Genomic DNA, 72089 nt, shown 5'->3' with positions numbered 1-72089 from the left:
TTATTTTTTATTTCTGTTTTCAACCCATCTGGACCAGTTTCCTCTCTCTCTCTGCTCGCCCTGAACCCCATTCAATCATTCTTCTTTCCCTACACTCCTCCATTGCTGGTGTGAGTGCCAGGTTATATAAACACTATAGAAATCAATCTGGCTCCTCAGAAAACCAGAATCAGTCTACCTCAAGACCCAGCTATACCACTCTTGGCCATATCCCCAAAGCTCACCCTATCCTATCACAAGGACACTTGCTCATGGAGGCTTTATTCATAAAAGCTGGAAACTGGAAACAATCTAAAAGTTCTTCAACCAAAGAATGAATAAGAAGATGTGATACATTTACACATTAAAATATTACTCAGACATTAAAAATAATGATGTCATGAAATTTACAGGCAAATGGGTGGAACTAGGAAAAGAAATCAACCTAAGTGAGGCAATCCAGGATCTAGGGTGTTTTTAATTCCTTTCCTACGTTCTGTCTTGAGCCACTTTTCACTCAGTGAGTTGTTCAGTTTCCATGAATTTGTAAATTTTCTGTTGCACTGACAACCAGTGTAGACCATGGTGATCAGATGGGATACAGGTGTTATTTCAATTCTACTGTATCTGTTAAGACTTGCTTTGTCTTCTGGTATGTGATCAGTTATGAGGAAAGTTTTATGAGTTGTTGAAAACAATGTGTTTTTTTTATATTTGGGTGAAATATTCTGTATCTGTTAGGTCCGTCCATTCAAGACACCAGCTAGTTACATCATTTCTCTGTTTACTTTTAGGCTCGCTGGCATGTCTATTGGTGAGGGTGAGGTAGGCGATAGTCATCTGCCATCCATGTAAGTCTGTGTGATTGAAGCTGTAGTAATGTTTACTCTATGAACCTCACTACCTGTAAGCAGTTTGCTGCATAGATGTTAAGAATTGCAATGCCCTCTTGGTGAACTTTTCCCTTGACAAATATTTAGGATCCTTCCTTATCTCTTCAGATTAGTTTTTACTTGAAATCTATTTTGGCAGATATTGAAATGGTTACACTGTCTTGGGAATATCTTTTTCTGTCCTTTTATCCTGAGGTGATGTCTATCTTTGCTGATAAGATGTGTTTCTTGCCCGAAGCTGACAGATGGATCCTGTTTGAATTCCATTCTGTCAGTCTGTGTCATATTATTGAGGAGTTGAGATTATTGGTGTTGAGAGTTATCATCAATCAGGAGTGTTTATTTTGTTGATTGTTATTATTTGGTTGTGGTGTGGGTCTTTCCATTTCTTTTGATTTTCTGGTATGATATTATTTATTCCTTATGTTTTCTTGGTATGTTTAGCCTCTTCAAGTTGAAGTTTCCCTTCTAGCACCTTCTGTAGGACTGGATTTGTAGACAGATACTGCTTAATTTTTGTTTTATTGTAGAATGCCTTCCTCCACCTATTGTGATTGAAAGTTTTGCTGGGTATAGTAGCTGGGCTGGCTTAGTAGTAGTAGTCCCTACTACTTAGTAGTCCCTCAGAATTTATAAAATATCTGTCCAGGTATTTCTGGCTTTTAGTCTCCATTGAAAAGTTGGGTATTATTTTAATGGCTCTGCCTTTATATCTTCTCCTGTAGCTTTTAATAAACATTCTTTGTTCCATATATTTAATGTTTTGACTATTATGTGGCATGGAAAGTTTCTTTTCTGGTCCAGTCTATTTGATAGTCTCTATGCTTCTTGTACCTTGGTAAGCACCTCATTCTTCAAGTTGGGGGAAATTTTCTTCTATGATTTTATTAAAAATATTTTTGTACCCCTAACCTGGGATCTTTCCCTTCCTCTATTCATATTAGATTTTTGGTTTGGCCTTTTCATCATCATTCATATTCTCTCTCTCTCTCTCTCTCTCTCTCTCTCTCTCTCTCTCTCTCTCTCTCTCTTTCTGTCTCTCTCTCGGTTTATCATTTTCTTTGACCAATGTGTCCATTTCTTCCTTATCTTGTCATCGATGACTGAGATTTTCTTTTCTGTCTCTTATATTCTGTTGGTGAAGCTTGCCTCTCAGTTTCCAATCCCAAATCCAAAAGTTTTCATCTCCAACTTGCCCTCAGTTTGGGGTTTTTTGATCTATTCTCTTTCCTCTTGCAAGTTTGAAACATTTCTTCTTTTCCCCTGTCTGTGATTTTACAGATTTCCTTAAGGCATTTACTCATTTCCTCTTTAAAGACCTCTAAGATAGTCAGAAAGACTAATTCGAGATCTTTGTCTGTGTTCCAGCTATACTGCATTGCTCTGTGCCTGCTGTAACAGGGTTGCTGGACTTTAGTGGAATCATGTTATCCTGACTGCTACTAATGGTGCTTTTACATTGGTGTCTAGGCATCTGGCTTTGGGATGATTGTAATTCTAGGTGCTGATATCTGGTTTTGTATTTGTTGAGGTGTGTTCCATTCCTTGGTTTCTGTTGCCCTCTCTTACTTTCTTAGGAAAGTAAGGTGGCTGTGGGTTACCTGGTCTAAGAGCCTACCAGATGTGCATATAGGATTGTTGGCTGGAGACTGAGACCAGCTTCAACATTGGGAATGGCCACTTGAAGAGGCAGAACATGGGGAATTTGACTGTGCTTATCCCATGTTGCTGCTGGGGCGGGTGCTGGGCTGTAGAGAAGCACTGAGGCACTGCTTCAAGTGTGGGAAAGTAGTCTGAGACATGAAAAACCTGAAGCTGGTTTGGAGGTCCCTAAGCCTGTAATGAGGGCAGGGCTGTGGGACTCTCAGATTCTTAGATATCCTGGCAGTGCTGGGAGTCTCTGAAGAACAGAGAAGAGAGTGGGGAGGGGTGCAGACTGAGAACAGCATCTAGCCTGGGGCTGGGGCAAAGAAAATTCCAGCTTGTCTCAAATGTGACTGTCCTTATCTGGCAGGCTTGGTGGCAGTTGTGACTGGGAGCTCAAAGAGGCCTTCTACAGAATAGGCTATGGCTCTGAAGGCCTTCTTCATGGATCCCCATGGCAGATCTTGCTGAAAAGAAACAGCCCATGATACCAAACTATTTATTGTCGTGGCAGAAAATGGATTCATAAAAGCATACCCCCTTTTCAGGTTGGACCTGAGATTAAATACTTTTTGCAAGGAAGGATGTCTGGGAAGGGAAACTTATTGGCTAAGCCCTCTGGGCCTCTAGGTACCTCATTAGAATGGAGAACTCTGTTTGGGGGACTATATGACTACAGGTCATATCTCTTTTATGTGAGAAGCAAGGCACGTGTTCTAAGTCAGGAGTCTGACAAGAAGCTAGGAGTCGAGAAGCTAAGGCTTAGGTGACTCTACCTTACTGAACTCCCTGGCATGGTTTTACGTCCCACAGATGTGAGCACTGGGGGTTCCAGTAGAATGTGTTTCTTGATATTGAGAGCTGACGTATATGGATGGAGATTGACTGGAGGGGGTCTACAGGAGAAAGTAAAGCTGTGTATACTACCAGAATCTATCTAGTCCCCTAAGAATAGGGACAGAGATGGAGGAGAGATCAGTACCTGCAGTTTGCTACGGAGCTGCTGCAGAGTACAAGATGGGGGGGGGGTGGATTGCAGATGAAGAAGGAGAGTGATATCTGAGGATCCTCCAGCTGCTTTCCTGACTGGCTTGGCTGGTTCCCAGGGCATGCCTGTGGGGTGTTGACAGCCAAAGTCTTCATGCCACATCTTTTTCAGTTATAAAATACCAATACCTGATTACTCCATCAGAATACTGTGAAGGGTAAGTATTTAGGATATACTTTAAAATGTTATAAACTTTTCAACAATGTGAATTAAAACAAACAAAATGAAAGGAAAACCATTGCTCCAATAGGGAGGCTTGAAGAAGAGAGCCTTGGCACTGAGATGCAGGCCAATTTAGAGGAGTAATTGTAGTTTGGGTCAGGATTGAGAAGCCTCTGCCTTCAAATATATTAAAATGAAATGGATGCTCAACCTCTGAATGACGTTTTCATTTCACATAGAAGCAACGTTGTCTTTTTAGTGATAGGGTCATAGTCCAATGCGGCCACCAGATGGCAGCAGAGTTCTTCCCGCGCTACTTTCGTCTTCCCTGTGATTACTAATTAAAGTCTAGCAAACCGATCTTTGAAGCACCTGTTGCTGGTGGTGTTTCCTATGGTGGTATTTCCTTCCAGATTTTGTGCATGCTCTTTCTGCTCACCTTCCCTGAAGCTGAAACCAGCCATTGTGGAAGCAGGTAGCGTAGGCCCAAATAGGCAATTAAAGAGCCCGGCACCAAATTGCACCAAAATCCTTATTTCGTCACCCGGGCAATGGGAATCTTATTAATGACGACATTTGGAGTTAGGAGGTTTAAGCTTTGACTATAGTTATGGCTGTAAAGAATGTCGCATAGCTTGGGAATATAGGCTAAACAATCAGTGTTGTCTCCTCGTCTGTCTTTGGTAGAAATGTCAGCGCTCTGTGGCTGTTTGAATAAGAATGGCCTCCATAGGCTCATAAATTTGAATATTTGGTTGGCAGATGGTGAAAGTTTGGGGTAAGTATTAGTTGGTTGGTCTCTTTGGAGGACGCGTGCTGCCTGTGGTAGGCTCTGACGTTTCAAAAGATCCTAGCCATCCTCAGTGTTCTGTCTGTCTCCTGCTTGTGCATCAAGGCATGAGCCACCCAGGTGCTGCTCAGCCTCCTGCTGCCTGCCATGTCTTCACTCTACCATCATGGACTCTGACCTTCTGGAACTGTAAGCCCAGCTAAACTCTTTATTTACAGATAGCCCTGATGATGGTATCTTATAACAGCCATAGAAAAGAAACGAGCAGAGTAACAGATGTGGCAAAGAAGATAAAATTGTATTTTCCAACAGAACTCTGAAGTCAGTCATTTCCACCTACATAAGGGGTTAATTGCACCTCTGGGTGGTTGTGCCGAAATGGCTGGTGCAGAGGGAAGTGGGCTGTGATGAACAAGCTGACTTACACAGCAGGAGGAAGTTTGGAGCAGTTCTGTGAGGGTGGCATGCTGCCATTCAAAGTACAGAGAGATATATGGTCTAGAGCTCCTTGGTGGCAGGCTCGAACCTAACAGACCTTAAGAACGGCTCCCATTAACCCAGATGATTTGAAAAAGGAGTAGGCTGTTGTCTTTTGATTTTTTTTTTTAATTCTGGTGCTAGGGATTAAACCTAGGACCCCAAACATTCTAAGCACATACTCTACCACTGAGCCACACTTCCTGCTCTGAATAGTTCATTGTCCTGTGTAGTTAACCATGCTTCCAGTCTCCGAGTCTTTGTTAATGGTGTCCTCCTTGTATTTCTCATGCTTTGGAAGTCCAACATACATGGAGCAGAAGGAAATGGCAATCAGGTGATACGGTGTTAATATAGCAGAGACAAGCAGAAGAAAAGGTGGACACTCTATTGGGTCTGCAGAATGCTACCTAATGCAGGGTGCATTCAAAACAAGTTAGACTTTGTAGCTTTAGAATATCTTAAATTTACCAGAAAAATGCAGAAAAGTCATTGTCCAAAATTACCCACAAACCTTTTCCATGGACTCTTGTTGACATTTGACCTAATATACTTTATAATTGACTCTCAGTCCATCAACATACTATCACATTTTTAAATAAAAAGACTTGAGGATTAATTATATACAAATGACACTTTACTTCTAAATATGGTGGCATACATTTTCTTAATTAGAATGTCCTGTCACTAACTCCAGTGCCATGGCCAGTGTTCACAGTCACATCAACATGCTTGTAATCTGTAATCTGACACCCACATCACAACTGTCCCACATCTCAATGTTGTCATCAATAGTATGTGTTTTCTTCCAGAATAAGACATAGCCTGGAGTCCATTAATGAGATTTTCAGTCTGTGTCCCTGGAGCCATATCTAATCTACAGCAACTCTAATTATTTTTTTTTTGTAGTTCTATGTAAAATGACATATTTAAGGAACGCCACTTAGCCTCTTTTTAAACGGAAAACATTTCCCATTATGGTCTATGCACCACATAGATTCATACATAAACACAGAGAGTATTCATTGCCACCCTGAAGACATTCTGGATGATGCTGAATCCACCTGGAGACATATCAACTACCTCTTACTGATGAATGAGATTTTGATCACCTGTTTCTGATACCTAACTTCTCCACTGTGTAATTGCAACTTCGTTCCTATTGCAATAATCAATGTATAGGAAGGAACTAAACTGAAGTGCTGTTTGGCTCTTTGCCAAGGTTAATCCCAAGATCTATGACCCCTGTTCTCACGGCAGCCAGTCTTTACTGTGATGGTTACAAATAATGCCTTTCTACCCCAGCTTTCCTCTAGTCAGCACCAAGCACCCCACCTCCTTTGTTTGTTTATTTATTATCTATATGGACTCTAGACATCATGAATTTTGATGGTCTATGGCTCACTACTCTTCTGAGTAACCATGATGCTAACAGTCCCAGATTTAGCCAACAGAAACATTTTCAGCATGGCTGCCACCTCCACGTGGCAAATCCTCTCTCTATGCTTTTAACCAATTTCATACTTTCTGGCATAAGCAGTTCTGGATTATCTCATGACAATGACATCAGCCATTGCACTGAGGATCTGTTTGCTTTCAGACCAAGAGACCGCAATTTGGATACCAAGTATTTTTAGCCCCTAGGATATCCTTCAACATTTTCTGATGGACAGAATTGCAAGTATCTGCACACATATGCATATGGACATATGCTTGTATATTCACCTAAGGCAAGTATATTCAAATATAGACATCTCCATAGCCCATACGTATATACATATATACCTAAGTATTTTAGAAATGATGAATTCTTACTGACAGCTCTTCTTCCTGCCCATCCCTGTGGGAATGTTTCTTCGTTCTGGAATGGACAACAAATACTGTGCTTGAACTGAAATATTAAAGAAAAATCCTTTCCCCCACCCAAAGCTGGGGGATGTATGGTTTATTTGCAGACAAACAATAGAGTTGTAATATTAGAAAAGAAAACCAGAAGAATGGGTTGAACTGAGAAAAATGGGGAATATATTTCTGTGTATTTACAAATCCATACAAAACCTTTTTTCAGCACCTACAAGTTAACAGGGACTGTATTAGATATTGAGACACAGCAGAGTACAAATTAAAAATCTTCCAGTTTAAGCACCACTTAAATGTTAGGTGACAAAAGGTCTAAAATTAATTTATAAAAATGTGTAATAGGTATTTGTAGCAAAGTGTACATGAAAGACTACAGCAGGGGATGGAGTACAGGGTATCTGACTAGAGGGACCTTGGCCTTTCTGCATGAGTCAGGTCAGACATGAAGGAAATGAAGGGTGAACCATGAAGTTACCTGTGGCAGGTCTTCCAGGCACCGAAGGTGCCTCCTGATGGCATTTGATGAGAGCAGTATGGGGACTAGTGTGAAGGAGTACAGAGTACTAGGAGCTGACATGGAGGAGGTAGGGGAGGGTCACATCCCTCAGGGCAGCCCATGACAACATGAGACTTTGGCTCCTACTGTGTGTAAAATGGAGAGTCATCAAAAAAAAAGGGGTTTTAAACAGGTTTACAACATGATTTGCCTTTGGTTTCAAAGTGATCACTCCAGCTGCAGTATCGGGCAGAAGACAGGAAGTCGGGAGAATTCAGTTAGAATGTAGTAGTTGGCAGCAGTGAGCATGATGTCGTGATCTCATGGTGATATGGCTGATACTGAGGTTACCACAAAAGCGACCCACTGAAGGTAGAGACCAGTATCCGTTCTGCATGTCTTTACTGCGTGTTGCTGTGTATCACATATTATAAGGCACCATTGGGAATACAGATATGAACAAGGAGCTCACTACCTTGTGGGAATATGATGGGTGAGTCAGATACCCACACAGCTATTATGAATCCAATGTGATAATCCCTGGGGTAAAGATCAAGCACAGCCTAAACCAGCCATGCTCACATTCATGGATGACTGTCTCTCTGTATCTATGTTCTCAAGGGAAATTTCACAAAGAGTATTGTTTTTGAAAAAGGGTAGAGGCGGAAACAAAGAGAGGAAGCCATCTCGCAGGTTTCCGACTGCTGGAGAAGACATCTTCAGCCTAAATCCCAATTCCTGTCATAGTTTCTCTGTAGACTACACATCCATCATCCCCATGGATCCCTGTGCTTCTCTGACAACATTTTTTAAATGTGTTAGTTTCACAGTCAATATGGAGTGAGATTATGTTTTTTGAGTCCACTGGCTCTTAGCTAAGACAGAGGAGAGTGAAGAATTGTAAGAAAAGATGGTGGCCATTAGTGTAGACATGTCAAGGAGAGAGAGAGAGACAGAACAGGATGATGTTCAGTTACTGATACAGATATGATGCTGGAATCATTTGCATGGAAAATGTCCAAGAAAACAGTAGAGCTGGTGAAGTTACTGAGTTTGCTTGTCAGTAGATTTGAGCTGCCTACAGATATGATGGCATACCAGGATGCTGTCAGCCTCGCCTACAAGGCTGTGGTAATATGTAGGAAGAGTTGCAAAGGAAACAGCAATGTCAGGCTTCAGGCAAGAGAAGAGAAGCCAGCACAAACTAAACTAAACGGCACTTGGGAATGAGGTCAGTCAGATAGGGGAGAATCAGCAGCAGTAGTGGAAACCATTTGCAGAGAGCACATGCAAATGCCTTAAACATTAAAGGACTCCTTCCACTATCCTTCTTTTATTTCATTTAACCATATAGATGTAGCATCCAGCTGTAACTTAGGGGCTCTTTTGTATAATGCAGAATGTACAATGCAATGGTCTTAGCAGAATACCACTCATACAATGATTCATCAATGTATGTACTATGATTGAATCCATGGCCATAATACCATGGGTCATTCTGTGAATTCTAAAGATGTTATTTCACTGAGTAGGTCTTTTTAAAAACTGGAGCCAGGGCAGACATGAAAAGGAATTCAATACAAGACACTACAAATCAAAAGAATAAAAAATGATTTTAGATATGTATTGTCTTACAGAACTTTTTTTTTTGTAAAGTCTTCACCCACTTTTCTGTCCCTTTGTAGTGTCTTCTTGGGATAACCTCCTCTAGTGTATTCCAGAAGAGTCCATCAAGGCAGTTCATGTGATTCTTTAACAAGCATCAAAATCCTCCCTCAAATGTGAGCTCTTCCAGCTGGTTTTGGTATTTCTAGCCCATCCCAGCTTCTCAACTGCCTTGTCCGCCAATTCCCCCCTTCTCCTTGTTCTTGTCTGACAGCAAGGTCACTTACTTGCGACCTTTTAATGTAAGGTAAATCACTGCACCACTCTGGGCCATATTTCTCTCCTCTAGATAGATTGAGATTATTCAATTTGTGCTAATAACCACTTCAATGCTTTCTCCTCTACCTCAGCATATTCATCTTGCTTCACAGTGGGGTCTGCCCAGACTCTGGCTACTACCTTTGTGCCCTGGGCACTGCTTTTGTTCTACCCCTTCCCCATAAGTCACTCTTGCTGCCTAGGTTCATTTATCTCCTTCGGTTTGGGGGACACATCTCAAGCATCTCTGAATCTCCAATGTCTTCTGTAATGGCTGAGGCTCAGAATGTTGTCCCACAGATGCTCTGGAGCAAAGGTAGCTGAAAAGAACATCGTTTGAATGTCTAGTCCTACATACACTGACTCAAAATGCCAAGTGGAATCTGCATGTTGTTCTTGCTCAGGTGAACAGGAGAGCATGCCATGGTTCTGAAGCTCATTGTTTGCTTCTTTATAACACAGAACTTCTCTGGAGTGAGATGAATATTGTAGAGGGAAAGAGATGAAGAAATAATTCAAAGAATCTTTTGGCATGTTCTTTAGGGACTTTAGGAAAAAATTCTTGTCTTTCCTAGTGTTGGGGCCTGTGGTAAGCAGGGGCTTTAACAGTGCCAAACAGTGAGTCAGGGAATGGGTGGCCCATTCTGTGGTTTTCAGTGGGAGGTGGGGTATGTGGGGAAAATTTAATATCTCAAACTGTCCTGTTCATGGACATCCTTTGAAAGCCAATTCCAAGGGTGTGTGAACTTTAAAAACTCCTCTTCTCAAGCTTTGACCAAAGGAGGGCTTGTGCCCTATGAGTGAGCTTAGAGGGGCTTTCCAGGAGAGTCTCCAAGTACAATAATGTCATTTTTCATGAACTTTCTCTGAGTCCTGAGTCCAAAACAGCCTGTGGCCTCCATCCATCACTTCTAAGCTAGCAGTAAAGACACCCTTGGAATGACTTATGCTCTCTGAGCCAAACCACCAACAACTACTCTTTCACAAAGGCTTCCTGGCCTAACCTACATTCTGCTAACCACATTGGCAATGGCTCTGCAATACTGGTGCTGCAACGAGGCCATCTTTCTGGGAGTAGGTATTTGAGACAGACACTTAGAAGACCAATTCTAATGTGCAGATTATAATTTGTGGAGCTTTGAGTGTGGGTTGTGACAGGGAGGGCACTAAAAAACGGGTCATGCGTGGTTTGTTTTGATGGGACCAAGTGGGGAAATTGTGTAAGAGGATTTTGTAAGAACAATTTCTAGGTAATATTTTATCGATCTCTCTCATTCAGATGCATATTAGTGGTTGTTAAATCCATGTCTTCTCCTTCCATATTGCTTGGTATATGCCATACTGTCTGTTACAATGTGCTGTGTATGAGTCAGTAATTTGATGCCAGTTTTCCCTCCTAGGCATATTATGGCAGGCATTATCATTCATCTCTCCACAGCTCTTCCACAGAAGCTACAGTAGTGATGGTTAGCTTTCCCTTGCTTAATTGCTTTGCTTCGCCTGAGTAACTTTATAATCTAGGTAGAGGTAATACAAAACAATATTTTTTGACACTTATGATAAGGAGACAATGAGTGAAACTAGCAAAATGCAGGGGGTCACACAGTGATCATTTCTGTGTTATCTATGAGCAGCTTTTGGTTGATAGTTGAGATTTTTATGACCAACAGGCAATTATTGCTATTTGAATTTTCACTTTACAACATGCCAACCATACAGAGGAAGAGAAGGGGAAGGAAAGGGGGGTAGGGTAAGGAAGGAACAGGAGATTACATGTAAACCTCCCTACCTACGATAAGTAAGGACTTCCTTTGTGTGCAGAGTAAAACCAGAGTTTCTTTCTTCTGATGGATAGAAATACAAATACCCAGACAACATACAGAACAGACATTGATCTGTGTAATTGGTTGAGACTCCACGAATATCTAACAACTGGCCCTTGGAAGAGCATGTGTTGAAATAACATATTGTTTTAAAAGTTTTCAATAGGAGACTAAGATTTCAAAACATCTGAATAATTTCCTTTCTATAAAGCATCTAGGGTTAAAATTCGAAACTAGATAAATAGCAGGAGCTTCCGAGAGAAGAAATTCACTCAACATAGGCATATGACTGCTGTTCAACACTAAAGTCAGAAATGTTACAGGCAAGCCCACTCTGGGCTGCCCATTTCCAGTGAGAGTATCTTTGAGTCCCACCCACTTCTCAAATCAACAGATACATTTCAGAGTCCCCATTTCTCATGAGGGAATTACTAAGGAAGTGAAGTTTAAGTGGCAAAATTTTACCTTCTTAAATATTAATATAATACTTCTATATATACATTCCATGACCAACATCCATGTGATATCTGTAGCAGAGATTCAATGAGTGTTCACAGAAAAGCAGGCCTGTGCTGTGTTCTCACCTTCTGGGTTGAGATGATTCAATTTCATAAATCTAAATCTTGTCTAAATAAAAAGTGTGTGACTCTCACTTTGAAAATAAAATTGACATAAGGAAAAGCCTGTGACACACTATCTATATCTATATCATCTATATCTATATTTATATATCTATCTCTCCAGATAGATAGATAGATAGATAGATAGATAGATAATCAGAATCTGAAACCCAAGCTTTCTAAGTGGCCTACATGAAAACATCAGAAGACAAATAATACAGAGTATCTTTGTGTTACAGTAAGCTGGGTCAAGTTCCAAACTTGAACATGGAACATTCTAGAAATGCTGGTCTGGCATACCTCACTGGTGCCAATATCCAAGTCAGGCTAAGTATAATCCTGATATCTCAAAGCCAGTATCTAAATATTGGCTCTCACCCCTCTGATCTATTTCATGATCAGGAAGGAAATCAGTGGATACGGTCCACAAAACAGTGCAGTGTATGCATGTGCCTGTCAGGGGAGAGAACACAAAGGTTGCCCTCACTAATCAGACCCAGAAAAGATGGAAGAGATAGGATGAATGTCACAAGCATGATTAATGGGCAAAGTCACTGCCTATAGTTCAGCTCATTATCAGCCTCTCTCTTCCCATGAGGAGAGCTAGTGTAGAGTAAGCTAAAAGACAGGAAGTGCTCCCCATGTCCACAGCTGAGCTGGAACTGAAAAAACCTAGCCGTGGGCCTACACTGATGGGTGTTGGCAACCAACAAAAGGAAAGGAAGGTCACCAAAGTTGACCTTTTCCTCAAGGCTCATAATCCAAGGACTGTCAATTATTGCTTCAAATGCACAAATCATATCCCTGACACTGGAGACATCAGCACTATTTAGTCTCCCACTTCCGCTAAAGATTCTTCCTTGGAAAATATATGAGCTATGTAAATTTTTAATTTTAAAATGATTTTAACATTATGCCACCAAAAACTGTGATTTCTGAAATCCTGTTAAGTCTTAGCATGAAGCACCCTATCCCCCTCAATCTTTTCTTCAGGTCTTCCAACCCCTCTGTATTCATAACCTTTTAGGGTGACACGCATGATCACTGCTTCTGTATTTCTAAATAATATGCCAATTCTACCAGACTTTAGCGCGACACATCACATTTTGAAAGCTGTCACTGGAGATAAAGATTTACTTTTCTGTACTCACTCCAGTCCCACATTCTCCCATGCTGGGTTCCTAACATGGTTTATTATAGATGTGGGTTCAGCCAATGCATTTACATTTTGATGACAATCCGGAGATTCTTACATCAGTGGACACATTCTTGTGACTGTCCCTGTCATTGCACTACCCCATCTGTTACCAGGCCACCTGTGGCTTGTGAATTCAGTTCTTGTGGTTTTAAAAAAATGAACCATCCTTAGACTTTTCCCCTCATGTAGTTTTCTCTGAGTAAACAATTTGATGGTTTTCCAGAGAATAGTCTATCTTCTTTCTCTAAGCTTTTCCCCCATGATCTTCTGTAAAGCTTTTTCACAACTTTAATTCTTAGTATGTTACTGTTTCTGTCCTCTGTCCACAAGCCTTCAGAGGACATACTATCCTCTTCCCACTCTTTCTTTGCTTTAGTATTACATTAAAACAAACAAAAACCTCCCTACGACCATTAATAATAATGATGATGATAACAACAACAACAATAACTGTAAGACAAAGAAGGCATGTTCTACAGTCAGTTGTAGATAAGTGATGATGAGTTACTTTTTAGTCCAAATATATTTAAAATAGTCTACCCACACATCCAGTGGTCTATGTAGAGCCTGGTGCTGACAATCTTCTTTCAAAATTTGAACCAAAAGACTCTTATTCCCTAACTTCCAATCATACTGTTTAGAATCTTGCTGCTGATCTGACTCCCAAGGCTTTTAAAGTAAGGAATCCAGGATCCTGGGTATAAATTCCTATTCACCCTACTTAAGAGTCATTTACCATGTTCATAAACTTTCCCATGTATCTTTTCCTTCTGTAAAATAAGATATGATGAAATTCTGTTTTTAATATGCCTACGTGGTGGTTTGAATATGCTTGGCCCATGGGAAGTAGCACTATTAAGACGTGTGTCCTTGTTGGAGGAAGTGTGTCACTGTGTAGGTGAGCTTTGAAGTCTCCTAGTGATCAGGCTCTACCCAGTTTGGAAAGAGAGCCTCTCTTCCTGGTTGCCTTCAGATCAAGTTATAGGACTCTTGGCATCTCCAGCACCAAGTCTGCCTGCAACACTGTCATACTTCCTGCATGAGAGTAAACTGAATGTCTGAAACTGTAAGACAGCCTCAATACTTTATAAGAGTCGCCTTTTGTCATGGCAACCCTAAGACAAAAGTTGGTATCAGGGCCTGGGGTATTGTTATGATAGTCCCGACCATGTTTTTCTTTAAAGGGATATAGACTTTGGATTTGGAAAGCAGTAGAATGCTTTAAGTGCAGCTTAATGGGCCATCTTAGTCAAAATATAGAATACAGTTATGCTGAGGGTGATTTGAACTGTGTGGACCTAACTCAAGAGGTTTCAGAGAAGAATTTTAGTATGTGGTCTAAAGATCATTCTTGTGATATTTTAGTGAAGAGTGTGACAGCTTTTTGCCCTATTTCAAAAAGTTTGTCTGAGCTTTCAATTAATTGCATTGACACAGGCAGTCTCAAAAAAAGCCTAGTTTGAACTTTGTCCTCTGGTTCACTCTTTGGAGGAGGGTTTTGATCAAGCATAGTAAGCCTAGAAAAAAAAAAAAAAAAAAAAAACCACACAAAATAAATAGTTCAAAGATTAAAGGGGTACCAGGAAGTAGAACTGAACTAAATTCTGTGTTTAAGGATATTAAATGGAATTAAGGGAGTGGTAACCTATGGGCAAGATCCCACCCAGGTAAGCGTATTGTTTATGCATTTGCAGTTGAACAAGGAATGGTTATGTTAGGTGTGATTATGATACGGTTGTTGTTTTCATTTGGGCATAAGATGATATGATAGTATGTCAAATTGACAAGGGATAGATTGTGATATCTGGAATGAACAAAATCCAGAACTTATAAAGACCTTGTGAAAATAAATTAAGGAAAAGTCCAGGAATAGTGTACATGCCTTGAATCTCAGGAAACAGAGGCAAGCAGATCTTTAAGTTCAAGGCCAGCCTGATACAGGAGCAAGTTTCAGATTTAAAAAAAACAAAACAAAACAAAAAACAAACAAAAACAACAACAAAAAACAGCTTTTATCTAGATGTGGTGGTACACACCTTTAATTCCAGCTCTAGGGAGACAGAGGCTTACAGATCTCTGAGTTCAAAGTCGGCCTACAGAGAAAGTTCAAGAATAGGCAAGTTAAACAGTAAAGGAAAGCATCAAAACCAGAAAACTGGTGGAGATGTAATAGATCAAAGTCATATTCAGTCCCAGCAAGCAGCAGAACTTGACAGCTTCAGCCATGTGGCTCTGGCTGTGGAGTAAAGAGTAGAAGGGGTTACTGGGACAGTTGATTCTAATTATCCGAAGCTAAGAAATTACTAGTGATTAAGAAGAGGACAGCATTACTGTAATAAAATATTCTGGGAAGTGTCTTCTGAGAACACAAAGAAGCTATATTCCAGAGATAGATATCTTGCTAGGAGCTGGACTTGACAATATGTAATACGTAAGAATCACTCAGATGGTACTGTTTTTGAAGGCATGAAGAGGTCATGGAGAGCAACTGAGGCTTGGCACTGTAGAAGGCTAGAAAAGCCAATTGGTGAAAGTGTAGCCTGAGTTGTACTTGATGGCTCAGAACTAAAGTGGTCATGCAAAGAAGTTAAGGATTGGCACTATGAAGAGAAACTATGAGATGCTTACAGTGCAGCCTAGTTACTGGGGAAGACCCCAGCATACTGGAGATGCCAGTATTATGGGATGATCACCAAGAACAGCAGCAGCAGCAGAGAGGAGTCAGTTACCCTGGAGTGCTACAGAGGGCAGAGCTAAAAAAGTGACCCAAACCCTTTGGAGGAGCCCAGAAGATCATGTGTGAATCCCAGACATTGGAATGAGAAACTGTGAAGTTGCAAGTCATCTTGGAAACCCCAAGATATTAGAGATGGCATGTCATATCTGCTGAGGAAAGATGCTAACAAACAGGGAGTCAAATTAGCCTAAGAGAAAGAATTGAGTTACAGTCAACAGACAAAAGCAGTTGGAGATCTGAAAAGCACTTTGACATCAGACATGGAAATGTAGAATTTAGAATTTGACCAGACAGTTTTCTGTCTTGCTTTGGTCCAATATTTCCTCACTGTGACATTTAGAAACGTAATGTATATTCTGTGATGTGATCTGCTTTTTGATTTTGAATTTATAGGGGATTACAGTTAAGAGATTGCATGGATCTCAGAAGAGACTTTTAACTTTGAAATTTTAAACATTGTTGAGACTATGATAATCTATGGGGGCTTTTGAAGTTGGACTAAATGTATTTCGCATTGCGATATGGCTAGATGTGGTCCCCCGAAGTCTCGTGTGTTTGAATAAGCCTATGGAGCCAGGGAGTGGAATGTGGTGATTTGAATATATTTGTCCCATGAGAAACAGAACTATTAGGAGATACGGCCTTTTGGAGTAGGTGTGGCCTTGTTGGAGAAAGTGTGTCACTGTGGGCTTTGACGTCTCCTAGTGCTCAAGCTATGACCAGTGTGGAGAAAGCCTCTCTTTATAGCTGCCTTTGAATCAAGATGTAGGACTATTGGCTCCTCCAGCACCAAGTCTACCTGCACATTGCCATGATTCCTGCCATGCTGATAATGAACTGAACCTCTGAAACTATAAGCCAACCCCAATTAAATGTTGTCTTTTATAAGAGTTGCCTTGGTCATGGTATCTTTTCACAGCAATAAAACCCTAACTAAGATAGTCCTTATATTATATATTATTAACTCTTGAGAACTTATTTTTTTGAGTAGAAAATGTCTAGATAAAAGTTACTTTGTAGGGTATATCTTTTGTTGAATAGAAAAAAAAATCAGTGCATAGTCTCTATAATGAAGATTTGTATATTTAAAAATGTTTCTCCAGCTTTTGTTCTTGCTGCTGAAAGTTCTGCCAGCCTTAAACTCCTCTGTCACGTTAAAGTTGGAACAACATAGTGATTGTGACATATTGTGACTGTGGATAGGAATAAGTGTCAGAGACAAATAGAAAAACCAGGGAATGCTACCAGACATGATTGGGAAGAAAATGCTCTTTTTCTGAGAAAGTAAACATACAGAGTTGTGATTATGTAAATGTCAAATGTCCCTCACAATCTCAGGCATTTGAACACTTGGTCTGCAGCTGGTAATCCTGTTTGAGGAGATTGTGAGATCTTTGGGACCCAGTGCCTAGCTGGCAGACATAGGTCACTAGGAGAGAGCCTTGAGGGTGTCTTTGCAGCTTCTGATTCAAGGTATCTGCTCCCTGATTTGTTGCATGCCTGACTTAAGACAGAGTAACAGACAAAGCCTTAGCCTGTGGTGTGGGTCCACATTCCTATGGGATAAATGAGCTCCTCTGGGGGAATCAACACTGAGTAGGAGCCGCATAAGGCTCCACAGTGGGAGGCCCTGATGGAGTGGCCTGTCAGCAAGGCTCCACACAGCAGGAAAACGAGCTTCTTAGCCCTGCAGCCAATCACACAACTAAAACCCTTCTCAATTTTCAGGCACATTATACATGTACTAATTCGGTAAAGCTCCATTATTTGCTTTTATCCAAGCATAATAACCCATTGTTTTGAAGTAGCTTCCCCTCAATTTGTTATGATAATTAGTGCTAGGAATGGCTTCACACCCACAGATGTGAGGCTGGGTTTCAGAATCTCCCTTACTTGATGATGATGGAATGTGTGGACCGTTTATTCCTATGCTCATGTGCCTTGTTTAACCTCTCCTTCTCAGTCTCCCCATCTGCAAATTGCTGCAGCTATTCAATCATAGCATTCTAAAGGGTAAAATAATTTGCGTGAAAATTCTAAGTAAGTTCTACGAAAATTACTGTTAGCAGGGACTGAGCCTGGGGCAATATTTTCATGTAATATAAATTCCTACAGAAGCAAAGGCTCTTCCTTCGTTTGATGCATGGGTATCTCTGAGAAAGAAAATAAATAAGAGTCTAGTTAAAGTGGTTTATATTAGGAATTCTATGTTGCAAACATTAAGTAAGTCTTTTAAGCCTAACGAAAAAATTTAGAACCTACTCAAATGTTAACTAATGGTTTTCCTGTGCAAAATTTTGGGGGATGGTCAGGATAGCTAGTGTAGAAGCCTAATGAAGGTTGTTACTATCTATCCTTCATACCATATATACCCTTCTCATCTCGGTATAGCTTTATTATGTCCTAATGTCTTAACTAAAGATAATAACACTATGTTGCATTGACTGATGACTTTCTGTGTTCCAGGCACTACTCTAACAGAGGATCTAACTCCTTCTTCTATCTTCTGTATCCTAAAAGCACAATGGCATTCCAAGAATGCCATGCTTGCAATCATGATTATCTTTTATAACGTTTATTATCTTTTAGAACTTTGTGAAGAGCGGGTTGTACAATAAATCAACCAATAGTGGTTCCTTGGATCTTTGGCACCATTTGGTGGAGGTTAAAACAGATGATTGTAAATCGCTCCTCATTAGCATTAGTGCTTGGTGTGATGCACATTAGATTCCACGCAAGATAAAAGAACACTGACTGATGCATAATTTGTCAGACAAAAGGTTAAGCAGATGAAAATTATCATGAGCTGGACACAGTGGCTACTATACCACATTAAACATTACATTTAATAATACATTAAATATTGACAGTCCCCATGGGATGCAAGGTCACTCTCCAGTCAGGTAGCTAAGAGAGCAACTTCAGAGTGGGACATGGTGAATCACACCTGTAATTACAGCACCAGAGAAGCAGAAGCAGAATCACTGCAAGATGGAGAACAGTCTAATCTAGTGAGTTCCAGTCCAGCCAAAGCTACGTAGTGAGAGTTTGAGAGTTTGTGTTTAAACATGCACACATACACACACACACACACACACACACAGAGAGAGAGAGAGAGAGAGAGAGAGAGAGAGAGAGAGAGAGAGAGAGAGAAACAGAGAGAGAGAAACAGAGAGAGAGAAACAGAGAGAGAAACAGAGAGAGAGACAGAGAGAGAGACAGAGAAAGAGAGAGACTGGCTGAGACAGAGAGTGACAGAGACAGAGACAAAGAGAGACAGGAGAAACAGAGAGATCATCTGATGTATAGGGTTTAATTTGTTTAACAAGAGAATGCCTGCATACATTTCTTAAACTAAGTCTCAGTTGTCTTGTATGAAAGTATGACTAAGAGTGCTTAATCAAATATCCAAGTATTAATAAAGATTACACATTTAAAAGTCTCTGCTTTGTCTGATCCAAATACCTACATGGTATTTTTTTTTTTTATTTTTTGTTGATTCTTTGTGAATTTCACATCATGCACCCCAATCCTACTAATCTCTCCATCCCTCCTTATTCACCATCCACCCTTGTAATATCCCTTCCAAAAGAAAACAAACAAAAAATTTTGATATTGAAGTTGTGGTACATCACAGTGTGCCCCGCCGTATATCTTTTTCCCCAAACAGTTTTACTTGCAAATATTCATTGCAGTGAGTCTTATTCGAAGCCTCTGACTTTGACTTACATAATCAGTACTGGATCCTCATCAGTTCTCATCTCTGATATCTTGCTATTGTCCTGTGTTATAAAGCCCCCAAAGCTTTGTTCCTGCCCAACCAGCTCCTTCAGTTGCTGTGGTCCAGCAGTTCACAGATGGGGTAGATGTTGGGGTGAGCCAACTCAAAGCCCTGGATCTGGGCCTGGATGGTAGTTGAATCAGTTAGCCACCCCTCCCCCTTATGCTCCCACACCCATGTTGCCAGGGCCAGCTCTAGTATGCTACCCATGTAAGGGGTAGTGTCAGCTCTCCTGCCTGCCACAGGCACCAAGAGGAAGGGCAAAGGGTCATCTCTCCAATGCCCATACCCTCAGGGTTTGGTCATGTCAACAGCTCTGCTGTGTTGCCTGTGTAGGCAGTTGAGTTGGGTGGTGGGAAGTAAAGGCTCCAACTCTACCAAGTACCACAGCTGGTGAGGGGTAGGGCTAGCTCTGAAGAGCCCTTGGACATTAACATGGCTCCAGGTGGCAGTCCAGACCAGGGAGGTCAGCATGGCCTTTGGTAGTAACACGAGCAAGAGACATTAACATAGAACCCCTACTGCTTCATGGCCATGGATCCAGAAGTGGCCTTTAATGGCAGCACAGGCCTGGGTATCACAGTGGCCTCAGGTGGCAGTGAAGTTTACTCACAGTCAGGCTGTTCCTCACCACTCTCACATCTCCAGTTCCACCTCTCTTCATAGTGCATAAACCCTTCCGCTTTTCTTTCTCTCTCATTCTCTACCACATACCTGTTCATTGTAGTGGTACCTGCCCATTAGCTTCACCCTGTGGGGCCAGATCTCCTATCGTTTTATTATTTTCAGTATTTGTCAACTCTTGATGCTGTTGTCAGCTTTGTGGATTTTCATTTTACTGAAATTTTTCAGACTTCCTCCAAACTTATAAAATTCCCTAACCAGGCTGAGTTCTCTGTCTTCCTACCATTTCAAACCAGGTTTCATTACAGAAAGCAACAACCAGTCAAAATGGAGAGAACAACTGATTTTAGGGAACCCAGCCACTTTGAGATATCTACAATACAACTCCTGAACCTAAGACTCAGGGAACAACTTGGAAGAGAGAGCAGAAAGGTTGTAAGAACCAGTGCACCAAAAAGTCTACTGTGAGAGCGGGCCTTGTAGGCACGACAAGAAAGTGGCACCGCTGAAATCTCAACAACATGGCTGCTGGAAGAAGATTTGAACATTTTCAACACCAGTTGGCATCCTAGGTAGATTAGAGAAATCTCATGAGCCCCACCCCTACATGAAGAGCTATAAGCAATGAACAACTGCTGAGAGGGTCTTACTATGTAACCATGGATAGCCTGAAACTCACAGAGATCCTCCCTCTGGCTCTGTAACCATGGATAGCCTGAAACTCACAGAGATCCCTCTGTCTCTGGCTCCCCAGGTGTGGGATTAAAGGCATGTGCTATACTGCATGTGCCAGTACATTGATCACACTTATTAAATGCAGGGAGAGCTCAGGCCCATGACCAGCGTACTCACCTAGTTCTTAAATCACAAGTCTATCTGGAGAGATTCCAGTTAGGCCTTCTCATGGGTGATGTTATAGTATACAATGTGTTCTGTTTCTCCCCAAGCTCAGGCCATAGCTGAGAGTGTAGTATCAACTTCTTCATCAATGCAACTTGGGAAGTGATTGATGAATAAGAAAACAAGAATCCAAGTTTCAGTGCCATTTTGTACAGGAAAGTCATCTCTCTCTATATAAGGACTCCTCATACCAAATACAAATGAGCTACCTCGCTTGTGCCACTATTTAAAACCTGACCAAGTTTCTAATGCTAGCAAAAGACAGATTGGAGAACAGTTAGATCTGAATTATTCTTGGGACTTAGGAATCTGAGAGCCAGCTTTCTTGTCTCACTCCAGGTTGAGTAGACTGAACTTCACCTGTACCTGTATCTCCTGACCTTAGCCATTCGCTGACACTGCCAGAAGAAATTACATAGCACAGAAGTCAAAAGAGCATTCTCTTAGTGACTTAGAGCAACACGAACAAACCAAATGTGAGCAAAATCAATTGACAAATGTCAAACGCTTTCTCCAACACAGCACCGTGTATCGACTGGAAATAATAATTCAGCGTGATATTGAGTTAGGCTTGAATACTTACACTTTTATCCTTGATGATACTTTTATTTTATTTGTGTAAAACACTAGTACAAAAAAACACCCCCTCTAAAATAAACATGAGGAGATGTTGACACATTTGATCAATTCGCTGGCTTATTATTTTCTTTTGTTTTTTTTCCCTTTGTGTGTGCCAAAAATACTTTACAACTTTTTTTTGTGCATGTGTGTGATAAAGTAGTTAAGGAAAGCAATGTATTTGTGAGACAGTGAAAATAAGGAGTCATGTATTTGAGTGGTTATTTTTACCACTGAGGAGATCATTATTTTTGTCAGCCACTAATTGCTATCTACTGAAAAATTACAAGCCAGTGCCAGAGACATGGTTCAGTAGTTAGGGCTGTTACTGCTTTTCCAGAGGAGGGGTAGCTCACAATCTAGTGCCTTCTTCTGGCCTTCATGAGAACCACACACACATACACCACACACCACACACACTCACACAAATAAAAATTAAAAATGAATCTTAAAATATTCAAAAGTCAAGCATGTTGCCTCATTCCTAATATTAGCTTCCAGGAAGCTGAAGCAAGAAATTGCCATAAGTTCTAGGTTAGACTAGGTTATAGAGCAAAACCATGTTTCAAAATCAGTATAAAATTAATTTAGTACTTTATACCTGCTTTACAGAGTACCCAACTGTTATATATCAAAAAGAGTTGATCTAATAAAAGTACAGTATACTGTTCATCATAAATTCTCATTAAACATTTCTTAACCTGAAAACTGTTTTGATAACTTTTGCTGTGTATATACGAAATTCTACACGGACAAAAAGAAGGGTGCTGACAGATTTCTAACTCACCTGCGAACATGAGCCACTGCTGAAATGACCTACCGTTGACATTCACTGAGCAAGAAAATCAGAGCATCTCAGCGCAGACTAGATTTACAGGCAGAGTGGTGACACTGGAGAAGTGTTAAGTGAGTCATAGTGCCGAGTTTAGTTATGCTCTGGTAAAAGCTAATTTAAATTTCTCAGACACCAATTTGACAAAGGTCTATGGAGGAAGAAGAGGGATTCTTCAGTGGAAAGTTTAAGATGATTCAATAGAAAAATTCAAGCTGTGGAAATAGAAAACTCAGCTGAGTTCTTGAATGAAAGGAAAAAGTGAAGGAATCTGGTGGAGATAAAAAAAATGTGCAGCAGAAAGAGAAAATAAAAGACAAGGGAATAGGGATGAGCCAAAAGAGTTTAAAGGTTACAAAAGCCGAGATTTTAGCCCTCTGAGTGAGCAAGAATTATAAGGGGGGGTGGGGGGGAGTCCTGGGTGAAACAGACACCAGGATGAAGGCCAAGAGCACAGAGGTCTCTGCAAAAAAAAAAAAAAAAAAAAAAAAAAAAAAAAAAAAAAAAAAAAAAAAAAAAAAACCACCTGGGAAGGAAGAAATTGAAGTAGGAAGGTTTGAACAGGGTGTAGTTTGTGATCCCAGAAGGAAGAAGAGAACAACGGGGACAGAAAACAGGACAGTTTAAGGAATAAGCACTGAGGCAGAATTTCCTAAAAAGTGAACATTAGGGTGGTGCCAATCTCACTGCAAGCTTGCTTCATGACAAATGTCATTGGAGCTTAGCTCTGCTCGCCTAACTAAAGGCAGACAGGAGGAAATTAAAGAGAGTAAATAGGGAGATGGGAGACACACTCAAGTATTTTTTTATTTGTTTTGTTTTTTGGTTTGTTTATTTCTTTTGTTGTTGTTTTAAAATAGGAGCAAGAAGAGGACTGTAAACTGGAGATCAATATGTAATGTTTTAGTTAGAAATTTGGGGTAAGAAAAGGAAATTGCCTGGGAACCTGGCAAGAGACCAGGGACAAAAGGCAAACTAGTCATTTTCCTGAATTTCAGAGAAAATGGGTAGACACTTCCAAATGAAATCATTGATGTTACTCCCTCTTAAAAACAGGATTGATTAAAAAAAAAAATAGCTGTTCACAGTGTGTGGTCTGGACTGCAGAGGTACAAGATGACGCTACAAATGGTAGACACATGAAGGTCAGTTGGACAGACAAGTATAATTTGGTTATTGGGATGCTTTTTTATTAGAACGTTCCTGTCAGATTTGAAGAGAAGCCAGCAAGATGAGTGAGGTGCCAGCTGATAGCAAGCAGGTCTTCTGAACAGGATACTACACTTGCAACTAATAACGCAAATAGGAAAAAGTTTCCAAAGAATAAAGAACAAACCTTCAGCGTAACTTGAAAGCCATTGGGATGTGAAATAACTCCAACCAATGAAGATGTCAACACTGTAAATAGGCCAAAGAAGACCTAAAGTTCAAGAAACATTCACAACATGGAGAGAAACATTCACAACAAAATTGTACAAGCTATGTGATAATATCAACAACAATAAACAGCAGTGGCTTCATGAAGTACCTGTAATGTTTTATAAGAAATATGCATGAATTAAGTAACTATGGTATGGGATCACAGGATCTCTGTGGCATATTATTGCATAAAGAATGGAAGCACCAGAAGGTCAAGCAAGGTTACACAACTAGAATCTTGCAAAACCTGGGTACAAATCCTGGCGTTTAACCTCCAGTCTCCATAGTGAGCCACTGAGAGATGCTGCTGCTGAAAATTAAAAGTGGGACCTTAAAATAATTATGAAAATAGGGATGTAGGTCACCATGGTACTTGCCTAACATGTGCCAAGCACAGGCTTCAATCCCCAGCACTGTCCCTACTCAGCTTGCCTGAGGATTCTTTGTTCTGACTGGATGGAAATTCTAAGTAGTCAAGAAATGCTTCAAACACTGTTTCTCTAGCAGTCTTTTTTCTTCCCAGTTTTGACATGTGGGAGTAGGGAGGAGAAAGCAGCAGCAAATAGCCAGGTCATGTTCTAGGCTCTGTGCAGACCTCCAGTATTGGGACTCCTGGCATTGGACAGACGTCAGTGTCTAGAATGGACAACTTCCATTCTAGATTCTAACTAAGACTTGCCCCTGAGGACTCATTCCACTCTTCCGGTGATCAAGGCCTAAAGTCTCTCTCCTCTGGCACTTTGTACCATGCAGTCTACCACTACTCTTCTTTGTCACTTCACCCTTCCCTGGCTGTCTGCCACTCTCCGGCTGTAAGTATGATGGAAATACATTGTATAACCCCCTCAGAGGAGAAGGGGAGAGGAGAGTAGGAAGGGACTGGGTGAAAGGGGAACCTGGAGCAGGGGGCAGTGGTCAGGATGTACAGTGAGTAAATAAAGAAATTAATGAGAAACAACAACAACGAAACATTATATGAGCTTCTAAAAGAATTAATCAGAAGTAAGTTTGGTACAAGATGTTTCAAGTATGCATGTAGGAGGTAGTTTTCCCAAAAGAAAATATGTAAGAAATTGCAGGTCCAATCCCGTTCTAGGTCTCCTGGATGTTTGGATACACAATAGTAAGTAACTGCTCATTAGGTTAACCCTGAGGTTGTTGAGACTTTGTTTTTGCTTATAGTTTGTGATTTTTGGATTTGTTTTGTAATAGAGTCATAGTTGTGGCAGTGTTGAGGGATGTGTTGCATGCAGGATGACAATAGTTAGGAAGGCAGCTATCAGCCCTTACAAACTCAAAGCAGGAAGAGGAAGAGAAAGGCTTGGTTTGTTTCCCATTCATCATGGAAAGCACTCGAGTTGGTGCTACTTTCTACTGACTGTGAGTAAGGCTGTATGGGCGGGAAGGTCATACAAATCTCCTCAGGCACTCATTTTCCTTGGGTAAAAAGGAGGGAAAAAAAACAAAAGAAAGCAATGCTTGCTTGTGAATTACTCTCTAGAAGTGGAAAGGAGGACTGAAAACAACCAAATGAAGATGAAATGTTGGAGATGAGAATTTAAATTTATTTTTTTTTTAAATAATAAAACTAAGGACAACAAGCCTTTGAGAGCTTCAATTAAAGAAATGCATTCTCTGGAGTTCTTTCAAAGGCGCTTTCTGTGACTGCCTGAGGAATGAGTTGTAAGAAAATTAAATAATTTTCAATCATTTCTCAGAGCTGCAGAAATAGTTCTGTCACCAAAGTTAACCAAAAAAAAAAAAAAAAAAAAGTCAGATGAGCTAGCACAAGCTGTTAGATTTGGGCAGGTTTCTAGGACTCACTGGCTGGCCAGCCCAGCCTAGCCTACTTGGTGACTTCTAGGACAATTAGAGACCATGTGTCCAAAGAAAGATGAACCATACCTAACGAGTAACACCTCTCAGTTACTATCTAACGCTGTGATAAAACACAGCGACCAAGGTGACTTAGAGAAAGAGGGTTTGTTTGGCTACTTGTTTCAGAGGGATAATAAGTAGTCCATGGTGGCAGAGCTGAAATGGCAGGGCTGGAGGGAGCAGGGCTGGAGGGAGCAGGGCTGGAGGGAGCAGGGGTGGAGGGAGCAGAGCTGGAGGGAGCAGAGCTGGAGGAAGCAGGGGTGGAGGGAGCAGAGCTGGAGGGAGCAGAGCTGGAGGGAGCAGAGCTGGAGGGAGCAGGGCTGGAGGGAGCAGGGCTGGAGGGAGCAGGGGTGGAGGGAGCAGGGCTGGAGGGAGCAGGGGTGGAGGGAGCAGAGCTGGAGGGAGCAGGGCTGGAGGGAGCAGGGCTGGAGGGAGCAGGGCTGGAGGGAGCAGGGCTGGAGGGAGCAGAGCTGGAGGGAGCAGGGGTGGAGGGAGCAGGGCTGAAGGGAGCAGGGCTGGAGGAAGCAGGGGTGGAGGGAGCAGGGGTGGAGAGAGCAGGGCTGGAGGGAGCAGAGCTGGAGGGAGCAGAGCTGGAGGGAGCAGAGCTGGAGGGAGCAGAGCTGGAGGGAGCAGGGGTGGAGGGAGCAGGGCTGAAGGGAGCAGGGCTGGAGGAAGCAGGGGTGGAGGGAGCAGGGGTGGAGAGAGCAGGGCTGGAGGGAGCAGAGCTGGAGGGAGCAGAGCTGGAGGGAGCAGAGCTGGAGGGAGCAGAGCTGGAGGGAGCAGGGGTGGAGGGAGCAGGGCTGAAGGGAGCAGGGCTGGAGGGAGCAGGGGTGGAGGGAGCAGAGCTGGAGGGAGCAGAGCTGGAGGGAGCAGGGGTGGAGGGAGCAGGGCTGGAGGGAGCAGGGCTGGAGGGAGCAGGGCTGGAGGGAGCAGGGCTGGAGGGAGCAGAGCTGGAGGGAGCAGGGCTGGAGGGAGCAGGGCTGGAGGGAGCAGAGCTGGAGGGAGCAGAGCTGGAGGGAGCAGAGCTGGAGGTAGCAGGGGTGGAGGTAGCAGGGGTGGAGGGAGCAGGGGTGGAGGGAGCAGGGGTGGAGGGAGCAGGGCTGGAGGGAGCAGAGCTGGAGGGAGCAGAGCTGGAGGGAGCAGAGCTGGAGGGAGCAGGGCTGGAGGGAGCAGGGCTGGAGGGAGCAGGGCTGGAGGGAGCAGGGCTGGAGGGAGCAGGGCTGGAGGGAGCAGAGCTGGAGGGAGCAGAGCTGGAGGGAGCAGGGGTGGAGGGAGCAGGGGTGGAGGGAGCAGAGCTGGAGGGAGCAGGGGTGGAGGGAGCAGGGGTGGAGGGAGCAGAGCTGGAGGGAGCAGGGCTGGAGGGAGCAGAGCTGGAGGGAGCAGGGGTGGAGGGAGCAGGGGTGGAGGGAACAGAGCTGGAGGGAGCAGGGCTGGAGGGAGCAGGAGCAACAGCTGTGATCTCACATCACTGACTGCAAACAGGAACACTCACAAATGAACAAATAAATCATTATTATTAAATCATTAAATTTAAATTATTAAAGTGGATCTGGAGTGGTCCGTGGTTAAGAACCTGCACTGCTCTTATAAAGAACTCCATATCCACATCATGGTGTCCACCAGTAGACCCAACTGCATCTTCTGGGCTGTGTGGACACTGCATTCCAATGCACACATCTCCCCACTCCCTGCACATATATACACGTAATTGAAGTAATAATAGTTCAAATGTTAAAATGTTTAAGACAAGTTCTCTGTGAATCATAAAATTCTATTGTGGTATTAAATATTGTTATTGCTATGGTTACTGTCACTGTCATCACCCTTGGTGTATGTCCTGTCCCTCGCTCCTGTCTGGCCATCCCACTGGTTTATACAGATGCAACACATTTAGCTGTGGTTTTCTTTCCTGCAGAACAGATTGTCTAGACAGCCTTGTAGAGACAGTAGAATGAATCTCTTCTGTGATGTCACCTCCACACCTTCTTTTGGAAAGAGAGCAAGCTAATTATTTTTATTTGGGTCCAATGAGAATCTGATTAGATGCTCATAAATTATGACAAGAGATTAGGATTCAGCAAGCTACTTCTGTTTAGGGATGCATCACCGAAAGAAACAGAGCCATTGCTTCCCCAGAGATGGCAAGATAATAGTTTCCTGCTTGTTTTTCTTTGATTAGAAGACATTCTTGGAATGGAACTCTTAGTATGGAACTGACTTCTAGAAAGGATTATTTCTAGGGAGCAGTTCAAAGCTGCAGGCAGCACAGTGAAGCACTGAGGATACTGAAGCAGGAGAGTTGCTAGCTCACAGACAACAGGAGATCTCTAGTGGGACCCTGTCTCAAAAGCAACCCCCAAAAGGTTATGCTGTTATTAATGTGGACAGAAGCAGCTATGCTTCAATTCTTAATATAACAGATGACACAATTTGAAGTCCCTTCACTTTTTAAAATTAATTTCAATTAATTTTTTAAATTAATTTAATTTTTTTTAAGTTGTTGGAATCACATTAAAAGCTCCAGTATATCAGACCATAAATACTCTCATCGTAGGATTTTTAATTTTGGTTTATTTTCATTTCTTTTATTTCATATAACCCAGAAATTCTCAACCTGTGGGTTGCGACTTCTTTGGAGGGTTGAAAGACCTTTTCACAGGGGTCCCATATCAGGCATCCTGCATATCAGATCTTTATATTTTCACTCATTAACAGTGGAAAAATTACATTTATGAAGTAGCAATGAAAATAATTTTATAGTTGGGGGGTGTTCAGCACAACAGGAGGAACTGTGCTAAAGAGTAGCATTCTTAGGAAGGTTGAGAACTACTAAATTATCATCCAGTATTTGTGCAAGCAAAATAGTAAGATTGCTTTATTTACCCCAAAAGGATTGGATGTTTCCTTCCTATGCAACTTCCTGCTTAACGTTTCATCTTCCCAGAAACACTAAAGGTGTTCTCTGTTTTCTTCTCCTTTCAACGAGTCCCCAAATGCTGTTTTCCTTTCCGTTAAGAGGAATAAAAATGTCAGTGCCACTGAAAATACAATATCTTTATTCTCATCGTCTAGGAGACAGGATGCAGAGAGAGTGTAAAGTGTCAGTCACGTCAGATTTTACTTCCTGCAATCGTAATCAAACCAAGATGGGCCAACTCGGCCCCGTAGGCCCTCGATTTTCCAGGGAGATCCTGCTTCTCATCTGACCTAGCTGCTCTCTCTCTCTCCGATTACCCAGGGAAAACGTTAACAATGTCTGGCAATCACCCTTCCCTTCATCTACCTCCTGGCCTTTCTTCCATCTCTAGGGTTATAAAAATGAAGGAAATTTGTTACGACTGATTCGCATGGTTTGGGAGTTGCTCGCTGGGATGATTTCATAGTCTGGCTATTAGCTGTGAAGAAATATAATGCCATCCTTATATATCTGGTTTTAGTTGGGGGGGGGGAAAGGCTCCAATGAAAGTCTCTGGAGAGATCGAGAGGAATGGAGAGCAGGAGAATTAGCATTCCGGGGGCTCAGCATGATGATTTAGTAGGGTGATTAGCTGGACTATTTATCGCACTAACGTTGAAGTTTGATGCTCTGGCTTTCTAACGTGTAGTTTGTGTGCCAGGGTAGAAAGCGACTAGGGAATACCCTGTCAGCCAGGTGGAGGGAAATGGTCGGAAGGGAATGTATGCTTATTGACTAGCTGATTTCCCCTGGTGGAGGGCCTAATGATGAGGCCGGCAGCCCACGAGCCAGGGCTCTTGGGTTCAACTTCAGGTCCCGTTACCACATTGATGGGTGGTCCTATGGCAAAATACTGTAGTGGCTTGAGATCGGGCTGATGAAGGAATAAGCTTTATGTCCTTGTGAGAAGAAATCCTGCCTGTACCTTTGTTTCTCAGTTTCCTGATGTGGAAAGAGCAGATAGCAGTGGAATCTCTTCCTGAGAATTCATGAGTAACACTGAGCATTGTGTCTGACACGTAAACAGCTCTAAATGAGAAAGATGATAGCAGATGAATTAGAGAAGTGTCTGAAGAATGCCTGTCTTTAGCAGGTATTTATTGAACACTTATTACGAAGCGATACATGCACATGATATCTTGTCCCCAGCTCTTGCTCTGAGTCTTGCATTTCTCAAGGGAAAGACTAATAATAAAAATTAAGTAGAAAGTTCTTTGAGTAAATATGATGAGAGCTTAACACGTCAGGAAAGAGTGATGAAGATGGCTCAGTGAGTGGGTAAAGGTATTAATTTGCTTGCCAGGAAGCTTGGCTACCTAAGTCAGAATCATCAAGCCTACATGGTGGAAAGAGAGACCCAACTCCTGATGTTTGTCTACTGACCTCAACCTGACATTCTGGAAAGAATTCACATATACACACACTAACATTTTTTTTTTTTATCTAGAAGAGTTCAGAAAAAAAAACATAATAATTGTATATTGAAGTAGTGGATCACAGGGAAAACCTTCAAATGTTAGTTAGGATGTGTTTTTTGACATTTTGTGAAGTTATCAGAAATTCCATTCACAGACTAAAAAAAGAATAAAATAGAAGCAATAGGTGTCGATGAAACTTAGTGGTTTGTCACTCCCTTATGCGTGGGATCCTGGGGCTTCATTTACCTGTCTTCATGTGAGTTTCCACATCTTTAAAGTTAATACTATATGAAGCATGTGCATTTTTGTTTTATTGAGTATCAAGCAGAGATAATACATGGACATGGTTTTCACTCAAACGCATCGCAGTAAGAAAAGTGTGCAGAGAATTCCGCTCACTGTGTTTCCCTTTCTCTTTCCTTGATTGTGCATTCAACACTGCTCTCCTGATTGCTGTTTAGGTGAAAATAAGCAGATGCATGTTTAAGATGCCATCTCGAGTCTGCCTCCTGCCTCTCCTAAGTGTTTCCAGCTTGGACCTGCTGTTACTCAAGGCCTGTTTTGGAGGGACTGGGACATGAAAGCAAAGATTTGGCTACTACTCTTCCCTGTGGAGCAGCTCCCTGGGGTGACCCTGCTTCACGCCCCTCCACATTCTGAAAATGGATGACATCCCTCATTCCTGCCTTAGGGCACCCAGGGAGGTAAACAGCTAACTCTAGAAAATGGGTTATTTCAGAGGAAAATCCCAGTTCTGCATGTGCTCCTGGTACTGTGGCTTTCTTCACTTTCCAGTGTGTGACTCTGTCAACTCTCAGGATTTGAGATACTGCATTACTGTGGTGAGGAGATTTGATGTCTTTCCTCCAGGCTCTTCTCTTTCAGCTTTAGGGTCTTGACAATATCACAAATTAGCTCTCTTTCCTTGTGAGGAACTGTGGGCCTGATGAATACACTGCAGTGAAGACCACGATTGTATCCTGTGGATGGGAAGCCTTTCCAAGAAGCCACGATGCAGGGTGGTACTTAGCATTAGTTTCTTAATCATCCTAATTGTGTCTTCAAGAACCCTCCAATCTTTCAGGAACCAAGTGGGCCCTTTCTTCCTGTGATAGGTTTTCACATTTCCTGCCTGTTTTTCAGAGTCCACCCTGGGTTAGGATGGAAGTACAATGAAAGTTGTTAGCTATATTGCATCAATCAATTTTTGTGTGTCAGCTTTACTAAGATACAATCCACATACTATACAATACATTGGGTTAAAATGAACAACTCAATGGTTTCTAGTGTATTCACAGAATTGTGCAACATTTACTACAGTGGAGTGTAGAACATTTCAAATTTTACGATAAAGAAACCCTGCACACACTAGCTGTTACTCTTCATTTTGCCCTTACTTTCCTCCATACTGGTCCTAAGAGCTACTAACTGCTTTCTCTCTCACTGATTTCTGTATTTTGCACATTTGTGTTAAGTGTGGTCATTCAGTATGTGATCTTCAATGACTGGCATCTTTCACTTGGCATACTGCCTGCTAGCCTACTATATTGTTGTATGTAAGCACATAATTTCTTTTCATTGCCAAATAGCATTGCATTGTATGGCTATGCCACATTTTATTTATCTGTTGCTGAATATATGCACTATTGTTACATTTTCCATGTTGAAAGTAGCAGTTACTTTATGCTTATCCCCTCTCTATAACATAAAAGAAATCCGGTCCTGATTATGTCTGAAAGCAAGAGCAGTGACCCACAGCTGCAGGTTCCCCCAATAGGCTGGAGGCATCAACAAGGAGAGCAGACCAGTCATCCTTCCTACAATTTCCTTTTTCTATTCCCCTCACCCATGTTCCTTTTAATTAAGAAAAAACACTAACGAAAAGATATAAAACCATGTGCAGCCAACAAAACCATACCAAGCTTTTACTATTCACTGAATAACAAAACCTTCTGAAAGAAGCCAGCAGCCCTCCACTGCAGAAGTGAGGAGGAGGGCGTGGACCTGAGGAAAAATGTCTGCTCATAGCATGACTCATCTCAGTAAAAAATGGTGACTTGGCTTTTCTAATGAAGCAAGGAAAGAACTAGAATTTGTGGACAATAATGGCTTTTGGCTTCTATATATGCACAGAACACAGAAGGATATCATGTCTGTCACAGATGAATGTACAAATGGACAATGTTAGTTAATATTTTCAAGCTCTTACTGTGTCCATATACTGATATAAACAGTTAATAAACACTCTTGTAACAATTCAAGGTGAGTATGCTTGGGTATATCTGCATTGTTCTCATTTTGCTTAGAAAGAGACTATAGCACAGACAAAAGAAAGAAAGAAAGAAAGAAAGAAAGAAAGAAAGAAAGAAAGAAAGAAAGAAAGAAAGAAAGAAGAGGAAGGAAGGAAGGAAGGAAGGAAGGAAGGAAGGAAAAAGAAAGAAAGAAAGAAAGAAAGAAAGAAAGAAAGAAAGAAGATGAAGGAAGGAAGGAAGGAAGGAAGGAAGGAAGGAAGGAAGGAAGGAAGGAAGGAAGAAAGAGGAAGGAAGGAAGGAAGAAAGAGGAAGGAAGGAAAGAAGAAACAAATCAAAGAGAGAAAGAAAAAGAACATTGAGAAAAGTGTCAGTACTTACCATGATCTTGAATCATACAGCACACCACTTATATCCAATAGCCTCTAAAATGATGTTTAGTAAATCAGAGGGTAATACATGCAATAGGCAATTTTAAAACAGCTATATATGAAAAAATAGTTCCTGAAAAGGAAAATATGTAAGTGGGTTAAAAACTTGTAGCAAAGGAAGAGAAAAATGCACTGCTTATTTCTCTATCACTCGGTAACTTCGCACTCAAATGCTTCCACATGGAAACCTGGAATGCACTCTCACAGGCTGTGCCAACTGTGATTACAGCGAGTGTGTAATTAATAGTGATTCTTTCATAAACACCAGCTGCCACCTGCTTTCACAAAACTACTGCCACCCTTCAGTTTTGTTGAGTTGTTGCCTTAGGTGACTTAGAGGCTTATCCCCAGAGTTTGCAAACAGTCCCCTGGTCCCAGTAGCCACAGAAGCACAAGCAAGGAGCATCATCTCTTCCCTGAGGCCCTCTTTAGCATCTGCTTCCTGATAAACAACTTGAAAGAGCCATACTCTTACTTTTCTGGAAATTTTGACTATGAAATAGCTGTACCCATGACCCCAAATCTGCACATCTTTCAACAGCATAGAGAGCTCAAGATTGCAAGCCTTTGGGGGCGGGGGGGGGGGAATGGGGGGAGGGAGAGTAGAGTGTAATTGTAGACAGAAGTCCCCTCCCCCACCCTTGTCATCAAATCATTAACATCCAATCAACTGCGCTCTAGAGTTTCGCAAGGGACTATGGGATTGGAAAAGATTTCAGCATATAGCATATAGTTGTAGCTTGTTTTCTACAGGGCTCACACACGAGCTACTAATGCTGTTCAAGACAACCCAAAAGATCATAGTCAGTCAGTCAGTCTTCAAGGTGTTTTCTACCCACAATCCTGCTTCTAGGTTCCTTTCCCATTTGCTCGTACAATTCCAAGTCTCAGTGCTAGGATAGCTTAGGCTCTGTCTGAGAGAACTCTTCTTTTCTATTTTTAAAAATTCTTACATTGTTTTGAAAATCCGATCACATTTTTTAAAAGTATGGGAACAGGCAAAAAGAACCAAGGCATCTTCTGACAAATATGATTTGAACATTGGGCTTTCAAGATACTTCTCCATGCTCTTCGATGCACACAATAGAGCAAGAAGAGGGTGGCAATTACAAGTCAGGTTATTATTAGAACAAGAAAGCACTTAACTTAAGAGATGGAGTTTAGTATTGAGCAAGCAAGAATGTGTTCCTCTGTGTGCGTGTGTGTGGGCTCAGGCCAACAGAATTTGAAATGTTAGAGGTCCAGTGAACCAATCGGTGGTTAAAAGATAAGGTCAACAGTAAACACATATCAAAAACATGAGCTAAAGAAGTCACTGTTAGCCCTCTTTTTAATAAACCAAGACTGAGTGATTTCTTACTACATCCAAGGCACCAAGAATATCAAGCAAAAACATGTGTCATGTAATTTACAGTTGTAATTTAAGGTAACCTAGCTGACACTAAAGAAATAGAAAATTGTGTCTGTAGAGCAGAAGGAAAGCAGGATGATTGAAGCCCAGCGGAGTTGTCTGCAATGGGTCCACTCGTGATGGCTGCCGTATTATGTTTAGGAGTTTGGCAAGTTTGCCAGACAGATCAAGAGGCATAGCTATAACAATATCACTAAATTATACTGAACAAGAAGAATGAATTGCAATCAATAGGTCACCATCTGAAGAGGGAACTCCGAGGCGAGTTTAATTGAGTGACCTGGGCTAGCCCCAAGTTTCCTGATGCCTTCATAAAACAGTCAAACACAGTCTCTGAGAGAATTATTAGTGAAGGAGACCCTTTAACCCAACTGGTCATTGCAAGAGTAGTTGATAGCTAGAAGCCTGAGTGGTATGTGTAGGCACTAGCTTTTTGGGTTGGCCTGCTTTCATATCTTGCTTATTGGCCATTGTTGTTCCTGCTTAAATCAACCAGCTCGTCTAGGTCAGAGTCATGATGGGTCTAGCTCTTCCATATCACCTTTTATCCATATTCACAACCACAATTTGATCACGATTACTTAACGAATCTTTTTTTTTTCTGGAAACCCTGCTATCAGGGCTGGTCCATCGGAAAAGACCATATAGGTCTAACACCTCTGTGCATTCATGTTGTTGTGCCTTCTTTTCTTTACTGCTGCAGAGTGAACACTTGACATCCCCTCCAAAGCTGTGCTTTCGTCTCCCACTATTCTCCAGATGCTTAGTAACGAAGACAGTTCCCTGAGTGCCAGATTCATCAAAAAGCTCCCCAAAATCCCCATTTATATGACTCACCCTTTCCATAAACTCAGTATGCTCATTAAAAAGGCCCAGAGACTCTCCTGAACCCACTACCCCAGGGAGCCAAGCTCCTTTGTCTGCATCACATTTCATGGTCCCTGCACAAGTTCCCAGGTCCAAAGCAAGAGACTTATCTTGACTGTATTCTTCCACTACCTGCAGGTTCCTCATTAAGGGTCACTGACTCTGTCTATAAAATTTTCTTCATTTTTTTCTCTTTGTCTCTATCTCAAATCCTTTTGCCATGGTTCATATCCCCTCTCATTTCTTGGCCTCCTGCCATAGCATCTTCTCCACTGATGCACTCTGTGTCTTCCTGCTGTAATCCAGAGTTTCTACTGTAGACTGTAACCTGTCCATGAGTTCATCTGATTTTTTTTTTACTACCTTAATCACCATAGTGATTCTCTGCTGACCATAAATGAAGGATAAACTCAAAATACAGAACATAAGGTCATTGCAATCTGTTCTCCAGGAATCCTAATGATTCAGAGCTTCTTCAGCTGAGCTGAGCTATACAGCTGTTCGTTATCCTCATTGTCGGAGCCCCAGTAAAGTTAGGTTAAACTTGAGAGTGGGCTTTGCACTTTCAGCACCTGCAAATCTGTCTTTGTCAATCTCCTTTATACCTCCATCTGATCATTTTTTTCCACCCCTATAACTTGTGCTTACTTTAATCAAGGTGCTTAACTCGACATATTATTGCCAATTTCTCCTCTGCTGCTCCGTCCCCTAGTCAATGAACTGCTGTGAGATCTTTGAATATTTTACATCTTACTACCTGCTTCTCAACTCTGATGATCTGCAGAGGTTTGTCTGGAGTGTGCTGTGCATCTTGTCATAAGATGTTCAGCAGCCTTTCCGGGGGCTCCATCCACTAGCTGCCGGCATAGTAGTCCCCAGCCTCCTCAAATGACAACCAGAATAGCCACAGATGTTTCCAAGTGTCTCTCGCTGAGAAGGAGGGATGATGAACGCCAGTGGTGAAATTCAGCACTTGGCATATAGTCTAATTTGACAGCTTGAGGGGGTGGAAGGGAGGCAGGAAAGAAAGAAGGAAGGGAAGATAAGATATATATGAAAAATAATAGAAGAATATAACATCATGGCAACTAAAATTGAGAGCAAAAAGTCATATTCATTCAGCCATTGATTGCCTCTGAATCTGAAATCAAACAGTACTTGGGGTGCTACTAATAGTAATAAGGCACCAATAGACAAAAAGGTAAACATGAAAGAAATGTGCTAAAGGAATTGGCAATAAGAAGTACTACAGGATGGATATATAATATCTCTTAGAGGCACATGAGTTAGAGGCTTAGTCCCCAGCTCATAGACCTACTGGGAGATGATGCAGATGGTACAGATGATGCAGACTCTAATAGTCAGGGGTTAGAAGAAGGCAATAGGTCATTGAGAATAGACTATCACAAGTGACTCAGTTCCTAGGTTCATATTCTTCCTGTGTAAAGAAGTAATTGTGTTAGTATCAATATAGCAGAATTATAATTAATATAATAGATATAATTTATTAATTATTCAAGACACCCCATGTGAGGGATGGCCCTAAAAGAATATCATCCACATTCTAAGCTTTCATAAGTGGTAACATATACAGCCTGTTCTGTATTAGCTACTGTTGTTTTAGGGCTATGTTATGCTATAGACTAAGATCTGGACTAAAGTCAATGTGCCCCAGTTGACAAATACAGGAGAAAGATCTGTCTTTAGCATAATTAAAAAGACACTAAGTATAAAGCATTCCTTCACATTTACACTAGCAGATATTCTTATTCAGGTCAGGCAAATACATTTCCACTATCAAGCCATACATCCTTACACTATTTTGTTTTGTTTTATCATATACATGTGATATGCAATTTGGAAGAAAGTTTTAGGTGAAGTTTTTAGCCCTCCATATTTCCCTGTCTCAGGGCCTCTGTTGACGTCTCATAGAAGCCATTAATCACTCAGGTACAGATTCCAGAAGATCCTCAATGGGTTGAGAAAGCTGGCACATTTACACTGGTTGCCTTGGTCATTCAACAACACGTTCATGTCAGGAACCTGGAGTGCTGGTGCCTGCAGACAAGAAAATGGTATAGTAAGATAAGGAGACTGTTTTCCTCACGGGAGGGTAAATTAAAGATGTTGGAAGTAAATGCTGGCTTACCTGTTGCAATATGTGCTTAATGTGGGCTCCTGAGTCACATCAGAGCACAGTGTCAGGGCAGCTGGTTTCAGTGGACTTGAAAGCTTGTCACTGACATGAAAGTATGGCTTTCTCTTAGAGCACAATATAGGCTGATGCCGTGCAAGTGTCAGGCTGAAAGAAAAAGACTCTTGTGGCACTTGATAAAAATAGCAGTCGTGTCACTTCTTCTAAGTCAAAAAAGCCAAGACCAGTGGGCCCAATTCAATTTAACATAAAGAAAAAAAATTCAAAATTCCAGTCCTACTCTGAAAATATGTCTTTTATGATATTGTCATTAAACCTACTTGGACTCAACTTCTTCATTTTAAAAGACAAGTTTTACTGAATCATTTCTAAAGCCCAGGACTTTTCTTCTCCAAAATTACACATTCCAGAGATAAGAAATGATAGAAGTCGAGAGTTTGAATGGTATTTGCCCTTTAAAGCTCATGTTAAACAGTTCAATTTCCCATATGATTCACTACAAATGAGACAGAGGTGGGACCGTGACGAGGTAGCTGGATCTTGAGATGGTGCTACCCTGGATTCCTCCATCTGTGTGACAGTTGATGAGTTATCCAGTGGGATTGCTCTGAAGCCAGGCTGGCTAGTTCCCCTTATGCTCCACATCTGTCACCAAGCAATGCCCAGGCTGTCCCTGTCAGCCAGAAAGCCATCACTAGGCACAACCGCTTGACCCTGGAACAGAACTTCTCTTTGTAATTGACCCCTTTTGTGGTATCATTTTGTTAGCAACAGACATAAGAAGGGAAGCCTTTAGATCACCACCAGCTTTATTTCTCCATGTCCTATGATCAAAGTGTGTTGTGACTTCAGAAATAGGGTCTTAGACAAAGTCAAGGGAAAGATGGAAAAAGCCTGAAAAAAGGGAGTTATGTATTTTTTCACATTTTAGAACAAACAAAAAAATGGCAGTGAGGGGATTATGAGTTTCTACTTATCCCACAGAATTTTAGTTAACAGCTAAACACCCTGATCAACACTGGCTTCCATCTACCCCTTCTGTCTTCACACACAGTTGCTCCTCAGATCTCTACAGAGTTTCAAAATGAAATTACAGAACCAAAAAAAACGAAGAGCAGGGACTGGCCTACCTACTGCTGAGATATGAAAGGGTACGATGATTTAGAAAGCAGTGAGGCAGTTTTCTAAACAAATTAGGTGTACACAACTGTAGAAGCCAGCGGTCATAATGGCAGGAATTTATGTAAGAGAGGAAATCATATGTCCACACAAACACCTGTTAATGAAGGTTCACAGAAACATTACACACAAAAGCCACAAACTAGAAGCAAGGCTGTTGTCAGTCAACTAACTGGTAAATTGGTGGCACAACCATATAGTCAGATACTACTTATCCACAGTAGGAAATAAATCGTGATACACGCAACCATATGGATGAATTTAAAAACAACAACAAAACCAAGCACAAAATCCTATGTGGGAGAAACCTAACAGAGTGTTGTGTGTATCACAGAATTTTATTTTTGTGTAAATTTTTAGAGAAGGCAAAGCTAGAGACAGAAATCACTCAGATGTCTCTCTTAATCAAATTTGAAAACACTGAAGGACTACAAATGGATATAATGTAAACGTTTTAGTGATGAAATATTGGAAAACTGGATTATGGTAATGGTTGCACGTTAACTTGAATTTACTAATACCGAACAAATTGTTTTCTTAACATTGGGGGACTTTAAACTATGTGCCGTCACAAAATTTATGAAACCAGACTTCTAGAGCTGGCAAGATGGCTCAGCAGTTAAGAGCACTGGTTGGCCTTGCAGAGGATCCAGGTTCAGTTTCTAGAAGCCATGTGGCAGCTCACAATGTGTGACTCAAGTTCTAAGGGATCTAATGACCTTTGGGCATCAGGCATGTACAAAATATATATTGTACATTATATATGCATATATATATGCATATATATATGCAGGTAGGCAAAACATTAAAAAACATAAAGAGTCTTTTAAAAAAATTCTGGGTTTTTTTGTAGCTTGTAGATATAAATCATAAAATACATGATCAATCATTGTACTCAGCGATGCAGGCATTACCTGTATTCACATTGCTGAGCTCATGTCATTATCATCCATTTCTGGAATATTTCCATCGTTTCAAACCAAACTTGGCTGGTTCTTCCATCACCCTGTCCCTTGGCAACCGCTGTTCTGTTTTTGTCTTCACACACAGCAGTACTATTCTTGGTATTTAGTGAAATTGGGATCATGCCCTGTTTGTGTCTGGGAAAACTGATTACTTAGCATAATGTCTTCAAGGTTCATCTTGTAGCATGTATCTGAGTTCTCTTTGCTTTTTAAGTGTGAATTTTCTTCCCAATGTATACCCTATTTCGTTTCTTCATGCATAACATTTGAGCAGTTTCTATTTCGGGCTATGGTGAATAAAATCGCTATGAACTACAGTATCCTTGGGTAATGTTTTTTGAAATATGTGCATTTTTCTTTGAGAGAAAGAATATTGACAGCTTTAATTATACATTCAAAGGGGTTTGTGATCCAAATTCTAATCATGGGGCTGACTACACAATGTACATTTTGGCTGATGAATGTGTCTAGCAGATCAGGTTAGAATGTGTGATTACTATACCAAATGCTTATTATTTACACACTGGATCTCACACTAACAAGAAGCAGGGGACAGCAGGCAGCCTGTGCCTGCCAGCTCACCCACCCTCCACCACATACCAGGCTCTGCCCCAGCCTTCTTCATTTATCATAACACTTGGCCTCTGAAACTTACTTCGAGGCAATGGATAGTTAAGTATTTTGCTTAATGAGTAAAAAAAGAAAATCTGGATTATAACTCCATGTTTTCAAACCTAAAAGCTGTGCTGCTACTAGTCTGCAGTGATGCTTCTGCAGGAGAGACTCTGTTTTCTTACTTGAGCACTGTGATCCGGTTATAGCATGGTGACGTCCCCCCCCCCATGGAGATGCTTCTATTCAAGAAACAAAACAAATAACATCTCACAATTTGTAGTTTAATTAGCAGACTCCACTAGCTCAAAGGAAGGCTTTCAACTCAATCAATGACTGCATTTAAGAGCAGATCTAGGACTGTCTTACACAAATACTGAACCATTTGGAATGAGTCACTTCTATTTAAACTAAATCTTCTTAAACTTCCTAGTATTTTCTTGGGCATATCTAGAGCAGGACAGTTAAAAGGTCCTTAACATAGCAACGAGGACTGCATGGTCTTTAATGGTGGCCTTCTTTCTTAGAAAACCCTAGGCAGGTAATGGGAGAGATGATTGTAGACCATGCATTTCCTAACCCATGTAGGACTCTCCATCTATATAGTCCCTAGGTCAGCAAGCTGGTTTATGGACAAAAAGTGTGTCTGATACAAATAACAATTTTCTAGGGATAGATTTATGCTCTCAACTCTGACCATCTCATCCTCACCAAGGTTTTCAAACAACAGATGCAGTTACAGTAAGTGGTTCTCCTACCAATTGTTGACACTTATTTATTCTTTGTTTTCTGTTTCCTCCGTTTCTATTAATACAGCCTTTGGAGACAAATATAAGCAGGAAAAGAAAACATTCAACTATGAAGCCAGCTTGTTGTGTGCAGATCTAGCTGATCAAACATGTCAGTTTGAAGAGGAAAATTGAATGAGACATGAATGATTTATGAAGTACCACAACTCATGGGTCTTTCCCGAATGCACTGCATTTGCATGCTACTGTTCTGAGGCTTACCTGCTGCTCTGGAAGCTGTGACTCTTCAGTTGAGGCTCAATATTTTGTCATCTTCGTGTCCTATCCGTCACCAAACACCTAGATAACAGTCTGGCAACAATAATAATTCAAAAGTATTCCTGCTTACTCTTCGTTATTTACGACCGGGAATATAACATTTAGTTGCTCCTCTCCTCTTTTGGCAATTGACAATTGCACTCCCAAATGAAAGCATGAGAGTAGACAATGTATTTCCTAATGTGAGGTAGGGCCTCCTCCTCTAAATATTCACTATGGAAGAGATCTGGTCAGCATGCTCATTTACAGACAGAAGATGTGTCTGATGGGCCTGATCCCCAGGTTGTGGCTAAAGAGGTGGTGAGACACTGAGTAAGGCTTTGGGGACTTAACTCAAAAGGACTGTGCCCTAGAAAGAGGCTGTCTCCCCTAACCCCTTTCTTCTTCTCTGTTCCCCAGCTTGTGATAAAAGAGGGTTTTCTTCAGGCACCATTTGCCCCCACCCCATGATGCTGCCTTGTCAAAATCCCAAAACAAAACTGACAAGTGAGCTTGAACTGAGCCAAATAAGACTTCGCTCTTTCAACATCAAGTATCTCAGACATCCCCCCCCTGGTGGTGGAAAGCTGACTAACACCAAGATGTGGTAGATGTCACTGTCTACGAGTACTACTGGTTTGTTTTGTTTTTTTTTTCTGCTACTGACTGATGAGCTACCAAAAATAAAAGTCTTAAAAGGATAAAACTTTGCATCCTTGAGGTCTTTGCTTCCCATCAACCCACAGGGAGTTATTATAGAATGGCTATAGAATGTTTTATATGCGTATGTGTGTATACACATACACATATATACACACACATGTACACACACATATATGGGGAGAGAGAGAGAGAGAGAGAGAGAGAGAGAGAGAGAGAGAGAGAAAATGGGTTGTTATAGAATGTCAGGTTATCAATAATTTGGTGGTGCATGCACCTGAAGTAAGAGAAAAGGCGACTTGAGCACACAGAGGCAGAAGGAAGGAGAAAGGGATTTGTGAAAGGTAGAACTCAGGGCTGAAAATGGGTAAGCTATGATATATAAGATGGGAGAAACCTACATTTCCCCATACACTGTTCTAAAGATACCTGAACCTCATGCTACATATCTGTGGGGTAAAAGACGACTGCTAAGCACCATGTCTCTGAGAGGTGTAGTAAGAATTAACATAAGCCCTGTGTCCAGCAACTCTATATGTTCAATGGTATTATAAAGCCATGCTTGTCTATCATATTGTGTGACAGAAGGTCCCACATTGATGGCCAAGATTAGTATTCAGTGACAGTCAGGAGTCTTCCTGGGCATCCTCATTCAGGCTGCATCCTCTTAGAATGTGTGTATCAGCATGAGAGAAAGTAGCTACTAAAATGATTTGTACTGGATATCTGAAAAAAATGTTGCTGAGTGATGCCATGAGCTGGATTTTACTTGACTTGGATGAATCTGATCACAACAGCAAGCATCTGAAGCTGTGTTAACACATTTACTATCCAAATCATCACACTTAACAGAAAAAGCTTCCACTTAACAGAGGAAGCTCTCCAAGATTGCAGAACACACAAATCCATTCAAAATTTGGAACCACATTCATGCACCATCTACAGAGCCTATACCTCTCATTTAAGCAAAGCATAATTTGCAGTCATTGTGTGCCTCACTGAAGGAAAAGAGACATGAGTGGTAAGCAAAATCTTCCCCTATATTCCGTTGAATTCTGTTATTTCAATTGTTGCTTTTTTTGTTTTGTTTTCATGGAATATTTCTGTGTTTTTCTTTATAGAACAGTGCTTAGTTTAGTCAACACACTGTTCTGGAGTGGTAAACACTGAAGCCATTGGTATGTCTCTCACACTGGATGGAAATCATTTAGAAATATGGAGCAGTGAATGCTGCTTATTTATTTTTCCTATGCCCTATGTCTGTGCTCTTATTTTTTGTGTCCATTCCTTTGCCGTCCAGAGTGCAGAGAATGTCAGTAGCAGTGTGACTATTCCACATCTACTTATTCTTGGTATGAGGTTTGGATGGCCGTGAATGTCTTGAAAAGACTGTCACAGAGACAGCAAAGACTCAGTCAGGCCTCCACCCTGTTTTTTTCCTTGGGAGAGCAATTGTGTACTCCTTCTCGTACTTTTCCTAACTTTATCTTCCATCACTTCTTGAGTAGAAGACAGAGCAGTCATCAGAAAACAACTCAGCCATTCAGACATCCTCCTTTCCCCAGTTATAAACAGAGCATCCTGGGAGGTTTGTGGAGCTGGTGAATTGCACTGGATCCCATCCAAGCCCCATCAGCCTAGGCCTGAGCTCTAATGCAATACACTGTCATTTTACATATAATTTACTACACCTGGGCCTTTGGATGGAGAATGGCGCATTCTTTAGCTTCTCTCTTCCACCCTGTGATTCCAAGCCTATCACTAAGTTCAGGTCATGTGGCCTAGATGGACAAAAACTGGGTAGAAATGGATAGGACTTTGCCAAAGAGCCCCCAGCTCAACTTTTGTCTTCTCACTCTCCTCCATGAAGTAACTCATAAATTTCCCTAACACCTTGCTCATCTTCTGTTTCATTTGTTTCTGCCCACGTCCTTTCTGTTTGCACTGATAATAGTGTAGAGATAAGTTAACAAGTTATGAATCTCTTAGAGTTTCCTTAGTTTTAATACTTACCACTTAAATTAGAGATTCTTATGAACTGTCACATCATTTCAAATTTTTCTACAGGTAGAACAAGGTTTAACAGACCCTGGGAGAAATATCTGCTACTGCTAAGCAGAAGATGAAGGTGGTCAGAAGATGCTGTGATCAGAAAATCCAGATGCATGTAGGCAGAAAAGTGGTGTGGAAGGCGATCAGGAGGAGACACTTACTTAGGAAAATATAAGAATCAACAAATGGTTTTCCATTCCTAAAATAATAGAAAGCTAATAATAAGTAGTATCATTCCTGGGCAGTGGGCAAAGAATAAAGTTACCAACAGCTTCGTGACACTACAATTAGGAAGGTCAGTGGACAGAAGAATGCATAAGAGATGAATACACTACACATGGATAAGTCACACAAAGATGGACCACACAAGGATGCAACACAGATGGATGGACTACACAAAGATGGACCACACAAAAATGCACCACACAGGGATGCACCACACATGGATGCACCACACAAGGATGCATCACACAAGGATGTACCACTAAAGGATACACCATATGTGGATGCATCATACAGGAATGAATCTCACAAGGATGCACCACACAAGGAAGCACTACACAAGGATGCACCACACAACAATGTGCTACACATAACTTTTAGGTAAAGTCTGAGTCCCAGTAAGAAAATAGGTTATTGTTTTTAAAAAGATGCTCAAATTATATATATATATATATATATATATATATATATATATATATATATAATCATTATTACTATGGGCCTAGAATTTCTGAGAATTTAAGAACTTAGGCTTTGGGTAGGAGGTGGTGATCTAGGATAAAATGTTGAGATACAAAGAAGACAAATGGACTTGCTAACTAATAATTACGATGGACCAAACTCGGAAAATAAAACAATCGTGTAGTGAAGAGATAAAATGCTGAGGGAGGGATGGTAGGGTGAAAACTGTGATGGGATGCTAACTGACTGTTTTAGGATTGCACCTTTAAAGCCTTAGGAAGACATACATACAGTCAGAAGTCACAAAGAATGAAACTTTTACATAGCTTGAAGTACAGGAGACACAGACACTAACTACCATTCTCTCTAGCATAAAAAATAATAAAATGGAATTTGTAAGGCATCTGTCTCACGTGTGATTTATAAAGTCCACAGTCAAGCTGAGTCTTCCAGTGGCTGAGACTGAATGTATTTTCCTTTATACTGGACAAAAGAATCCTCCATCATGAATCTCAAAAGAGAAGAAAACAAACTATGAATGGTGGCAATAACAGTAATAAACAGCATACTTGACTTTCAAGAGCCTCATGTTTTGCAGTAGCCCCATATAAATGTGAATGACCTAAAGAAGAATACAGATAATGTTTATCACTGAAATGTAAAGTTAGTAGATTACTTAAGGAGCCTATTCAATGGTACTTTAAAAATAAATAACAGCGGAAAAACAGAGAAGCTATCACCATTTTATACAGAAGGCAAGAAATATGAAACAGGAAAAAGAAGAGCAATGGGTGAGGCTCAGTCAAGCACTATCAGAGAGCTAATCAGGAGCTGGAAAGATGACTCAGCAGTTGAGGGTGATTGACACTCGCTCAGAGGCCCACGGTTGAGTCCCCTATGTCAGGAGACTCACAGACAACTGTCACTTTACCTGCATGAGGATCCTATGCCCTCATCTGACCTCTGTGAGCACTGTACACAGCTGACATACACATACAAATAAAGCAAATATATGAGTAACTGGTTAAATAGAAAAAAACCTTTTCAGTCATTTAAAGATAGATGTGTCTAGAAAAATAACTCTTTAAATTTGAGGTGCTTAATGAAGTGTAAGAAACATCCACAACTAGTATAGTAGTAGTAGTGGTAGTAGGGGCAGTAGGGGTAGTAGGGGTAGTAGTGGTAGTAGGGGTAGTAGTGGTAGTAGTGGTAGTAGGGGTAGTAGGGGTAGTAGGGGTAGTAGCAGCGGTAGTAGTAGTAACAGTAGTGTAGTAATAGTGATGATAATGAGGAAAATGTAGGCTCTTTACTACAAGACACAAAGGAACCACAGAAAGAGAGCTTCTAAGACAACACAAAAATAAACTGCCCATGAAGAAAGGCCCAGCTTAGACCTGACTTCTCCACTCCAAGTGTGGAACAGAAATGATAGTCTTAATATTCTGGAAAAAAACTCAGCTTAATTATTATTTTAAAAAGGAGAGACCAGAAAATATATTTTTATTACAACAAAACTGACAATATTGGAGTTGGGGGGAAGGCTCAGGTGCTAACTTGGTTGGCATGGGAGCCTTACACTGATCCCCATGTAAAAATGGTGACACTTATTTGTTACCACAGCATTTAAGATATTGTGATGGGAGAGTCCCTGGCCACCAGCCTAGACTGCCTGGGACCAGCACCTTTGTCAAATAGCACCTTCAGGACCCTTGGCACCTCCACTAGACTAGTTACTGAGCTCCATGCCAATGAGAGACCAAGTCTACAAAGAAAGTGAATGGCATTCCAGTAAACCTTTAAAGCTAATAATTAACTCAAATAATTTGAGTAAAGAATATTTGAAAGATGTGCTTTAGTAAGAGGGAAATGGTGTTAAGAGATAAATTTTGAGATATGAGGAAAAGTATTAAATTGGGCTATAAAGAAATTATAACATTTGTGTCTAACTTAAAACATAACAGCACCAAAAATATTGGAAAAACATGAAACAGTAAGATTGAACAGAGGGGATGTCACTGGGTTGTATTAACTTACTATTCAGAGGTTTGTTTGGATTTTGCCTTTAAAAAAACAACTATATTTGCAACAACATAAGAAAATAAAAGAAAAGGGGCCATGAATTTCGAATTTGAACAAAGGTGAAAGTATATAAGAGGTTTTGAGAGGGGAGAAGGAAGGGGAAATGATGTAATTATATTACTACCTCAAAACATAAGAACATTTATAAAATGGCTATATTTCAAACAAATGGAAGACTGGAACTGATGTGTGACTTATGAACCAGTAGTCCACACTAGCAGTATAAAATCTTAGCAAATGCCTCTTCTTCCTCCAAAGATCCTGAGGTGGTCTGGGAAAGAGGCATGTGTTCGTGTAACCTATGGAATTCCACAAAAGCATGTAAACCAAGAGGTTCAAATCCTTCCATGTGTGCAAAGCCTCTCTGTGTCTGAAATGCTTGGCACACACGAGCAATGTGTCCTTTCACAATGTGGAGATTGATAGAAGTGTCAAGGCCAAGCATGCTTCTGGTTCAGAGCTGGTGCCCCCCCCCCAAGCAATACTGATAATCTTTACACATAATTAAACATTCAGAGTAATGCTGTGTTGGGGAGTTAGATATAGATTCTCTCATCACTGAATAAGGCACCTGACACCTGTATCAACATCTCCAGAGCTCCAGGTGACACTCACCCCTGAGAGAGCTCTCCCTGAATGGCCCTCACCTTTGCATCAGTGGTCCTACCACTAAGATATTTCTCACTGGAAAGGAATGAATTGTTCCTAAACCACAAGAGGAGGCCACAGGAGAAAAAAACTTCCCAGAAGACACCAAGGAAACACAATTTAAAAGATAAGAGTAAGTTCACCATGAAATACACAAAAGATTAACAAAACAACAAACGTATATTCAAATCAGGAGAGAAATAAAGTAAACGGAGCTTAAAGAGAAGGCAAAAATAATAAAATTATCACAAATATGCAAACATATAAAATCATTATAATTACAAATAAATAAGCCATTACTGCTAAAAGATATTTCCAGACAACTTTTTTTTTTTGTATGTTGAACCATCCCTGCATCCCTGGGATAAAGCCTACTTGATCAGGATGAATAATGGTTTTGATGTACTCTTGGATTCAGTTTGTTAGTATTGTATTGAGGTTTTGGATGGGTTTGGTTTGGTTTGGTTTGGTTTGGTTTGGTTTGGTTTGGTTTGGTTTGGTTTGGTTTTTTTTCATCAATGTTCATGAGGGAAATTAGTCTGATTTTTTTTTTCTTTCTTTGTTGAATTTTTGTGTGATTTAGGTATCAAGGCGACTATGGCCTCACAGAATAAATTTGGCATTGTTTCTTCTGTTTCTATTTTGTGGACTAGTTTGAGGAGTATTGGGATTAGCTCTCCTTCGTAAGTCCGGTGGAATTCTACTCTAAAACCATCTGACCCTGGGTCTTTTGTTTTTGTTTTGCTTTGCCTGTTTTGATTTGTTTGGGAGGGAGTTGTTTTTGTTTTTACTTTGATTGGGAGACCTTGGATGACAGCTTCTATTTCTTTGTGGGTTATGGAGATATTTAGATTGCTTACTCCTCTTGGGTATATTTACTTCTTTTTATTCTAGAGCTTTCAAGTGTGCTTTTACATCGCTAGTATGAGAGCTCTACAATTTCATCATGAATACACTTAGTGCTATGAACTTACCTCTTAGCCGTGCTTTCATTGTGTCTCATAAGTTCGGATATGGTGTGCCTTTATTTTCATTGAATTCTAGAAAGTCTTTGGTTACCCTGACCCAGTAGTCATTGATTAAAGAGTTGTTCAGTTTCCATGAGTTTGGAGGCTTTCTGTTGTTTCTATTGTTGAAAAACAGCTTTCATCCAATGTCGTCTGAAAAAACACAAGGAGATATTTTGATTTACTCATATCTGTTGAGGCCTGCTTTGTGACCAATTATATGGTCAGTTTTGGAGAAGGTTCTGTGAGGTGATGAGAAGAAGTTATATTCTCTTGTTTTTTGGGTAAAATGTTCTGTAGGTATCTGTTAGATCAATTTGATTCATATCCTGTTAGTTTTATTATTTCTCTGTTTAGTTTGTGTCTCAGTGACTTGTCAGTTTGTGAAAGTGTGATGTTGATGTCTACCACTATTAACGCGTAGTATTTGATTTGTGATTTAAGTTTTAAAATGTTTCTTTGATGAGTGTCAGAGCCCTTGCAGTTGGGGCATAGATGTTCAGAATTGAGACATCAATTCGGTGGATATTTCCTTAGATGTGTCTGAGTGTTCTTTCCCTACTCTTTTGATTAATTTTGGTTGCAGGTCCATTTTATTAAAGATGAGAATCTCTACTCCAGCTTTCTTCTTGGGTGTGTTTGCTTAGAAAACCTTTTTCTAGCCCTTTACTTTGATGTCTATCTTTGTTGCTGAGGTGTGTTTCTTATAGGCAGCAGAACAATGGATCCTGTTTTCACATCCATTCTGTGACTCTGTGCCTTTTTATTAAGAATTGAGTCTATATATGTTAAGAGGTATCAATAAATAATGATTATAAATTCCTATTATTTTGATGTTGGTGTTGGTAGTGCTGTGTGTGTGTGTGTGTGTGTGTGTGTGTGTGTGTGTGTGTGTGTGTTTCTGTTCTTTTGGTTTGGTAGTATAGGGTTATTTATTTCCTGTGTTTTCTTGGGTGTAGTTAATGGCCTTGGATTAGAGTTTCCCTTCTAGTGTCTTCTGTAGGGCTGGATTTGTGGATAGATTTTATGTATGTATGTATGTATGTATGTATGTATGTATGTATGTATTTATAGAGTACCTTGCTTTCTCTACCTATACTGATTTTTTTTGCTGCTTATGTAATCCTGGCTGACATCTATGGCCTCTTAGGGTCTGCAAGATATCTGCCTAGGTCCTTCTGGTTTTTAGAATCTTTGTTGAGAGGTTGGGTGTAATTCTGATAGGTCTGCTTTGTATGTTACTTTGCCTTTTTTCTGTTGTAGCTTTTAATATTCTTTCTTTTTTTTCTGTACATTTAGTGATTTGATTATTATGTGGTGAGAGTATTTTCTTTTTTCATCCAATCTAATTGAGGTTCTGTATGTTTCTTATATATTTACAGGCATCTCTTTGTTTAGGTCAGGAAATTTTTTTCTATGGTTTTGTTGAAAATATTTTCTGGGCCTTGGAGCTGGGACTCTTTGCCTTGTTTTATTCCTATTATTCTTAGGTTAGATTTTTTTCATAGTTAGAAGTAAGCAGCATGTCCCAAACAAATCACACCATGCCTCAAGTCTCATATGGGAGGTTTAATGAGAGAGAGAAACAGAGGCAGACTCTTGGAGAGGGAGGAGAGAAGAGAGAAGGAGGCAGAGAGAATTAGGCTTTTATTGGGCCTGAAACATATGTGCAAAAAGAAATGCAACAGGAACCATGGCACATGTACAAAGGGACAGGCACAGGAGGTATGCTGTTGCCTCTTTGGCTTCTAGACATGACCTGTCTTGTGTCTTGTCACAGGGTTCCTCAAGAGCTGGCTGTAAAACATGCCTGATAGTCTTGAAGTTACTTTTAACTGCCCATGGATATGCCTTATTGCCAACAGTATCCCAGATTTCCTGGATGTTTTGTGTCAGGACTTTTATAAAATTTAACATTTTCTTTGACTGGTGTGTCAGTTTTTTTCTACTGTATCTTCTACACCTCAGATTTTCTCTTCCATTTCCTGTATTCTGTTGGTGATGCTCACATGTGCTGTTTCTGTTATCTTCCCTAAGTTTTTCTTCTTCAGGATTCTCCCAGTTTGTATTTTCTTTATTGCTTCATTTTCCATTTTCAGATCTTGAATGGTTTTACTCATTTCCTCCATTGTTTAATTGTATTTTTAAAGGTATTTATTCATTTCCTATTTTAAAAACTCTATCATCTTTGTAAGATTGGATTTAAGGTTATTTTATTGTGTTTTGATAATTTTAAGGTATACAGGGCTTGATGTAGTAAGGTAGGTGGACTCTGGAGGTGCCTATTGCCATGGCACTTGTTGATTGTGGTTTTATGCTGGTCTTTAACCATCTGGTTGTTCCTAGTGAAGCAGGCTTGGTGAGGGTGTGTGGAGCCTTGGTTGAACAATGGTGCTGAGGGTACATATTGCTGTATGGTGCAGCTAAGACCCAGCAGGCAGGGGATTGGGTGGAGGAGAGGGGTCTAACCTGTATGTTCCTGGTGCAGCAGGTCTGGTAAAGACAGCAGATTCCTAAACTACTTTGTAAAATCCCATGATATTCAGCTGACAAGATATTCTGAAATACAGAAGTGATGAAAAGCTACATATAAGAAAATTGAGAACTGTATGTCAGACATATTTTACTTTAAATTGTCGGTGCATTACTATTTAATAGATATAATATTACATTTAACTTTAAAGTCTGTGGCTTAGTATTCTAAGATTAAAAACCCACCAGGAACCCACTGTTTAGAGATTGAGTATATATTTACAAATATCTGAATTTTGTGTATGAAATGAAAGATTGCTACACTATATGGAACCAATTAGTTATAATAGCAGAGATATTTCTGTACTCCTCTTATGATGGCTGTTTTTGTTTTCTATTTGAGCAACCTACAATTGTCTAGGAAGACACTCTCAGTAGAGGATTGTCTAGATAATATTGGCCTTTGTCATGTTATTCAAAGTAAGATGACCAGTCCATAGTGAGTGGCAACATACCTCACACAGGAGATCCTGAACTCCGTAAGAGTGAAAAGAGAATGTTGAATGCAGCGATTCATGTATTAAGTCATTACTCTGAGTAAGTAAGATTATAGTAAACAGGCAACAAGCGATGGTCTATAGACTTACCTGCTATCAGGTTTTGTAAATGTAATTTAACGCATACTTGGTGGTGTGTGATACTACCACAGAACGGGTTAGAGCTTGTTGATTTTTACTGTAGAGCTATTTTTTGAGTTATTTATTAATCACTTTTTCTGCTCTTAAGTGTCTGTTTAAATATTTTGTCTATTCTTCTTTGTGTTTTCTTACTTCTTTATAAGTTACTCCATGTCCCTAATAATATGCAGAAATACATTTTGAAATATATGTGATGGTAACTACTAACGTTGCTGACCTCTTTCTTTACAATGCACAGTTGATTAGAAGACATATTTAACTATTGAGAAGTCCCATTTACTGTGCATTTTGTGTCTGGTTATTGTTCTTTATGGAGTCTGTGAACCTATACTTTGCATTTGAACTCTGTTTCAAATTGCTTTTTGTGCACAGGATGAAGTCAAGATTACAATTTGATTCTTACAAATAAATATTCAAGTCCCAGCACAATAGGGTAGGAAAAAATTGATTTTATTACTATGCTAGCTTGACATCTTTGCTGAAAATGAATTGAACACACACAGAGAGACATACATGTATGTATACACAGTCACATATACACATTTATATGAATATATATGATATTATATACATATGAAATTATATGTAATTTTATATGTATGTGTGTTATTTATTTCTGGTCTGTGAAAGGATTAATCAAGTGTTGCTTTGAATTTTGTTTTAAAGGTTTTCTTTTGTTTCATTTGTTCCTTCCTTCCCTCTCTTGTTCCTTCTTTATTTCTTTGCAAACATTTGAGTTCTTACAGAACAGATAAATATCTTACATAGTACAATTCCAATTATCTCCCATGCATCATAGCTTAGAATATATTTAATTTTTTGTTTTATAAACCTAAACTTTAAGAAATTTTATTTTAACTATTTCAATTAAATACTTCATTTGGGAGACTTAATTACATGAAGAATAAATATAGTAATTTCTGTATTGTCAAAATTAGTTATCCTCCTCTGTCCTCTTTTCAACACATATATTTCTTTTATTATTTATATTTCAGATTCATATCTATGACTTTAGGCAAATGATTGATTTTATTTTTTACGTACTTTGAATAATAGCATGTTTAAAGATGCAAAGTTTGCCTTCATGTTTCTACATGTATAATGTTTGCTTTCAGATGTAATACTTCTTTACCTCTCTTATTTCTTCCCTGGTTTGAATTTCTAGGGATTTGTTTGTTTGTTTGTTTGTTTTGGTAAAAACTTACCAGGGAAATATCTTCTAAGATTTTAATCTGTTTTGGGCTGTTGTTATTTAGTGTTACTTTATTGGATGCATTGTGTCTAGAATAAGTAACACTGTTATCTACATGGGGAAACAAATAGATAGATCATGACATGTGGTACCTGGATTATGACTGTTACATTTTATGATGTTTCAAATCAATATGTGTTAGAGAAGAACCAGGCTTTAACCTTTGATCTTCTCTAAACCAGGGATACATGATATGATATTCTCTTGTGATACTGAGCAGTACACCAAGCTGCATCTCCTTGGCAACCTGGAGACTACAGGAAAGCAGAGATGTTTCAGCATCTTGTGTTGCAAGCATTTTGTTGTTATTATTCTATATTTTACATGGTTATACATTTGATGTTGTATTTGATGTGCTGTTCTATATCTTTCTTATTCTGTCATGTTTATATAATACCCATCTGTGCATCTCACACCTATATGACCATTGTACCTTCCACAACTGATCCAATAAACTATGAGAGTACTTTATTATCAAATAGGCTTCATATTAGATGATATTGCTCAAAACTAGGCCAATGTAAGTATTCCGATAATTTTTAAGGTAGGCTAGACTAAACTATAGTGTTCAGTGAGTAAATGCGATTAAATGACATAATATTTTCAAATTCTATATTTCTTTGAAGTATAGCATTTTCATTACTAGCTATAAAGAAAGAATTTCATAGAGAAAAATGCAAAATCAACCTCATTTCTGTAGTAACTTCACAGTAACAACACTCCTATTAGTCATTTCTCATAAAGAATCATCTCATTTATACTGAACTGATTATCAATGCTGATATTTTTGTTCAACTGGAACACTATTCACTTCATATATTCATAAATTGTCAACCTAGAACTTCCTCATTAAATTGTTAACATTTGTTATAGAAAGTTAATAGTGATTTCTATATTAAACAGAATTTCTAAAAAATAACTTTACCCTAGAATGGAGGCTTTTACATTATGCCAATGATCATACACATGACCATTAGTTAAATTAGTGAGATAATTAGTATTGATATGTAGCCTAATAGTAAGTTCAGGAATACCTATGATGGTTTTTTGTTTTTGTTCTGTTTTTTTGTTCATTTGATTTTTTGTTGTTTTTATTGAGATCAGCATTTCAGAAATGACTCCATATTGAGGAAATATATGCATTCACTAAACACCCATATGTTCATCTCTGCCTTTCACCCACATTAAATTCAAGAAAATTCTGTAGTAACCCAAGTATATCAGATCAATAGTAATTCAGCCTTTGCTTTTAAAAATTTAGAGAAAAAAAACTTCTGAAAAAATTACTTTAGGGTATGGCTACTTGGAAAGGAGATGTGAATCCTGAGTCAGACCTGTGAAGACAGGACAGACATCTGAAATCAAAGGTTTACTGATCCATTACAGATGTTATCCAGAAAAGAAAGAACCAGATCCAAGGGCACTTTCCAGCAACTAACACAGCATAGCTTGATAGTTGTCTGAAAACATCTGTTGGACTAAAAACTGAAGTATATTTATCAACTTGGGAGAAAGACGACATGTATTGTATACATTTATTCCAGTATGGATACAGATAAATGGGGCATGAGTGTGTAAACCAGGGAGAGTTTTGTCGTAGGACAACTGACAAGAAATAATTGTTGTTTCTGAGTGGACTGAGTTTAAACAGTCCAGAAAGTTTCCATATAAACAAGGCTAGGTGGCCCTGCTAACTGGACATAACAGGACTTGAGTTATTAACACAATACATACACACACACACACACACACAAGCACCACTACAACCACCGCCACCACCACCACCACCACGCACACACCCTTTCCTTTTAAAAAAAGGTTTTTTTCTATTTATTTTTACATTTATTTATGCATGTGTAGATGTATGTGCCTGTGAATGGATATGTATATGTAAGGTAGATGACCATAAAGACTGGCTGTGTCATTCCCCATGTGGGGGAGGTACAAGTGGTTATGAGGTACCCAATGTGACTGGGCCCTGAAAACCAAACCTGAATCCTCTGTGAGAGCAATGCATGCTCTTAACTACTGAGACATCTCTCTATTCCATGTAGCTTTTGAGTTTTTAAGCCAGTAGCTTATTGCTAATTATTTCCTTAATTGTCTTCTCTCTCATCCTCCAGCTCTTTTACAACAAAGTTTAAGACATCTTTTACAATTATTCTTCTAAATATTTCTTTCATAATTAATATAACCCTTCCTAGTATAAAACTTTGCGCCTTCACTGTTGACTACCCTCATGACATGAATAGAATTTAAGAATATTAAATACAAATTATAAAATTATCATTTCTCATAATCCAAATGTATATATCTAAGCGTATGTCTTCAGCCATGTTTATCATTTTTAACCATGTGACATGACAAAAACTGAGAGCCTGTGTGTCCGATGTCATAATTATGATTTTCCAAATCTCTTCCTCTCCATGACTTTGCCTCACATATAGTATTGTTGAACACTAAAGGGTTCATGGCTATTACATCCTACTGCCATTCAAAGTATAATATTTAATGAAAATGACTTCCAGAAACTTGTTCTAAAAAATTGAGTTGTGTAGAGTTGTTTTGGGATTTCTGGAATCTGTCCTTTAATCTGATTAGACTGAAAGATGCTAGTGACTCTATTTCCACACTCTAGTAAAGCAACATTGATAGTTCATGACACAATTTTTTCCGAAGAAATAAAATACATTGGACAGTTCTAATGTACCACCCATTGAAGACGATGAGCTACTTGATCTTGTATATGTGTCCACATTGTTTTTATAAAGCAAACAAATATAGGAATCAGTTTGTTGCTCCAAGTAGACCTGAACAAATTAATGAAAACCTTAGGTTTACTTGGGGATTCAAATTCTTAGTTCAAGTACCACTTAAGAAACCAGGAGGTTGTATGTTTGCCATGAAGTGGACCTGTGTCTTCTGCAGCTGCTGAACTGAGGTTGCTGAATAAGAAAACAAGAACTGTAATGAGCTGAACCACAAAGTCAGCTGACCTGATTCCACAGACCATCCACTGTTACAGAGATGGACCGGGGTGAACAGTGAGTCACACTCTGAATGTGGGCAACACCATTTAGTGAGCTAGGCCCTGGACCAAAAGAAAAGGAGAGAGTGGGCTGAATAGCATGTGAGCATTCATCCTTTGCTCTCTGCTGTTCTATGACAGATGCAATATGATTGACTACCTCAAGTTCTCTCTGCTTTGGTGTTGCTGGAATGATGGACTGTAACAAGTCTATAAAGAAAAATACAAGCCCTTTTCTCTCCTAAATTATTCTTGTTAAGAGCATTTTATCACAACAACAGGGAAAGAAACTGGTAGCAAGAAGTGAGCAGTTTCTGTAATAAACCAAACTGGATGTCTTTTAGGCCCAGGGAAATATTCTGTAGGAAGTTATGAAAGAGTTTGAAACTTTGAGTTAGAAAAGCTCTTGAATGTTTCAGCAGAGCCTCATGGACCATTCTCGTGGGCTCTTAGAAGACAATGCTAAGAGAAGCACAGAGTAGAGGCCTAGCTCATGAGATTTCAGAGGGGAATAAAAACCTCTACCAATGACCAGATAGGAGCCATTCATTCTGGCTTCCCTCTGCTTCCATCTTAAGAATCTAAGTGAAACTGAATTTAAAGACAATAAACAGATTTGTTCAACAAAAATATGTCAAGGCTTGTCAGGTTGGTGCTGGAGAAGCTGCTGCAGTCAAGAAAGAAAAAATAAAGCAGCATTGTAGAGAACCCTCCTGCGAGTCACAGGGAGAGTGGAAGAATTCACCCACCAGAGGCTCCATCTTGCCAAGATGTAAATGTGTCAGGAGAGCCTAAGATCAAGGGGTTTCCAGATTCTCAAAAGCAACTTCTGGGAAGGTGTTTTCCCCAGAATCAACACACAGGAAGTTGAGGCATCTACCATGTGCCAGTGTGACCTCTCTGAGCTGGCAGCAGAGCTTGACAGTGTCATTTGTATAACGTTGCTGGCATAGGATGCCATGTTGAGAGAGTCTTGAAGACAGTTGAGGATAGGCAATGTGTCAGAGTCCCTGCAGAGAGGCTCTGGGAGGCTTTGTGTGCAATTATGAAGTAGAAACATAATTTGTAATGAAGATCCCTGGAAACTGGAGATGCCAGGACTATCCAACATGCATAGAGAAGAGCTATGGACACAAAGCGGAGCTTGCCCAACACCAGACTGACTACTCTTCTGCCTTAAAACAAGGGCAGCAGAGTCAGGAAAAACATTTACTTCCCTTTCAGGACCAGAGCCCATTGCTAAAACCACATATAGATAATTCCTGATTTCTATTTCATCATTTTTTTTTTTTTGGTTATAATAATGTTATGGGCAGAGACAGACTGAGAATTTCCCTTCCGTCTTTGACTACTGTAAATAAATTCATTTTTTATATATACACATACATAACTGTACATTTATCTTAATGCAGATGAGTGGTTGATACAAAACCAGGCCTTATAGACAGCAGTATTGGTAATACAATTTCCATTGCTCAAGACATTAGTAAATTAAAATAATGAGCCCTGTACGGTGGCACATTCTTGTGATGCCAGCACTGAGGTTTAGACAGGATGACCATAAGATCTTGGGCTGCTGTGCTACATTAAAAGAACAATCTAAGATACACAATGAGATCTCATCACCAAAGATAAAGAGGAGGAGAAAGAGGAGGAGGAGGAGGAAAAGGAAGAGGAAGAGGAGAAGAAGAAGGAAGAGGAGAAGGAAGAAGAGGAAAAGAAGGAAGATTTGCCTTTATTAAAGGATTTTAGAAGTTAATGCCACCCTCAAATACTTGAAAGATGCAAGTATAGTGACTCTCACTTAAACTTTCTCATACCATGTACTTGCTGCACAGAACACGCACAATTTTTGGAAGATACCAGTAAAGGCAGTAGATTATCATAAGCTTAAACAGGCAGTAATTCAATCGTATTTCTATTAGTTATAGTTTTACTTGTTTTCTTCTTATAAAAATTTTATTATATTTTTATTTATTTACGTGTGTGTGTGTGTGTGTGTGTGTGTGTGTGTGTGTACACTATGTATGCACTTCGTGGTGAGGGAAGTGCATACATGAGATGACAGAGGTTTGGAGATCAGAGGACAACACTTACTGGTGGCTTAGCTCTTGAAAATTATTCTAACAGTGCTTTTCTGGTCCATTTAGCAAGTGATCCAAAATGGTTATAGGTGTAAGTGAAGTTCAGAGTAAGAGAATGTCAGCAATACGTTCACTGCTTGTACATGTTATTTTGACCATTGGCCCACTTGATCCAGCAGATCTCATTGTTACTGAAGTACCAGTCACAGATAAAGATATAGTTTGCAGACTTCTCCGGATTCCCATAAGAGAAATAGAGTATAGGCCTTTGGGGGTTTTTACATGACGTTGCACTGTCTACAGAAGACTACTCTTCTACTTTTGATAGATCTTTCACCCTGTCACTGAACCTTTGCTGAGTCTGAGTGTGTGACTCTGGACCATCATGGTGATACTTGTACTGAGCTACTGTGTACTAACAGCTTTATTAAAACATAAATTTCAGACTTCATAACAACGTTCTGTCATCAGAGTAGAGTAAAACAGTATGTAATTGATCAGTCTGAAAGAGCCCTAAAATCATAAGTCAATGCAAGAAGGGGCACAGATGGCCATGTTTCTTGCTCTTAAAGCACTGTATTCTCTCTGCAACTCTGAAGTTATAAACTCATATGTAGATGCATTAAGTCAACAGGTATAAAAATTAAACTCAGTTCATGTTCCAAAAGTTTTGCAACTTCACACACAACTTCAAAGTAGACAGTTGCAGTCATACAACCTCTCTGAGGACAGTGGTAAGTAACTGGAAGTTTTCCTAATGAGGCAGAGCTTAAACCAATGGATCGATTTGTTTACTTTGTTGGGAAGAAATGGCTAGACATGCAATTATATAGCAACTCTTCATCTGTGCTTGTTGGTTGTCTGGATGTTTGGGAACTTGGAAAGAGCATAATTGGAAAATTACTGGCTAAATATTTAAAGAGTCTGTGTACTGACCTCTATGAATAAGCAAAAGCATGAAGGTGTTTGTGGTCCATGTGAATACTTCCAAAATGGTCAAATCAGCAGGGAAATAATCAGGGGGATATAATGACCTCTTGTGTGGTTAGACACCAACTAGCCTCTTTCCCTTCAACTGTCAATGCCTGATGGATTCATAAGTAAAATAGCCACAGCAGTAATGACGGATTTATAAGTGCCTGTAGTAACATTTTTCATTCTTGAAAGATAACATAGCTATAAAAAACAATGCTGAATTCTTAATCTTCCATCAGAATATACCAACAGCAAGCTTGTGATCAACTCCAGTGATCACAGTTACCTTATGGCAAGAAGAGTAAATAGGACCTCTTTGATTGTTAAAGGGGAAGTAGTTTTGTCTTTACTAAAATAGAGGCATATTGCAAATATAGGCTTTGCTTTCTTCACACTCACAACTATCAATCCTGCTGTCTGATTTCTGAGTATGTCCTCTATTGTCATGGTATTTCATATAACATTACTTTTGACTGAGTCACTCATTTCACAGCAAAATAAAGTAAAGCCATGGACCTATCTTAAGGAATTTGCTTATCTTGTCCTGTTCCTCTCTTTTTTGAAGTAGTTAGCTTCATAGAGGCTTAGGATGTCTGTTTGAAGATTTGGCTACATGGCTTTCTCAGTAGCAATATCTTCCAGATCTGTAGAAATGTTCTCTAGTAGGGTGTATGTCATCCATGTCACCATCCAATATGAGCTGGGTGATTTCTCTACTTTCTACTTATAGTAACATTCCGAAATTGATTGACATTTATAGGTCATATCCCAATCTGTCTCTCATCGTCATTTATATTGAGCAGTATGTAACTCTTATTGTATGAAGACTGACTAGTATAGTTTATGAATATCCTTGTAACTCCTATTGTATGAAGACTGACTAGTATAGTTTATGAATATCCTTGGTTTTTCAGAATTTGTCCAAAGCAAAAGATATTTTATGCCCATCATTTTTGGGACATTGCATTTAGTTATATGTTGGCATATGTGAAGAAGTCTCTATTTACTTTATTTTAAATATGGTGATATTTTTAAAAAAAATTTTAAGAGTTAAAGACAGATCTTTATTTCAAATTCTGATCTACCAAATTAGCATTTCCCACCAACTCTGGGAGCAGAGACCTTCACAGGCTTCACTAATTTTTGTTTAGGTGCTGCCTTTGTGGGGCCCTTGGCAGCAGCCATTGCTGTCTTCTTTGATGCCTGCTTAGCCTTTTTTGCTTCCTTGGCAGCCCTTATAGCCTGCTCTCGCTGAGCTTTCCTGACTTCTGATTTCTGGTTCCTCTTGGCCATTATATCAGCAAGAGATGCACCAGTGATGGCTCGCTGGAATTTGACTGCACCGCTGGTTCTTTTCTTTTGAATTTCTTCTGACTGTCATTTCTTGTGTTTTCTTCTATGGAGGACAGTCCAGTTTATCTGCCGAGGATTCCTTTTGGAAAGGAATGCGGACTCACATTTTGCATTAAGAAACTAGAAAACCTTCCCATTGGTCCTGGCGTAGCACTGCCTGTGTCCCGGGTAGATCTTGTACCCCCGCTGAAACTGCACAGCTCGACCTTCATGGTGATAGATGTCGGCCTGCCAGGGAAACTTAAATTTCTTTTTTATTTTATAATAGTTTCATACAAGAGTACAAAGTTCTTTCATTATATCTATCCCTCTCTTCTTTTCAACTCCATGACCCTTCTTTCCCCCTCTCAAATTCATATACTCTCCTTCCACATTTATTGTTTCTCTCTCTCTCTCTCTCTCTCTCTCTCTCTCTCTCTCTCTCTCTCACTCACACACACACACACACACACACACACACACACAATTTTAGTTACTACAAGTAGTGTTGTCTGTATGTACATAGGTATAGGGCTGACCACTTAGGCATGGACAGTTTATCACGGAATTCATCACAGAAGCAAACTGACTCTTCCTCTCTGCAGCCATCCACTGCCTATAGCTCTTCAACCAGCGTTAAGCCGTGTGCACACTTCCTATTTTCATTCTTTATGTTGACTTGGGCACTATTGTGCAGATGTTGTGTAGACAACTGTATGGCTTAGAATTCCTGAGTGTAACATTCCGGTCATTTCGGAAGACTATTTTACAGCACTTGTCCTGGCCTTCTTGCTCTTACAGTCTTCCTACCTTCTCTTTCACAGTAGTCCATGAACCTTGGCTGTGGGGTTATATTAAAGATATCCCATTGTGTTGGGGCCCCAGCTGCCCCACTTTGGGCAGCCAAAAATGTCGAGAACCGAGCTGGCCCACGTTTGGGGGCCAAAAATGTTGCAGCCCAAGCTGGCCCACTTTGGGCGACCAAAAATGTTGCGGGCCTCTCCACTCCACGCTTGGCAGCCACTGTTTCCCAGCCCAAGCTGCTCCAGTCTGCGGGTCGGGGTTCAGCAAGAGAGAGAATGAGGACCGACTCGAAGAATGAAGACCAGACAGAGTGTGATTCAATCCTGTTTATTCTTCAGTCTCTCTTCCTAGTCCAAGTCCCAAGTCTTGAGTTCCTAGTTCCTAGTTGTACTCCTCCTGTTCTCTTCCAAGTGTCTAATGTCTACTCCTACTCCTAGTGTCTGAATCTCTGTTACTCCAAATTGTTCTCTAAGTTGTACTCTCTAAAGTGTCTGATTCTCTGATCTACCAATTGTTCTGTCTGTCTCTGTCTTTTATATGTCTCACTTCTAAGCCATGCCTCTAAGTTACACCTTTAATCATGTCCTTAGGTCTTATCTCTAAATCTGATCTCTAAGTCACACTCTTAAGTCACACACCTTTAATCTCACACACCTTTAATCTCACACACCCAAGGAAAGATCCTGGGTACCTAAACTAAGATGTTATCAGAGTGTGCTCAGCTGTTTTAGGCTATTGTAAAACAAGTCTCATGTCAGGGTATACGGCTCAAGATGGCTGCAAAGCTGATAGCCGCTTTCTGCTAATAGTCGGCTCCCAACACCATTGTGGGGTTGTTACTCCATAGTCACTTTTTTCTCTGGACTTCAACTAGCTATGGCTCTCTCTTTTAGCATCTGACTACTCAGAGGAAAGGAGGCTTCTTTGGTGAGAAATGAGAGCTGTACTTATCTAAATGTAAAAGAATGACTTTTTAAAAAGCAATTTTGGTGTATTGATAGCATTGAATTCTCCTCTCCTTTTGGGTCTCTGAACTCTGCAGCCATGGCTTCTTGTCTATTTTTACAGTACTAGGAATGAGTTGCCTCCTACTAAATAGTGTTGAGTCCAATTAGATACCTGTTGGTTACACCCAAGGTATTAAGGCCACTATTATTATTAACTATTATTATTAAAGCCATTTATTATTATTATTATTATTATTATTATTATTATTATTATTACACCACTGAGTATCTCTTGCTAGTTACTGTAGTTAGCCAAGTTTGCAGCTAGATTGGATTATTGATAACATTTTTATCCTGGAAGCTTCCATTGCACCTTCCACCACTGTGAGAGCTGACCATAAGGAAGGAAGATTCCAGGTCAGAACCAACTTTATTTCTCCAAAGCCTGTGATGGAAATGTGTGCTGTTTCTAGTGGCAACTTTTCTAAAGTGATCATTTTGTAGTGCTGTTTTTATTAAGGAGAATCCTTAAGACATTTAAGATAAATTTCCCCTGTCTTTGAAAATCAAATCTAAAATTGTTTCTTATTGTTTCCATTTTTCTCAATAACCTACGTTCAATACTTTAAAAAATGCATTCTGAAGAACAGGTAAATATGAAAACATAAAATTTAGTTTGAATGTATAGCATGCTTGAACTGGAGTCTTAGTTTCCTATGCTGTAGCTTCTTTCATTTGTCTTTGTGGTTTCCTCTGACAGGGCATCGTCTTATTCACATCTACACACTGCCTGGTACCTCTCATCAGTCCTTCACATTTTATTCAGCTTTCATTTTGTCTTGATAATCCACCATGATTTTCCAGGACAGTTTAGACATCACTCTAAGGTGCTGTCATAAAATTATTTCCATGCCTCTCTTAACAACAATTGTGTTCTACTTATTTGCATTTAATTTGTCTCTTCCTTTTTCTAGATATGAATTCTTTAATGGAAAAATTCATCTTCCATCCTTCTATCCAGATGTAAGACACTCTAGCAAGAGTCATTAAATCAATAATTATTTGAACAATATAATTTACGAAAGGGGATAATCTTTACTTAAAGAAGACATGTATTAATACCAAGACTGACATAACTCATGCCAGAGCTAGAAATAAATGTGATCCAATTTATTATCTTTCTAAAATAGATTAGTTACTTACTAGTTTACTTATTTTTGGATTTGTAAGATAGGGCCTTGCCGTGTAGTCTGTCTGGCCTTGAAATCATGATTCTCCTGACTCAGTGTCTCAAATACTAGAATCATAAGCATGTGCCACCACATCTACCAGTTTATTTCTTAATAACCACATGTATTATTTATTTAGTTATCTCTTAAAAGACATAAATATATCTTATATCTTCTGTGTCATAAGCATAAAAGAGTTCTACATAATTATGGGCAATATGTCTTATCTGTAATGGACTTTTTTATTTCTCAAACATATTTGGCTTTTAGGGTGTATTGTTGTTATCAAATGTATAAAAAAATCATGTAATTATCTTTTGTTCTCACACTTTTGAGAGAAAACTCTTCTTTACCCTTTGTCAATGATTTTCAGAAACAGAAGAATCACAAAGAGATTGTTTTTCACTTAAACACTGACTTGTTTAAAGGGAATTAAATGGTGATTGATAATGGGTAGGGCTTTATGGGTTTCCAACATAAAACTCAATATAATGCTATCTCCTAAAGCATAGCCCCACAACAGCACATCCTCAGCCTTCTGCACCTTTTCTTGTCAGCTTCCTCCCTAGATTTTGCACATAGCCAGAGTCAAGCATGCACAGACTCAAATGCATCAAGATGATCAAACATTCATTTGGAAATTATGACTTTAACACAGTGTGTTTATCAAGGAATTGAAGATTTTTGCTTCATATAACAGGTATTACTGCATATCAGTGCTATCTATTCTTATCAAATTTTCTTTAAAATATTAATACTATCTTATCATTGCTATATTCTGAGAAGAAAAGGATTCTAATTTAGTTTCAGCTAGCATTATTTTGAAACATTTGAGTGGGCCAAATGTTTGGTTTAGAAACTGGGGGAAAGATCCATTTTCTCAAGTTTCTTGGACTATTACAGGATATTTTTCAAGGCATAACTCACTTATAGGTTTTGGTGTAAGCTGTTTGTTTATTGGTGGTTAGGATTAGAGGACAGTTTCCCGTAGCTGAGGGAACATGCTCTGACATCTATTGCTAATAAATTTACCTCTGGAGTCCCAACCTGAGACTGACTAATCTGAATATTCTGTCCACTTTTCAAAGCACTTTACTTCAGTCTTTTCCAAGAAGCAAGAGAGAAAAGAAACATGTCTTCCTGCATAGAAAAATAAATAGAAAATAAATCTCTCCTTGGGTGAGAAAATATTTGTCCTAGGAAAAGTTAAAACCTGGCTGGTTTCTCTGCCTTCTCTTGCCTGTGGATAGAGGCAGAAGAGACGTGAGCATGTTCCCAATGCCTGTGTGAGGAACCCTACGGCCAAGAAATCTGGTTTTCCCAGAGCAGAGAAGCTCTGAGCCTCATATCATTTAAAGATATGAGTGAACATTTTGATGCTACAAAATATCTTTTGGAGGAAAACTGCATGCTGCACTGGAGTGTCAGAGTTTAGGTTTAAGCCAACAGTTCATTAAAATAGATTACAGATAACTTGACATGGTGATACACACGGAAGATATACTAGAAATAAATAGTAATGGAATCAGGCTTGGAGGGGGATGCTCCATGTTAAATAGGATTAGGGAAAATGTTTGGAAACAGTCCTGAAAGATGGGAAGATTCCAGCAATTCAGTCATTAAGATTAAATAAGTCAGCCTGAGACACAGCAAGTGCAAAGTCTGTGAGCTGGAATTAGCATACAGTTCTAACATAGAAGAGGAGTGAGTGTTTGCAGATGTGGGTGTAAGGAACGATGCACAGCTCCTAGTAGACTACTGTCGGGGATTTTGTTGTAAGGCCTGAAGGAAAGCCATCCAAATATTTTATACAGAAAAAAAAATATGACACCAGAGTTTAAAGGAACATTTTGTATGCTAAATGGAGAAAAGTCTGTGTGCATTTATGAACAAGATCTGGTAGACCAGATAGTCTCTGATAAGATAGGAGTAGGCTGATGAAGAACCAGGTGAGAGACAGGAGCAGTTGAACTTGGCATCAGCTGTGGAGGTATGCTGGGTTTAGAGTAGACTATGAAAACAGAAAACAGCATTTGCTGATGGGTTGGATTGACAGGAGGAGTTTTGGGCCTGAGTCATTGGACAAATGATGGAGAACTGAAATAGAAACATGCATAGGAGGGAGAGCATACGGTTTGTTTGTTTGTTTGCTTACTGTTGCGTGCCTTTTCACAACAGAGTGAAAAATGCAAAGTAGGCAACTAACTTGCTAAGCCAGAACTCATGAGTCTAAGGCAGAGCTGTAACTCTAGAGCCATCCTCATCCCCCCACAGCTAATATGTAAACTCAGATTGCAATGTTAGATTGAAAATGTAAACAGAAAGCAAAGGACCTGAGATTGATCTTAGTGAAGTGTAACATCCAGAAAGGGGTAGATGGAGAGTCAGCACAAAAGAATGGGAAAAGGTGGATGGCATAGAGAGCAGTGGGGGGAGGAGTGGCCTTCCCGAAACCCAATGAAGACAGTGGTTTTCACACTAGCCAGGCACAAAATGCTTCAGGAAAGTGAATATGATGTAGAGAGATTGGGGAACTGGATTTAGTAAAATGAATGCCTTTAGAGAGACCTTAACAACAACAACAACAAAAAAAAAACAGTTTCAACAGGGCAGTTGGAGGAAATTTCAACTAGATGTGACGATGTGAAATGATTTTTAGTCTGGTTACAGCAAGTATGGTGAAATTATCTTCAATGTACAGTGATAAGAGAACAAGGCAACAGTTTGGGTTTTAGCACTGTAAAATAAATCAAGAAAGAAGGTTTGGTTTGGGGTTTTGAGGTGAGATCTCTTGTAGCATACATCTGGAACTGATGAATTAATCTAGAGCGATAAGTCAACTTAACATTTTGGGAGGGCAGTCCTCGCACTTCTGGAATAGGAAGAAAAACATGTACTGATGGAGTCTGGTTACTTCCTGTCTCTAATGTCTTTCCCAGACTGCACTGGTTGGTCAGCTTCTTAGTAATGCCAACTTGACTCCACTGAGCCTTCCCACTGTCACATCTTAGTGTCAGCTGGCAGGCAGGACATGAGTGTTAGTTAAGTGGTTGGTACCAGATATTGTGTGTTGGCATGTAGATTTAAAAGAGCTCTTAACCCTTTGCTGGGTAGCTGCTGCGCTACCAGCCCCTCCTGGCTTAGCTCTGAGATTGGCAGCTGCCAACCCCAACTAGGCCTCTCACTCTACCTGCTGCCACTCTGGTGGTCTTGCACCAGCTCCCACCTGAGACCCTTGAATTTTCAGACAAAAGACACACAGACAGCCCTGTTACTTTACAACTTTTCCACCACACACATTTTCTGGGCTCAAATATCTCCTGACTGGAAATGCATGCCCTTACCAAATTATTATCCCCATTTTTCCTTCTGCCCTAAATTTAGTGGCTTGTTTCAATTAGCCCCTGCCAAACATCTTTGGCCACTTGCCGTTAGCGGACGCCGCAGGCCCCTCTCCCAAGGGCGTTACATGATTGCAGCATCCTTTTTCCAAAGCATGGCAGAAGAGTCCTTTCTCTCCTTGCCTGTGCCTTCTCTTCCTTTGGGACCCGGAAGTCCCACCTCTTCCTCTTGGGACCCAGAAGTCCCACCTCTTCCTCTTGGGACCCAGAAGTCCCACCTTTTCCTCTTGGGACCCGGAAGTCCCATGGGTACCTGCTGCCCAACAACTAGCTCCTGGACTTCCTTGTTGACAAATCAAATACCAATTAAGGAACTAGACCTTAGTACCAGAAACTTCCCGTACAATTGTGTGCATAGGCACCAATTCCTAACTTGTTTACATGCTTCATTGATTGGTATAGATAAATTTATGAATATTATATTCTTAATAATAGGGAGTCAAGTTAATGGACACATCTATTGGCAGGATGAACCAGCCTTAGAGGAATGGTAGAGTTAGTGAGGATACAACTAGAGATCAGAAACCTCACACACCATTTTAAGGAATATAATCATAATACAAATAGCTAGAAACACCTGAAATATATTGCACATAATAAAGTTATATTACATATTCTAAAGTATTCCTCACAGTTTCACAAAACAATAAGATTTGTCAAATATCTTATTTGACAAGTGAGTGGAGGCAGATAGAGTGAGAGGCCAACATAATCACTGTTCCTATTTTTATAATATTCATTTACATAGGTCATGTTATGAGGCACCTCTAATTTATTTCTTACACATACAGTTAAGGATAAGATTATTCGATGAGACAACAAAATATTCTAAGGGAGCACTTGGGATTCGGCTCACAGCATAGAAGTTGACTAGTATGTATAAGGCCCAGGATTCAATCCCCAACAATACAAGAAAAAGCAAACAAAAACACAGTAAGTTAGTCATCACTGAGGACTCTCCCAATAGGTTTGGGTACAGTGACAGTAGAGTGTTAGAGTAGAAGAGAAAGACAGTGCAACACAGTAAGGGGAAAGTGAGATTTTATCGGGAGTAGAAGATTAGGCCTGTGGATGGAAGAAAATGACCACCAATTGTAAGGATAGGGATTCTGTCGAAACTAACCTAATAGAAGTTTTATATAGCAGACAAGAAGAGTGATTAGATGCCTGAAGATGAAGGGACATGAAGACCTTGATCAGTTATTAATGGTTTCTATCTTACAAGGACATCTTGCTATATTTACTTAATAAGATTCTTTTCTTAAATGAAATGAAATGGTGTGAAGTGTACAGAAGGGTTTTGGAGAAGGTCCATAAACTTCTGCATAATTCAGACCATTCCTACCATTCACCCTGTGGTAGGGGCTCACCTATATCCATATCGTTAAAGAGTATTTTCACTGACTTCTCCCTAGGATTGCGTTTCAAACAGAAAAAAAGATGTAAGTGAATCTGTATTCTACACCATGCACTATAAACTTGAATAAAGGCACCAAAGTCTTGTTTCTATATGAACATCTTTCCCAAGGGTTCTGATACTTTGAATACTGTCCTTAGAAAAATTGTGGAATTGTCTAATCTTACTTTTTTTGATACATTTTGTCCCCAGACATGTCAACTGAGTGGTGGAGATGACCTTTTAAAGTTTTTAACTTAATGCTATAAAACACATGTCTTTCAACACTTACCCACATTGCTTCTCATTCTGGATCTGTTTGATTGTCAGACACAATAACCACATGACATATATGTACTAAAATCCTTATTCTGAGAGAGAGAAGCAACAATAGTCACCCACTATTGTGCTGGATGATATGTGGCATTAAGTGCAAGATGCCCCTGCATCCTGATGTTCATCATGCAAAATGTATCTCATTATTGTAACCACTTCACCAATTGAAGCTCAAAACTATTCACTTAATTAGTTCCAGGAGGAATACCCTGTTCTAGCTTACTAGAGTACACAATACCCTCTCTGATTACAGAAAACATGACTGCTTTGCATTAGCTAATTGTTCAAGTGTTAGGAACAGATAGTTTACAAATTATAGGATTTAAGAATGGTAATATGATTATGGTCTACTTGAGTTTATAAACACAAGTCTTTTAATTCAGTCAGACTCACAGTAGTATATTGGTTACAATGAATCGAAATTTCTGGGTTTATGCCTCAAGATTTATTGCCTCATTTCAAAAGTAAGTTTTAAAATGTGGATAGAAAATAGTAACCTGGGACTTCCATTACTACACACACACACACATACACACACACACACACACACACACACACGCGTGCATACTTGCAAACATACACACACATGCGTACCCTAGACACATGTAAAGAATTTAAGATGTTGAATTAGCAAGTGTAAAATCTTAAAATTTAAATGTCAACTGATTAAGTAAAAATAAAATAAAATGTCTTTAATTAAGAAATCAGATTTGTAATAAATTGTTATATTGTTTATATTAATAATCTATCCTATGATAACTGTGACTTAAATTTACCTTAAAATATAAAAGAGAAAACAAAGAGATAGTTCAAAGTATGAACTAACCATAAGGCTTTTTAAATAAGATGAAGCTAAATAAATGACCACAAGAGAAACAGAAAAACAAAGATATAAAATGAGAGGAAAATAAAGAATTTATAGGGGTACTGTAGGGAGGCTTAATATGTCAACTATGTGCTAATTAAATTATTTATACTAGTAGCAGCTAAAAAATGTCATATATTTATGAAGAACTATGTTTTACAGTGATTTTCTTAAAGCAAATTATCTTCTAGATATGATTTAGCAAACTGAGTATGGATGATAAGCAGAAACTGTTAGAAGCCCACAGGTGTGGGGGAGGAGATGACACTAAAATAAAAATGATATCAAAAATTGAAAACATATACAGGTAAAACCAACTGCATGAAGAACTAGCAAAAATTATGGGAATTGCTGTATTGATTAGCAGTGAAACAGGAGTAAATGTTAACCTTGTGAAAGAGACACAGGACAGTCTAACACAGAAGAAAGTCTAACCAGAGATCAGGGATAAGAAAGCAAAACCCAAAAGTAAACTCGAGGTACCTTTTGAAAGGAGAGGTAAAACAAGACACACAACAGCTCCAACAAATGGATTTATACTGACCCATGAAATTGGGTCAACATAAAAGAAAAGAAAACAAGAAGTGAGCACCAGGTGACAAACAACAGCATTCCAAAGATGAGTCTGAGAACAGCCAGAAAGGAAAGACTGACATCAGGTTCTGTCTCCTTACAGGGCAGAAAATAGGAAGAATGTTTCCAATGTGTGTGCAAAGAGTAAGGGGCTGGGGAGGCACCCTAGTGGTAGAGCACTGGTCCAGCATGAGTGGCCCAGAGATCAAGCTTTGGTGTAGAAAGAAGAGAAAAAAGGAAAGGGAAAGAAGTGAGTGAAGGCGGTATGGAAGACGGAGGAGTGGAGACTGAAAGGGAAGGGAGGAAAGGAGAAGGAAGGGGAAAGTTGGGAGAGCTGCTTCCTATAGTCCATATCTGGTAAAAATGTCTTTCAAAGTAAGTGAAATCTCAAAGACTTTGTCATTTACCAATGAATTTCATTAAAAGAAAATTCTAAAACACATACTTTATTTAAGAGCGAAGTGATCCCAGATAAGCAAGCTTGAATAGAAGTCATGTGTAACAAAGGAAATTTTAAGTATAAGAAAAAAAATATGAAGAGAAAGAGATTATGGATTATAATATGTTGTGGGTTTAAAGTGGAATGAAAATACATTGCTATAGTATACAAACCAGGAGGAGAGTGAGTACAGCTGACCAAGAGCTGACTGGTGAAGCATGGCACAGTAAAGAACTCAGCAGACATGCTTCCTGCAAAACAATTTAACTGACAGTGGAAATTATTTTTTCAAAACATGTAAGATGTCTGAAAAATCTCCTAAGGGAATATACTAAAGAATAAAGTATTCATGTAAGAAAACCTAGGAAGTGTTTAAAAGATGATGTCAAACGTTTGAGCTGCATCCTCCCTTACAGATCCAAGATAGTTGGTATGTTACAGACAATTAACGGTAGAGGCTCTCCTATGAGCATGTCAAGACAATCAGATGGGACCTTCATAATGCCCCAGGATATAATCTATGTCTATGAATTTACATTTCTTATCTTCTCCAGACCCAAGTTACAGAAGGTGGTCATGACCCAAGACACTTCTGCTTTCCCCTGCCTAGCCTATGCTTACAGTATCTACGCATTGAGGACATAAAAGCTGGGGTCCTGATTGCTTCTCCTACAGCTTCTGTAAGATGAATGTTTCATACCAAAAGGTAAAAGCTGAAAAAAACGTTAGAGGCTGCCACCTGCCTCGGTGTTCACGCCAAGAGATGAAATGAAGTAAAGCAGTAGACCTCTCAGCTGTTACAAAGTATACCAAGACTCTATCCAGGGGAAAGAGGCAGACCATGAGTAAAAGATCTGATGCTGAGGGAACTGAATCTGTAACATAGTAAGAACAATGCCACACTCAAGCATCTTGTGAAACAATAGGAATCTTCAAGGTGGTCAATTAGGAAGTTAATAACTGAAGTTTCAACCTGACATAGCAGCCCTGTAGTTCAATAGAGACAGGCCGGGTAACCCCTCCAGGAATTCTAATTGACATGAGGGCCAGAAAGGTTGAGTGTGCCCAGTACTATATCATAGAGAAGTAACCAGAGCTATGCAGGTTTGAAAGTTTTTTCCAAGCTGTACATCAACACATCCACACATGCAGGAAACTGGGCTCACTCGGGGTCTTCCATGCAGCCTCTGACAGAAGTTACTGGAAGGAAGCCAGGCTGCAAAACAAAATAACCCATGTTTGATACTGTGTCCCCCAGAAGAGTTTTCCTCAGACAAAAAACTCTCAAGCCACTACATCTTGTCATCGTGTGTGTGTGTGTGTGTGTGTGTGTGTGTGTGTGTGTGTGTGTGTGTGTAGGGAGTTGCAAAACAAAACCAAAAACAACAGCATAAAAACCTCTCAATCTTTATACCAGTTTCAAAGACTCATTTACATTCAGTAATAAACTTAAGCAGAACCTTTAAAAAAAATAAGTGGCTTATTGACATCCCTAGAACCTTCTGGAGAGAAAAAGAAGATAAACTCAACTTGAAAGGTAAAATCGAGGAGAACGGAGGCCATCAAGAGCATGAAGTGGGTAATACACTATGAGGGAAACTAGTCACCTCAGCAAAGGTAGTTCATCTGAGTCACTAAACAACTAACCATCAAGCCAATGGCAATTAAATAACAATTTCGGAACAGTTCAGGGGAAAATTATATACTGAGACGCTACATTATGTTATCTGAAATGGCTACTTTTCAGTAAATATTAAGGTCTAGCTAAAGAAAAAGGAAAGTATGCTTCAGACCAGGCTAAAAACTAAGGGTTTTGCTCTTTGGAAATGATAGAGAGAGAGGCTGGACTAAGCTAACAAAGATACTCATTACCTGTAACAAATAAGACCTAGAGATAAAGCGGACTCCCAAAATAGAAGAGGCAGATGCTAAAACCTCAGCAAAGAGCAAAGTGCAACAGAAATTAGGCTCAAGATTCAGAAGTGGGTGCCATTGAAACCCAAGCATAGCAAAATGAAAAGCTTACCTCAGAGGCTCATAATAAATTTAAGATGACTGGAGGGAAAACCATACACCTTAAGAAGTTGGTTAAATAGTCTTATATATATGTAATACATATGTATATGTAATGACAAGA

General features: G+C 39.8%; 1 pseudogene; it reads right to left on the bottom strand.

The window, feature by feature from the left end:
* Positions 1 to 59691: 59691 nt before the first annotated feature.
* Positions 59692 to 60217, bottom strand: LOC143438772 (large ribosomal subunit protein eL24 pseudogene; annotated as a pseudogene).
* Between the last annotated feature and the right edge of the window lie 11872 nt (positions 60218 to 72089).

Source organism: Arvicanthis niloticus, chromosome 26 (genome assembly GCF_011762505.2).
Source record: "Arvicanthis niloticus isolate mArvNil1 chromosome 26, mArvNil1.pat.X, whole genome shotgun sequence".
In the NCBI taxonomy this organism is placed as follows: domain Eukaryota; kingdom Metazoa; phylum Chordata; class Mammalia; order Rodentia; family Muridae; genus Arvicanthis; species Arvicanthis niloticus.
This window is presented reverse-complemented; position numbering and strand designations above follow the sequence as displayed.